Genomic DNA, 72,089 nt, shown 5'->3' with positions numbered 1-72,089 from the left:
TACTTCTACGAACTTTGGGTGTATTTTATGCTTTGATTTGGGTGTATTTTGTGCTTTGATTTGGGTGTATGTTGTGTATTTTCGGTTTTTCATTTCTTGTATCGCAATTCTTGCAGAGCATGGCACTTTCGGATCACCCAAGGGGGGAATTCATATCCCCGAAAACGAACAAAGAATTCAGAGTGGAAGCCTACCCGAGTTTCATTGAATTCATAGATAGAAAAAAATTAAGTTCGCATCCATATGTAAGTTTTCGTTTCCTAAATTTGTTAGTACGCTTATTTACTTATATGCCAAATAAAATAACAGACTGTTGAAATGTGGAAATCCTTCAGATTTTTGCTCCTGTTTGCCACTCGAGACATTGGTGGTTATGGCTGATAAATACAAGAACGCGGAAATGTCAAATACTTGACCCGCTACACAAAAAAGCTCCAAGCGATGAGAGAAAGGACATTAATAAATTCACTGTAAGTTGCCTCTGTCTTCTTTACTTTAATAGATAGGTCTATTTTGAAAGTTGAGTTGGGTGTATATTCCATATTCAATTGGGTGTATATTCCATATTCAGTTGGGTGTATCTTGTCCATTCATTCGGGTGAATTACTGACTTCTTTTGGTATTTAAGGGATATGTATTTTCAAGATTGATAACATATGCCGGCGGGAAACCTCTCGAGAAAGGCGAGAAGGAGAAGGAAATTAAAGCACCATATGTTAAAATTTCAGGCCAAAAAACAAGGTATAAATTTGTGACTCTGAACATTAAACTTTCCTAAATGAGATTTGTAATTTATTTTCTTCGTTTTCAGCTATGACTGCACTATCTACGTAATGAAGTGGCTTGAGTTAATAGAGCCGGAAAACATTAAAAAGGGAAAGTATGAATGGGATAATTGGACACAGGTAACTGTCTTTAGAACTATATAACTCTGTATTACTTTACTGAATTAATATTTCTGTTTAAACATAACATACTTTTTAATTGTAGGAGGAGGTGGACCACTATAGAGTGGAGTATGCTTCCCGGATACTATTCAGTGAGATGAATACACAGAGAGATCGGGCAATTAGAGAGAGTAGTGCTATAAGGCAGTCGAAGCCATCCTCTGTATTATTGAGTCCGTTTTGTCAGATTAATTCTGCTGATATAGAAACTGGGTAGTTTGTAAATTGAACAAATGATGTAAATATTTGCCATTTATCAACAACTTCTATTCCATGTATATTTTTTCCCATAGTTAAACTATCTGTGCTGGTAAACTGTCTGTGATGTATTCAAAAACTGTATTACAGGTGGTAAAACATAAAGCAAAAAATCAAGGCATACGCATATTATAAACTGTTACACCCAACGCAAGTCTAATAATACACCCGAGGTTGAATAAAATTTACACCCAATTGTCTGTGCTGTATTCAAAATGAATGAATTACATGTACTAAAATATGAAAAAAAAAATATCAACTGAAATATACGCCCATAACCTGTGAATTTTTACAGCTTTTGTTCTATATGTATCTACATATGTGTCTATATGTAAATTGTCAATTAACAAAAATACACCCAAAAGTAACAGTGCTTTTACACCCATACTCTTAATAACTATACACCCAAAGAGTTATCCCCTGCTGCTGGTACCCTGAACTGATAATTTATAACTTGTCCCTGATATTGGCTGCAACTTGAATGCGCCACTGATGCAGCATCAAACAGGTTTATCTGAATATAACACTCACGCATTAGCTAAACTATTAACTAGAAAAATAAACTCAATCGCCACAAATTTAAAGAACATTACATTTACCTCGCTTAAAACTTTCGTCTTCTTCTTCTTTGTGGCATTTGCAATCTGTTTCTCCAGCTTTGAACCTAGCCTGTTTTTTGGACGTCCTCTTGTTCGAATCCTTGGCGGGCTTTGAAGCTCGTTAACGGATTCCAAGTTGGCGTCTTCGTGGGATAAAGAAGATGTCCCCTTCCTTTTGGCTTTTAATGCTTCCATCTCGGCCATGACGTTATCGTACGCACGGTGCAGAATTGCAGTCAGCTCCTCCGATTCGGAGGCAAATTCGCAAATATTTTGCGAACGAAAAACCAATTGGTCGAACCTCTTGCTTCTTGGCTCCATTAGTGGCTCGTCGTGGCTGCTCTTGATGTGTGTGTGTCGCCTCTTTACCTTCTTGCTCCATCGTTCCAGTATGTATCTAGGGGACACTTGGCTTACTTGTTCGAAGCTTAACACGCTTAGTGCGTGACGGCACAGTATCCCTCTCGACTCGAATAATAAGCATTGGCATTTTACCTCGGCTGCAACTGAGTCGTAGGTAACCGCGAACTTGTCGAATATTGAGCTGGAAACTTGTTCTCCGACTTCGTATACTGAATAGCCTAGAGCGGAATTCTTTAATCTGGTGATGCAATTCGCCTTTCCTCTGAATTGGGCTTGGACTTCCCTAAACTTTGCGTGGGTGTACGCATCTTGAAACTGAGCTTCGATGGAGGATTTGGTTGCACACGGTATGACCGTATGAAAATCTGCAGCATCTGACTCTCTCTCTGCTTGCTCCCTGCTTCCGAGGCAATTATCGTACTGTTTGACGAACTGAATGAGCGAGCTGTTCCGGGTGATGTACTTGTTAAAAAATGAATGCATGCTCTCGCTCCTTTGTGTGCTTCTCATCCCTGCCCAGAAGTGGTGGTCCAGATAGATAGGAACCCATATGTGACGGTCTTCGTACAGATCTGCATAATACACCCAAACACACACAGTAAAATACACCCGAGTGATCATACAATTTACACCTTTGCTGCAGATTTTAAAAACACATTACCTGAAAGCCACTTGTTGTCCGCAAGACCAAAATTCACCAGAAAATCGTTCCAATTCCTATCGAATGAGTCTTTGCTGTGAGAGTTCCAAACAACATGGCTCATTTCTTGTTCGATATCGGCATGTCCCTTGTACCCGTTTAATTTGCTTGGAATCTTCTTCATGATGTGCCAAATACACCAGCGGTGAACTGTTGTTGGCATACAGGCCTCTAAAACCCTTTTCATTGATGCGCACTGATCGGTGAGAAACCCTTTCGGAGCGTTTCCTCCCATGCAACGAAGCCAGCATTAAAATAACCATTTGAATGATTCAATTTCTTCGTTCTTCATCAAAGAGCATCCGAGAAGTGTTGACTGGCCGTGGTGATTCACCCCGACAAAAGAACCACAAACCAAATTATACCTGAAACAAATTACCATAGTGCAGAATGCAAAATCATTAAGTACACCCCAACAAATGCTTCGAATACACCCAATGAAACGGCCAATATACACCTCTGCTGCGGATTCGTAAAAATAAATTAATTTAGCATCATAAACAGGGACATTTTGTTACCTGTTTGTATTGTAGGTGGTATCGAATGAAATGACGTCTCCGAAATACTCAAAGGCGGCTCTGCTTCTTGCGTCGGCCCAAAAAGCCAGCTTAATCGATTGATCCTCCTCGAGTTCGAGCTCAAAAAAGAAATTCGGATTCTTCTCTTTCATTCTTAAGAAATATTTCCCGAATTCCTTTGCATCTTCTTGTTCGGAAACATTCCGCACTTCCCTGGTAATGTAATTCCTCACGTCCTTTTCGATAAAATTTAACTCGCGGTGACCCCCGGCAGCCGCAACAAATGATTGGTAGGTTTTGCTTGGTCTGATACCGGCCTCGTCGTTATTCTCTATCGTACGACGAATGGACATGCTTAGTTCCATGTGCTGTTTGAGCATCTCTGCTTTGCTTGGACAGCAGGGGTGTGAATGATCCAGCACAACCTTTGAAATGATCCAAGCACCGACATCCTTCAATGTGTGTATATAAATTCTTGCAGGACAGTTTAAACCGGCTGTCGGATTGGTCTTCTCGGTTGGACATATTTTAGATTTCCATTTTCCCTCTCTGCTACATGTAATCAGTTGATTCTTAATCTCGTTTCCCTTCCTATTTGTGCACCGAACTCTTGTAGAGAAACCTGCAGCCTTCGCGTAGTTCCTGTAAAATTTTCCGGCATCTTCAAGGGTCGTAAAGGTCATTCCGACCTTCGGAACAAGCTCGTCATCAACAACAGAGAGAGGCTGCAGAATACACCTGGTCAGAACTGTGAATACACCCATAGATATGATACAAATACACCCAATCATGTCTAATATGATACACCCAAACCGAAACAATTCAACTACAGAATGACCTTTAAAGCCATAAACTGTCAATACACAGGCTGCAGAATACACCATGTCAAAAACTAAAAACACACCCAATCATGTCTGATATAATACACCTGAACAACAACAACTCAATTAAAAATAACAAAAAACCAGTAAAGTGTATATACACCCACACTTATAGCTAAAATACACCCAAAGAAGAATTGATCTACACCCGAGCGTCTGCTATAAATTCCAGGTAATTAAACAATATTCAGCAATTTTTAAACTACACAATACTATACAAATTACTGTAAATCAAACCTCAGGAACTTCGTTAGATTCAAATTCATAATCCACATCGCCTGGATTCAGCACAGAATCTGAGCTTGAAGGATCCATCATCTTCAAAACGAGTTCGAACTTTGATTTCAGAAAACAACAAATCAAAAGAGAAAACGAAGCTCGAGTTGCAGAGAGAGAAAAAGAGAACGTAAACGAAGAACATACCAGTGAGAAAAGAAGATGAAAAGATCGATGGAGAAGAATGAGGGAAGACGCGCGAGAAGAAGAACAACCAAATCTCAAAATAACGAAAACGAAGAAGGAAACAAATATTTTAAATTTGGAAGTTAGATATACGCGGCATATTATATAGCGCGTGTAATCAACCTAGGTGGAGGAGCGCGTATTTTAAGTTTATTGTTTAATAAACTTGTAAAGCATACAAGCCCTAATGGCTTGTATGCAGAGCTTTTCCGTAAAAAAAATTGGTCTGGTTTAAGCTAAGAAAATCAATCTTGGAAATACAGATGTCGCAAATTCCTCCATTTATAGCCATTATACTATTTTCAGAAAAAAAAAAGACTATAAAAAAAATATTACTTGATTACATTTATTAGCTCTTTTTTTTATGGAAAAAATATGTTTATTTTTGTTGAAAATAAAATTTTTTTAGTGTATATATAAGTAGGTGAACATTATAGATATTATAGGTCCAATACGCAACAATAATCGTGCTGAGTCAGCACGCATGTAACATGATGGACGCTTGGCAGCATCAGAGTGTTGGCCATGTGACATGTGGCAAACATTCACGAACACGCATGGTACATGTTGTACACGTATTAATTATCGATTTGTTGCGATTTCAACATGTAACTTATGAGGTGGTTGTATGTCTATAAAAAGCAAAAATCATTACCATTTTACTTCATTGTGAGATTTATGTTTTAGTGCATTATTGTTGGTGTGATGGAGGGCACTATAAATATAGTGGTTTACCACAACGATGAAATTATACAAAATACATACTAGGATAAGCTTCGCGTATGATAATCCGTTTTCATTTGTGGTTCCATACACCATGATATTCACGGAACTATAATACAGTCTCTGTCAAAGAATAGAGAATAATATTTTCGAGAGAGTGGACAATATTCTCTACAGGAGTCTGATTATCGTATTCGACGGCTTAATACAATTTGAAATTATACCGATGGTGAAACAAGTATTCAACGTATGTTTTATATTCACAAGCAAACTCAGGTGCAACATCCAAATATCTGCCACGTCTTCACTGTAACCTCACCGACCGACAATGCGAATGTGTAAATCTCCAGCCTCTACCTTTCCACAAGAGCAGCTAGCAACGTGCCATTCTCTCTAATCTCCCAAATTCTTAGATGTGGTAAAATCTTGTTATTCGTAAGGCCTGATCAACCGTCAGATGCCACATCTCTGGTGGATCAAATTTACGGGACAAAAAATTTCTGTTAGCCTAGTACAAGTAAAATACAGAAAATTAGTATTTTATATTATTTATTAATTTTAATAATACAAAATAAAATAAATTAATAATATTAAAACAAAAAATTAAAAATAATTAAATAAAATTCGAAAAAAAATAATTTTTTTGTATTTATATTATTCATTAATTTAAAACATACTATAAAATAAAAGTGTAAGAGAAAATCAAATAAAAATCATTATAAAAAATTTGAATTTTTAATTATTATTTATACAAGTATTAATTTTAATAAATACAAAATAAATTAAATTAATAATATTAAAAAAATAATTATATATAATTATAAAAAAATTAATTTTTTATAGAGTAAAGTATCGTTTTGTCCCCAATGTTTGGGATAAGTCTCAAAGTTGTCCCTAACGTTTCAATCGTCCTATTTAAGTCCCTAACGATTCAAAACTGACTCAATGTTGTCCTGCCGTTAGGAATCCGTTAACAGAATTGACAGCGGGACAAAATTGAGACAATTTTGAAACGTTAGGGACTTAAATAAAACGAAAACGTTGGGGACAAAAATGATACATATAAATAAATTTTAATTTTATCCTTCAATAATATTGATTTTTTACTATATATAGTATTCAATTATTTTTTAATCACATCTAATTAAATTACACTTAATCATATTATTTTCATTTTAAATAAATTATTTTTTTTAATAATTTTACTCTTAAAAATTTTTAGTTATCATGAAATGTTTGTAGAATGACTAGTATATAAAATTGCAAAAAAGAAAAAAAATAATATATATACAATAAAATATAAATTATACTTTTTGTCTCTAATGTATCAAAATTCTTTAAAATTATAAAAAAATAAATTTATTTAAAATAAAAATAATGTGATTAAGTGTAATTTATTTAAATCTAATTAAAAAATAATTGAATACTATGTACAGTAAAAAATTAATATTATTGAAAGATAAAATTAAATTAAAATTTATGTTTATCTATCGTTTTTGTCCCTAACATTTTCGTCCTATTTAAGTCCCTGACGTTTCAGAATCGTCTCAATTTTGTCTCGTCGTTAACTCTGTTAACGGATCCCTAACGGCAGGACAACATTGAGTCAATTTGAAACGTTAGGGACTTAAATAGGACGATTGAAAGGTTAGGGACAACTTTGAGACTTACCCCAAACGTTGGGGACAAAAACGATACTTTACTCTTTTTTATATTTATATAATTTATTAATTTTAAAAATACTAATTACAATAAAATAATAATATTGTAAGAGAAAATCAAATAAAAATAATTACAGAAAATTCAATTTTTTTATTAATATTTATAAAAGTATTAGTTTTAATAATTTCAAATTAAAATAAAATAAAAATAATATTAAAATAGAAAATAAAATATAATTATAATAAATTCAAAAAACATATGTTTTATATTTATATTATTTATTACTTTTAGTAAATACAAATGCATATTCGAATAAAATAATAATGTTGTAACAGAAAATAAAATAAAAAATTAAACATAACGTAACAATATTATAATAGAAAATAAAAAAATTACTATACAGAATTTCAAAAATTTTCTTTTTGTATTTTTATATTATTTATTAATTTTGATAATTAAAATAAATATAAAATATTATTTTATAACAGAAAATAAAAATGAATTACAACATATCCAAAATATATATTCACGAATAAATAATTAAATAATAACAGAAAATAAAAAATAACAACAATATTATCATCACAGAAAATCTAAAAAAAATAATCAAATAATTACTATACTAATATTATTAATAATAATATTAACTAAAATAATTACATTTAAGATATTAATCAAATAATAAGCTCTAAATTAGCGAAAATAATAAATTTATATAATCATGTTGAGCTAAATAATTGATAATATGTTCTATTGCTAACATATAATTATGTACTATTTTTACTAAACACGTGTTTATAATTTTTTATATGTAAATTTCACACTAATAATAAATACAATAAATGATCTTAAAAAAATACTGAACACTTTTTCTCTCTAAATGCTCTATACTTTCCAAGAAGTCGAGTTAATATTCAAAATGGTCCCTAAAATTTGTCCTACGACTCGATTTAGCCCTTAAATTTTTAATTGACTCAAATTATACCCTAAAATTTTGACCCGTACCTCAATTTGGCCCTTCCGACATTTTTTGTCACCGGAAAGTTGACTTGGCACAATTTTAAATGACACGTGGCTCTGTAACGATTAGATGATATGGCCAAAATTTTCAAAGCATCAATTTAGTCCCTAACAATTTGAACATAAAACCTAGCGAAGCCCCAATTCTCCAAATTGTAAGTAGTTAATGTGTGTACTAAGTACACATGTTAAGTTTATTATTATTAAAATTTTTTAAATATTTTCATTTAATAAATATAAAATAAATACATAAAAATTTAAAATTTTTTATATTTTTAATAAAAAATTTATTAATTTATAAACTTAACATGTCTCCGTAAGACACAAAATAGATAAACTTTTATTTTTATTAGTGACGAATAATTTTTGTATTTAACATACTAGGAGTTTTCTTAAATGGGTAAAGTATATTTTGATTTTTGGTGGTCCAAAATTCTTTTTGAATCATAACCATTGAAAATTTGAAATAATGGTTAAGATTCAACCATTTTATTAATTATATAATAATTATATTTATATTTAAATATTTTAAATAATAATTTTATTTTAAAATTTCAATTTTTTTCTTCTTTTTCTCTCTCTCACTCCCATTTCTGTACATCATTATGCCTGATTCAATTTCGTTTGTTCCTTCCCTAGCTCCTATTACAAATAACATAATCTCACAAAATGCACAATAAAAGCTTAAGAATGTTAGTTCTTATATTTTATTTTTTCTATTACAACTGCTATTTTTCTATTTTCTTTCTTTCATTTGACTCATTTTTTTCCTCATATATTTAACTTTTTAATCTCAAACCACCAAGTCTCTATTAACACCTATTAACACCTAGGATAATAAATCTTAGGAGTCCTAATAAATATGGATGTAAAATTTTTGGTCGATACCTATTTGACAAATTTAAAAATTGAAATCTCAGAAAAAAAAAGACCCAAAATTTGCAATCTCAAATTACAATGCTTAGTTATATATATAGGTGATAAGTGCCATGAAAAAAGGGTCATATGGAGAACAATTCCCTGTCGAAAAGATTCATAGCGCCTCAACCTTCATGAATGTCAATGGCCACACTTGAAAAGGTTGGTGGAAGAACTCGAGGTTCTATTTTTAAAAAAGATGATAAAGAAAAAGGATATTAATGACATTTTGTAAAATTATTTCATATTTTTTTTATAAAGACCATTAAGATCTAATAATCGGTTATAATATATTTTGGTGGTGCAGTGATTAGTGTGATGATAACAATGGTGATTGTTGGATTGTGAATGTTGGAAGAAGATGTAAGAAGAGGAAGAAGATGGAGATATTTATGTAATTTATTATTTTATTTTATAATTTTTTTATAAAACCGTTAGATTTATGTTCAAATTGTGAGGGGTTAAATTGATGCTTTGAAAATTTTGGCCATATCATCTAAATATTACAGTGCCACGTGTCATTTAAAATTGCCAAGTCAGCTTTCCGGTGATGAAAAACGTCGGAAGGGCCAAATTGAGGCACGGGTTAAAATTTTAGAGTACAATTTGAGTCAATTGAAAATTTAAGGGCTAAATTGCATCGGAGGTCAAATTTCAGGAATCATTTTGAGTATTAACTCCCAAGAAGTCATGTTCCTTGTATGTCAATACTGTTAATCTGTTTTTTTTTTTTGTCAGTAGATTGAACAACCTCTAATTTTAGATATCCCAATGAATTAGATAACTCTCAATCTTAAGTACACGATATATTCACATACTCTTTACATATTTTACTAATTTTTTTTTTAATTACATTTTCTAAGGTTTGAACCGTATGCTAACACATAACAACTGTAGTGGTAAAAAAGCAATAAAAATCTCTAAAAAATTGTACAAATTTTCTCGAAAAGCAAAAGAATTTCTACTCCTGTTGCTGCAACACGCTGCATCCGTGTTGAGGGTGGCCCAACACATGTCACATTTCTCCAAAAAATTGCTGCCACCGATTGGAACACGCTACATGCGTGTTAACTCGGATATATTTTGCAGCTCTACACTGTAACATAATACACCATGATAAAATATAACTGCACAACACACAATGATTATTCATACTAAAAATAATTTTGAACATTTATTTGTTGTATTTATCTATTCATATCAATACTACTAATTAATTCTTTAATTATTTGACTAGAAGTGTTAGTTTCTAATTTTATCTCTTCCAAATTAACACTTGCTTAATTACCCTGATTTAATTAATTATTAATTAATTAATTAATAATATTTAAAAAAATTAAAATAGTTTAAATTATTTTATTTAATATTTATTAATTATTATTACAATTAATAAATATTAAATTAAGTAAGTTTAGGCTTTTTTTTTAATATTATCGATTATCTGTTTGAATTGAACAATATTACACATCGAAATCTTTTTGTTAATTAAGTCTAATCAAATTAGTCTAATATTAAAAAATTAATTATAATTAATATTATTCTAAATTTTATTATTTAATTTAATTAAATTTGATTTATGACTTAAATGTATAACATTATTTTATTTGTTTGTGTTCCTAATTAATTTTTTTAACTAATTCTATACAACGGTATGTGATTGTAAGTATCTCTGATCTTGTTGCCTTGTTAAGTTGGACGTGTTATTTACCTCATTCAGGGCCTTTTATGCTTGTTTGTATGCTTCTAAAATTGTATTTCCCCACATGTTAGTACGTCACTGCTCATTGGCACATGGGGTGGTACTACAACTCCATTGTACCTTACTCCAAAAAGTGACTATTGATATTTGAAACATTAAATCACATTAAATCACATTTGTCGAATCTTTTCTTAGGTCATCTCTTAGCATCTAATAATGCGTATTGGTCTCTTTTTCATTTTCTATAAATGTAGTTACCACAATATCTTCTCTTTTTTCTTCGTTTATCTATAAGTTTTATTTACTCATCAGACTTTGTCCTAGGAACATAATTGTTTATATGCTTTTAATTATTTGTATATAAAACTTGACAGATATTAGTTGGTTTCGAAAAGTATCACGTTCATCTTCTTTTAAAAAATACTTGCTATTACCAATAATAAATAAATTAGTAACATTTTTGCCTACATAATAACCAAATAGTAATAACGGCAATATTATTCATCAATCTTATTTCTATAAAAAATATTTTTTTATATTTCAATAAAAAAGATACATAATAAGTTTTATGATTTTTATATCTTAACAATTATTTTTTGATATTTTATATTTATAAAATTCTTATATCTTGTCCACTATTTAACTTAAATGTTAAAATATCTTTTGTAAATATATTTTATCTATGTTCGGTCATCACAATATTAAAAAGACTATTAAAAAATTATTTCATCCATATTATAGCTCGAAGTCACTATTTTACTTGGGCTATGTACTCTACAAAAAATATTTTAGACAACAAATGATATCCTTGATGAATTATATTTCAGAAAAATGTTATCAATAGTAGAATAATTATAAAAAAATGTTAACAAATTAGCATATTATTCTTCTAAATCTGAACAATTAATATAAAATAAAACAATAAAAAGTTAAAATTTGTTTAATTAACAAAAAATACAACGCTCATATAAAATTTAATAAAAAAAGTTTAAGAATGTACAATAATATTTGCAATTCCCCCTTTTATTGTAAAAGATGAAATTCGTTGAATTTGAGGTTATTTCTTTTTGGTTCAATTTATTTTTCTTTTAAAAAAGAGTAAAATATTATTTTAATTTTATTCTTAACGTTTAAAACGGCATATTTTTACCTGAAATATATTATATTTTCATAAGTGTTCTAAACAAAATCCTTTAAATAAAGCATGTAAGCTAACTCAATTTAAATTTTATTCTGCTTTTCGAATGTTATTTTTTATTTTCAATTTCATTTTTTAAAATTTCTTTGAATAATATTTTTAGTGTATTTGTTAGTGAGATTTTTCCTTAAAAAAATTAAATAGTATAGAATATACTTGAGATTTACAAAATTATATTCCCCTTATTTTTAAATCAGAATTGCACTCAACTCAATTTATGGTTTAATTTTAATTGAACAGTCTAATGAAATATTCTCACATTAACTAAAATTAACCCAAAATATTATGAAATAAAACGATTAAAAAATTGGTAAGTGATACTTTAATTCACATTCTCATTTTCCATGGTCATTTACTATTATTTATTAAAATATGTCAATCATTATTAGAGTTATTTAATCTTTTTTTTTATACAACAATGATTTGTGGTTGTGATATATTTTCAAGTGAAAATAATTTGTTGAATTTTAAATGAACTCTTTTTAATTATATATTAATACTTATGGATGAAAATTTTCATCCCAGTTGTTTATAATTTTATAATTAGGTATATCACCATAAAATGTATTTGAATTATTTTATTGTTAACAAAAATATTTTTAAATTTTTATTATCGACAAAAATACCTTCAAATTATTTAAAAATTAACAAAAATGTAACATTTTATGCGAAAGAGAATGATGTAAAAAATGGAGTGTTTTATATGACAAACGAGACTCTGACGTTGGCAAGGGAGCTACGGTACAATTTTTTGTTACTGGAGCAAGTCTCTTATCACAGCTAGATAATTTTGACATATTTTAAAATTATTTAAAAATATTTTTGTTGATATGATTTTTTATTTATTTTATTGTATTTCTTTTATTCATATGACAAATGTTGTTGACTTTTTTTATTTTTTATAGGGCTCTAATTTTTCAAGTATTTTATTAATTTTTATGATTTTATTATTTTTTGTAAATAAATTCTTTTTTTATCCTTTATTATATTGTATATATGTTGTGTATGAAATTTTTTTATTTTTTTATTTGATTTTATTCATATGAATTTTATTTACTGTTTTTTTTTTTTTTTGAGAGAAGGAGGGGTTAAAGCCCCAAACAAGAATTAAAAACCTCTAACTCTAAAGCTGCCATTTATATCAGTAGCTAAGGCCTGAAGCGTGTCGGGAAGAGGCCTGTCAAAGAGATGAATACCCAGATGGAGATTCTGTCCTTTCTTAGCAAAAGAGTCTGCCACAGCATTGGCCTCTCTCAATGTATGATTCCAAACAACATGTTGTAATCTGCTTGACAAGATATTAATGTCTTCCAACAAAGGTTTCACCGGGTCTGAAGTTGAACAGCCTTCCTTGATGAAATTGATCGCTGACCAGGAGTCGGACTCTATAATGATATGTTGAAAATTTTGAGCAATAGCAATCTGAAGACCTTTGACAATGTCCCACAATTCTGCATGTGTAATAGAACAGCTACCCAAATTGCAGGAGAACCCCAACATGTACCTACCCAAATGGTTTCTGAAAATACCTCCACAAGCTGCATTATTATTCTCACGAAAAAAAGATCCATCTACATTTAGCTTGGTACAATGTTCCGGCGGGAGTATCCAACGAATCAATTGATTATTGTCCTTCCTAGTCCTTTGCATAGAGGACCGAAACTTCATGGTGCCCAAGATTTCCTCACTTCGCGCTCTAATTGCTCTAGCCACGACCGTTGGCCTCACTCGATTCCCTTCAAAAATAAGGGAGTTACGATAGAACCAAAGGGATGAAACGGTAACTCCAAATTTACAAGCCCAGTCACTTCTCGCTGATAGGTTCTGAGCCAACCAATCCTTAATACTCAGGTTGAAAAAGTCGGCCACAATCTCATGTGGATTCAAGAGGCTCCACACGCACTTGGCATAGGAGCAATCTCTGAGGACGTGTAAGGTGCTTTCTTCCTGATGATTACACCTGGGGCAGTTAGCTTCTGTTGCTAGATGCCTTCTCCTTCTTTCCACATTTGTTAGAATTGTGTTATTAGCAACCAGCCACATGAAGGAACGAATTCTCTCCGGGCCGCCCCACTTCCAGATTAATTTGAAGATTTTGTCCGGGTCATTGTGCTCATCATGGAGAGAGTTACAAGCCGATTTAAGGCTAAAAGTTCCATCTGAAGTTGGGACCCAAGCAACAGAATCATGACCTTTCCAAGGGGAAGGAGGAGACAAAGCTCGAATTTTTCCCACGATAGGGTCAGGGAGCCATTCCTTTAGTTTATCCTCGTCCCAATCACCTGAAACTGAAAGAAAATCAGTTAGAAACACACTTAAATTAGTTTTTGTTAATACCTTATCAGAATATTGGGTTAATATTCCAAGGTTTGGCACCCAATTATGCTTCCAGAACTTTATGCTAGAGCCATCTCCAATACACCAAATATGGTTCTTTTCAACCCCTTTTCAAGCCAAGCATATCCCTTTCTAAAGATTCGAGGACTTGTTCTTCCTTTCGACCCTTGGGAGTAAGTCACTACCACAATTGTATTTGGCCCTGATCACCCTTGCGCAAAGTGCGTCCTTCTTTTCCACAAGACCCCAGCCATTCTTCATCATAAAAGCTTGATTCACATCACATGTATGACGAATATCCAGCCCTCCCGAGGCTTTTGGTTTGCTAAGATCCTTCCAATTGATGAGATAGATTTTTCTAGAGTGCTCTGTCTCTCCCCAAAGAAAATTCCTGCATTTACGATCAACCAGGTTACTAGTAGAAATTGGTATAAGAGTAGTTTGTATAGTATAACTAGGAAGGGAAGATAGAACAGATCTCACCAGGGTCGCTCTTCCTGCTAGAGACAAGGATGAGGCTTTCCAACTATTTAATCTCAAGTTCATCTTGTTAATAATGTCACTATATATAATTTTTGAAACTTTAGAGTGTATGAGAGGAACACCAAAATACTTTCCCAAATCACCGGTTCTGGAAAACTGAAGGGTGCTGCTTATCTGACTCCTAACATGATTGCCCACATTCCTAGAGAAGAACACGCGCGTCTTATCATTGCTGACCCTTTGACCGGAGCTATTGCAAAAAGCTTTAAGAACTCTCTTAATATCATTTGCTTGATCCATAGTTGCTTCCGCAAAGAGAATTAAATCATCAGCGAAGCAGAGATGAGAGAGATCGGGACTTTCTCTGTTCAGCTTGATGGGCTTCCAAAAGCCGTGTTCTACTGCAGCACTAATGAGTTGCGAGAGCCTTTCCATGCAAAGGACAAAGATGTACGGCGAGATGGGATCACCCTGCTGAATACTTCTTGAAGGAGAGAACTCGTCCAAGGCTTCCCCATTCCAGAGGACCCTCATCCTGGCAGAAGAAATACAACTGTAAATCGTAGAAATGAACTGAGAAGGCAACCCAATATCACTAAGAGTATCTTCAATGAAATTCCATTTAAGTATGTCATAAGCCTTCTCCAAATCAATTTTAATCGCCATCCAACCTTTCCGACCTTTTTTATTCCTCATAGAATGGATAACTTCTTGGGTGATGATAATATTGTCAGAACTCTGCCTTCCCAGGACGAAACTGCATTGGGTAGGTCTCACTAATTTTTCCATAACACTTCGAAGCCTTCGGGCCAGAATCTTGATAATCACCTTGTACGAGACATTACCTAAACTGATGGGTCGCATTTGCTTAAGATTGGTGCAGGCTCCACCTTAGGAATGAGAGTAATAAGGGTTTCATTCAGCTCCCCAATGTCCTGGGGGTGAGCAAAAACATTCTCAATCATCCTGCATAAATCTAGTCCTACCAGGTCCCATTTATTCTGATAAAAGCCTGCCTGAATACCATCTCTCCCATGTGCTTTGAAACTACCCATGCTAAAAAGGGATTCCTTAATCTTCTTATGGAAAACATTGCAGCCAATCATCATCCTATCGTCATTGCTAAATACCGGAAAAGCACCATTTAGAACAAAGGGAATATTAGGGAGGTCATCACAATAAAGCTTGTTGTAGAAATCGGTAGCCATTGCTTCAAGATTAGGATTATCATGTATCCAACTACCCGCTTCATCTTGCAAGGCAACAATCTTGTTTCTTCTCCTTCTAGCCATAGTAGTCACATGAAAGTATTTTGTGTTTCTGTCGCCAAACTCAATCCATTTACATCTAGATTTTTGAAATCATAACATCTCTTCTTGAGAAAGGAGCTCTTCATACTCTTTCCAAAGAATACGCTGAAGATTTTTCAAATGAGAATTATGGCTCACACTCATAGTATTCATGATACCTTATAATCTCCTTAGGATTCTATTTTTCCTTCTAAAAATGTTCCCAAAAACGGTAGAATTCCAAATTCGAAGGGAATAAAGTTACCAATTCCTTGGGACCAGTTGCTATCTATTCTCCAATTATTTGTGACCATATTATTAAAATCAGGATGAGATATCCATGAGGCTAAGAATCTGAATGGTCTTCGTCCTCTGTTGGGAGCAGGTTCAGTAGAGAGTTGCAGGTATAGCGGAGCATGATCCAATTTTAACATTGGCAAGTGCTTCATCCTTGCATCAGGAAATCAAATTTGCCAATCCATGTTGCTTAGACCACGATCAAGTCTTTCAACCAAGTTTCCTCTCTTCCAGGTAAAGGGGTATCCTGAATAACCCAAGTCCAGGAGTCCACAATCAGACACACATTCCTGAAAATTCACACACGCACCATTATAGTGAGTAGCTGATCCCCCTTGTCTTTCAAAATCATGCAGCAAAGCATTAAAATCTCCAGCTAGACACCAAGAGAGTTTGTTATGGTAGTTCAACTCCCTAAGGATCCTCCAAAGTTCTCTTCTATGAGCTCTTTGGGGACTCCCATAAATCGCAGTAAAAACCCACGGCTGTAGGTCTTTCCCTAGCAGTCTCATATGCAATAACTGCTGATGATTGCGTAAAACATCCACTTTCCATTCATCAGAATTCCATAGGCACCAGATTCCTCCAGAGTGCCCTCGGGCTTCCTCAATAAAACAGCTGTCAAAAGGCAACTTATTTCTAATTTTAACTCCTCTATCCCCACTCACATGGGTTTCAAGAAGAACCAAAAAATTAACATGATACTGGTGTTTAATATCTCTAATTAAAGCAACAAAGGAACTACTACCAACACCACGACAATTCCAAATTAAAAAATTCATAATAACAAAAAGAAGGGAAAGATGTCACCAGAGACAGATGCGGGTCAAACAGAAAGGTTTTCCCCTTTGTTTAGGCTCAATAGAAGCTCTTCCGAAATATCTTCACTGTTGCTTCCTGACAAACCTGGATCTTTAATTATTGGGTCCGGTGGTTTGTCCTGTAGGTTCTTCTCCTGTCTATGTGATATCCTCGTTGCTATATTAATGTCCATGCTCGGTTGATTCTGGACCGTAATGATAGAAGAGGGTGATGCCAAGTTTTTTATCATGCCACCTCTCATTCTCTTTTCCACTTCGAAAGTTTTCCATTGTTCTTTTTGCATGATGCGTATTTTATCAAGGATCTCACGCTCCATGGCTTCTTTCTCTAATTTCTTCGAGTTATCTTTCTCAATCATAGCTGGATCAAGTGTCGGATCAGAGGGCATAAGGATATGGCTCTCAACAAGCTTGGCTTTAGCTTTGTCCTTGTTCATTCTTCCTGGCCCAATTAGCACACTTTTATTATTATTGGCCTTTTTATTTGATTGGAAATTTTTACCAGCCCCTGGTTTAAGCACTCTATGAAGGGATTAGGTTGGCCTTCCATATTCCTTATGGGCTTTTGGTGTTATTAACTTGCTAGGCCTATCTTGCTCCATCACAACGGGCCCACTTTGCATAGATTCCTCCCCACAATACTCTTCATGAACATTCTCCTCATGACTAGGTTCCGTAGTACCCTCATCCAAGATATTAAATCTTGATCTATTGGAGGTTTTAGCTTCCAAATTAGAAAGAGAATCTTTCTTATAATTAGCACCCCTTGATCGTGTTGATTTTTTCCTCACTTGCCTTTTTACTAGCATCCATGGTCCAAATTCTGGGGAATCCTGATTCACTTATCTTTTTTGAATTGATTCTTGGCCCCTTGCCCGGTAATGTTGGCGTGATTAACGCCTTCCTCTCCAGCAAACCCTGGGCTACCCTCTTCGCCGTCTATGGTTGTGTTCTTCGGTGCCACCTTGCCGTCATGCATTTCACTACACTGATCTGGTTGATGACCATACTTCCCACAAGTGAAACAAATAAGATGCAGGTCCTCGTATTCAACATTCAAAATTTGCCCAAGAACCAAAATTCTTGGAACAAGTTTTTTAGATAGGCCTAATTCAACACAAATTCTGGCAAAGCGTCCCCGGGAATGAACTGAAGTTGCACGATCAATCTTAAGCATGGTGCCGAGGGTCGATCCTACTCTTGAGAGAAATCGGTGATTGTATAGTTCAATCGGAAGGTTTGGAATGCGGATCCAAGTTGCAATCTTCTTTGCTATATTTTCCGATGCGAGAAAGAACGGTCTCCATCTCTGAACAATTAGGTAGTGACTCGTAATCATCCAAGGTCCTTCCACGAGAGCATGGTTATAGTCTTCTTCATCTGTAAAATGAACCAAAAAATAGTCACGATCCATATCAATAACGTTAATTTGACCTTTTTTTGCCCAATCTCTGTTCAGTCTCTGTTTCATGAATCCCAAATGCACTCTTTTGCCGAGAACTTTCACAATGAGAGCTGCATGCCATGGCTTGCACCATTCTTCAAATTCATCTTTACTAATTGGAATGGTTGGGCAAGCATCAAAGGGTTTGTCCTCCTTGCATTCCACTTCTTTATACCAACGATCCTCCGGGTCTGACGCATCTTCGTCTATGGGCTCAAGCACCTCTTCATTAGGATCTACTGACGAGCCGGGGATCGAGAGAAGAGATTCTTTATACGAGACTTTTGAATTGTTTGCCGGAGCCTTAAAATTCTCAGTAGCCTCTTCCATAGAGTCGCCAGGCTGATTGAGATCCACTCTTTCACGATCTTTCACCTTTTTTTTGCTTCGTTGAATCAAGTCAAATTCTTGCGTGGAAACGCTAGCAGAGCGTTCTTTTGCCATTAAAGAAATGAGCGTTCTTTCAAGCTAAGAGAGAACATGTAAATGAGCGTTCTTTTGCCATTATTTACTGGTTATTGTATTTTTTTATATGATATATGTTGTTGATTTTATGAAATTTTTATTATTTCTTATTTGTATGATTTTTTTTATTTCTTTGATGTACTCTATAAAAAAAGACAAAATAAATAAAATATTAATTATAGGTAACAATATAGCCATAAATAATGAAAATTTATAATTTAAAATAATATTAAATTAAAGAGTACTGACAGTACTAGAAAAATTATAGAACATTTTCTTTTCATTTGAAATTATAAAATTTATAGTATTCTCTTTCGTATTTTTATTTTTTATTGTATTTATTTTATTTATGTGATAAATATTTTTTATATTATTTTTGTTAGTGTTCTAATTTTGCATGCATACAAAAAATTATTTAAATCGATGTCTCCAACAGTTTATGCACGCCATCAACATAAAACCACTAAAAAATAGTACTTGCATCTTCGTATTTCAAAAGTTGTATTTACGTAAAATTAGAATTCAAACATTTTATTTACATAAATTATCCTAAAAATTAAATAATACTATTTATTTAATAATTTTTGTTAATTAAATTCAATTAAGTTAGTCTAATATCAACAAAAATTAATTATAAATAATATTATTCTAAATCTTATTATTTTTAGTTGAATTTAGTTTAAAAAAATATAAATATACAACTTTACTTATAAAAATTTAAGGAGTGAAAAAATTAGTGCATAAACCCAATATGAGATCTTTTTAGAATTTAGTCCTTGCTACAAGTTTAGGACCATTTTAATCGTTCAAATTTCAAGGTAACTTGGTGGTGTTCAACTTTTGGACTCCCCTTTACAGAGAGTGAGTGAGAGAGAAATTCCAAGTAAAGCGCGCGATTACTTTGAACTTTGAAGTAGCTGCTCCTTTCGGAAACCATGATGGAGTCAGGGAAAGACAACGGCACCAAACTCACCGGTCAACGGCGCGTGGGTCTTCTCTACGACGAGAGGATGTGCAAGCACGAGAACCTTCACGACGGTTACCATCCCGAAACCCCCAACCGTATTAGATCCATTTGGAACAAGCTTCAATCCACGGGCATTACCCAACGGTACTAACTACTTTACTCCCCTTTAGGGTTTTAAATTTCACCATTTTTTTTCTTATTATTATTGTTGTGGGTTACGTGAGCTAGAGATGTTGTTATTTTGATTGCTCTAGTGTTCGCTGAGCTGTGGTTCCTTCTGTAACACTTTCAGACTCATTTTATTGATGAAATTTAGGTTGCCTTTGTTTCTGACAATATAACAAGACAAAATACTCACAACAAGATATAGAAAACAGATATACAAAATTTTGTGTTCTTGAATAAAATTCAATTTATTCTATTTTTTTATTTAAAAAATTTAAAATGAAAAATATAAAAATAATAAAAGAAAAAATAAAAAATAAGTTGCGTCTTTGTTAATGTTTTTAGTCAAACACGATCTTGTGTCTCTGTGTTCTGTAAACAAACTCAACCTTAACTAGGTTTTGTGATGAGTAAATGGACTAAAGTACACGTGAAAGGGTTTTGGGTAGATAAAAGTACACCAAAGATTAGTAAATATCAAAATACACATCAAGATTGTTTATGATGGACAATAGTGTCGTGCTGTTAGTAAGGGTTTGATATTTATAAATCTTGTGAGTATTTTTGTCCATCGAAAATAATCTCTAGGGTGTACTTTGTTATTTACGAATATTTGGTGTACATTTTTGTCTCTGCCAAACTCTTGCACGTGTACTTTTCTTCATTTACTCGTTTTGTGACTGATATTTAAATTTGTCTTGAAATCTACATTTTGTTTTTTGAATTTTGTTGATGAAATTAACTGTGTGACATGAAATGTAATATAGGCAGTGGTGTTAAGGATGATTGATTACCACAAGTAACAGAAAAATGGAGTTTTTAATAATTGTTTCTACATATTAATGCTACTACAAAACTATAATTATGGTTTGGAGAAGCTTTAGGTGGTATATTTAGTATTTACACTGCAGATGTTCTGGAGCTTGGGAAAATAATGCGAGATATGTTTTAATTTCTTTTGACATCTATTCAATGGTTCATTAAATTGTGGTAAGGTTAAAAAGATATGAATGTTTAAAGAATGGTGAAGGCCTAATACGAGTAAGAAACTTTCCAATGCTGAGATGGGGGCATGTGTCCCTGTAGTCTTTGAAGTAGCATAATAATAGAAAAAAGGTGCTTACATTGAGAGACTGATGTTGACATTTGGAGAACAACATCAGCAGACTGAGCTTGCAGCCTTACAACGGAGCCATGTTGAAATTGCTAGTCAAGTTTCAACCACCAACGAGCAAATAGATGATTGGAGAGCTATCAGTCTCTTTATGTTTACTTGAGGTTTTTGCTATAATTAAGACTCCATTGTGATGGTTTAGAGTAAATCGTTCTCTCTTCTGTCAAAGTTGTGCTGTTCAACTTTTAGTTCTGAATTTCTAATACTAGGATGACTTTGCATAAAGTGACAAAATCTTACTTCTCTGTTTTGTGTTTTTAATAAATGTGGTGTAACATCATTCCAGCTGTGTGATTTTGGATGCTAAAGAAGCTGAAGACAAAAATATACTGTCAGTACATTCCAAAAAACATGTGAATTTTATCAAGAAAATAAGCTCAGAATCAGATTCACGGAGGCTTAAGACTGCGTCAAAATTTGATTCGATATACTTCAATGAAGGTTCATCAGAAGCTGCTTATCTTGCTGCTGGCTCTGCTATAGAGGTGATATTTACATGGATTATTCACATAGTATAAATATCTGTGATTTTTTATGTGTATTGATGAGATAACTGTGGATCTATTATTACAGCCTTTTTGAAGTCTAGATTTGTTCTGTGCCTGCCACTAAAGTAGAGTTCGCCTTCTGATCTTAAAAAATATGCTTTCCTGTTTTAGTATTCCACTTAATTTTAAGTTACTAACTTTGCTCATATTGGTAGTATTGATTGCATTCAATATCTTAGACAACTTTTTTTTCCTACTAAAAGAAACTGGTACAAAATTTGGGCCATCATGAAGTTTTCCTCTGGAAATTCTTCAACTTCATGCATTGGATCCTTGAAGTTGTTTGGGAGCAGCAATGTTTTACAAACATTTTAGCTTTTCAATTTGTATTTCAATTTGGAGGTTCTTTCCATATAATATTTCTCATTTTAATTATCAATTTTTGTAAATATCAAAAAAAAAAAATCATTTTTTGTACTTACAAATAATAAAAAAAAGGGGAAGTTAAGGCTTAAATGTAAGGTTGTTGACTTGTAACTTGGAGGTCATATGTTTCTGCACATTGCCACAAATGTTTGGCCACTATTCTCAAAAAATGAGCAAACCTAGTCAAGAGAAACTGATGAGGTTGCAGGGCACACCCAACAGTCACCAAAGATACAAAAAGGTATTCCATGAAAAAACAGCAAGACAACAATGTAAAAATAGGTGCGACAGTAAGTTTGAATCTGTGCCACCCCACACTCACCTGACACACATTGTGAGAAATATCCATATGTGGCCTTCAAATAAGTATATCAAGGTAGAAAGAGATTGTATTTGAGGAAGGAGTTAAGAAATAAGAACTAGAAATAAGATTTACATCTAAACATACCAAATGAATCAAGAGACTGTAATCGTTATCTGGGTTAAAAGACAATGGAGCAATATCAAGGACTGTTTATAAAATCAAACATAAAAATAATTAAAACTTTCGTTTTGTATCATGTACTTTTATCATAATGCTATAGGTTTGGTTGGCTATATTGATACATCATTTTATCATCAAAAGAATTATCATTTAAATTAAAGAACTTTATCAGGTATCCATCTGAATTTTTCCAATCTATCAGTGAACACATACATTTACTTTGATTGAAGTAAGGTTTTATGTTAATACTATTCTTTTTAACATAACTGAAGATCCTATGATTAATAGGTTGTTGAAAGAGTGGCAAGCAGGGAATTCAATTCTGCTTTTGCAATTGTTAGGCCTCCAGGTCATCATGCAGAGCGTGAAGAACCCATGGGATTTTGTCTATTCAACAATGTGGCAATTGCGGCAACATATCTCTTAGAGGAACGTGTGGGTAACATGATTTCTACTTCAATTCTGTATTTAACAAGAGTTTTTGGCAGTTAATCTGTCAGTTGCTTTATATCCACAGGCCACCTCACTGTTGTGTTGCCCTGTTTGACAGCCAGAATTAGGTATTAAAAAGATTTTAATTGTTGATTGGGACATCCATCATGGAAATGGTACACAAAAAATGTTCTGGAATGACTCCCGAGTTTTATTCTTCTCTGTTCACAGGTATTATTATTATTTTCATGTATTTTCTGTCCACTTGAACTGATTTGTCCCCTTGTAATTGTTTCTCTTTACTTCAAAATATGTAAAATTTTGTTTCTATTGGTTTTGAGGCCCTAGACCTGACTGCTAGATTGTTTCCCTTTATACACTGGTGATTTAGGAAAATACATGTTGGTATATATGGGATAGGACATTGCATGAATTTGCGAAGCATGCTAAATTTTAAAACTGTAGAACATGGCTTATATATAATTGTACATATATATTTTAAAGGAAAAAAATTCATTTTAATTTTAATGATTTAATTTATTTTTATTTAATAATATATATAAGCTTCATCATTTGCCTTTTTTATTGTTATAAATTGATTACAGATTTGAAAAGAATTCACACCATGTGTCTTGTCTTGTTAGAGTAAAAGTGGGGAGGGGAAAAAAAAAATCACATGCATACGTGTGTACTTTCTGCGTGGTGTAACATTTGACTTGAACATGTGGACATGACACCCAAATAGTGTGTCCATATTTAATAGTTTAGCATTGGGTCTTAGAGGTGGTTTTCAATTAAGGATTTAAAATGAATGTGAATCTCAATAGGTGGTTTTATCACTTTCATTGTTGATCTCAGATCATCTCATGCAGGCATGAAAATGGGGGCTTTTATCCTGCAAGTGATGATGGCTTTTATACGATGGTTGGAGAAGGAGCAGGTGCTGGATATAATATAAATGTACCATGGGAGAATGGAAGATGTGGTGATGCAGATTACTTTGCAGTGTGGGACCACATTTTGCTACCTGTTGCCAAAGAGTTTAATCCAGACATGATTATTGTTTCTGCTGGCTTTGATGCAGGTCTATTGTAGCATAATTTAAATTTGATGTTTTATAGGGGCGGGTTACTGGTTGTTTATACTCTTTCTCAGGATTTGTAGCCAGTGTTGTTGGTTTAATTATTATTTTACTTCTTTGTATCTGGAAGGAGTATCACCATTACTTCGGATTTTACTAAATTACTAATCAGTTGATCATTAATTATTATTACTGAAACGTAATAACTTTGATAATTTTTAATGTAACAGCCATTGGTGATCCTCTGGGGGGCTGTCGTGTTTCACCATTTGGTTATTCTGTCCTGTTGAAAAAGGTTAATTTTAAACATTACTTTTCATGATTGCATCTTGCATTTGTTTCTTGCAATGCTAATTTCCTGATAAAACTGCTCAATTAACTGTGAAATTTTACTGTGTCTGTTGCACTTTAGTATCTCTATTTTCATGTTGCTTAAAGATGGGCAGTTATCTTTCTTAAACATATAGTGCTACTGCTTGCTTGAGTATCAAGTTTATATGATCTAACTTTAGCATTATTTTCTAGAATAAAATCTGATATAAGTTTTATATGTGAAGATTTTAACTTGGGTGATCAATATATGAATGGCTGTTACATATTGTTTTCCCTTCTATACATTTCAGTTGATGAATTTCGCAGAAGGTAGGATTGCATTAATTTTAGAAGGAGGATATAACCTTGACTCCATTGCAAAGTCTGCGCATGCTTGCGTGGAGGTTTTGCTTGAAGACGAGCCTATTGTTGGTTCATCTGAGGCCTATCCATTTGAGTCTACCTGGCGTGTGATTCAAGCGGTAATAACTCATGACCCTAATATATGCTGTTTTGATCCTTCAAGGGGCAAAAGGGTTTTGTGATTTCATTTCTTACTATTTTTGGTTAGGGGTGAGCAGTGGGAAATGGAAAATGTCTTCTTTTCTTTCCTAAAAGCATCATATGGGCTTTTGTTACCCAAAGGTATTTGACATCTATTTAGTGCTAAATCTTTTGTGTTTGCCTTGCAGGTTCGCCAGGAATTAAGTTGCTTTTGGCCTACACTTGCTAATGAATTGCCACAAAAATTAATTTCTCAGATTGCTCCTCCCCCAGTAATTTTCTTTCGATTACTATTGTTCCTTTTTTACAGTTAATTTTGGTAATTCGCTATCATATAATTTCTTTTTCATTATTTGTTCTATGTCACTTGATAGTTGTGTGCAAGAATATATATTCTTGCATAATACAAATCAAAAAAATATTTTATCAAATAGTGGTATGGTCTCCCTTGTTTTTTTAATCTTTTTTAAATAATCTGTAATTTAACGAGACAATAACTATAACTTAAAATTCTGGTTGATTACCTTATATTCACAATGCAAAGGCGTAGATTCCATATTTTATTGGTAACTTAATGGATTAAGTTTATGTGCAAGAAGCAACTCGTGTTTTAAGGGACATTAATTTTTCATTAGATGATTTACTGCTCATATTTTATCCTATATGGATTCCAAATACATGCAATTTCGGTAATTTGGGCTATGAAAAGTTTCGAATAGATTATTTTACGATAATATTCTCATTGGAATTCTTTCTGCAACACTGTATTTGCAGCATACTCTTATCTCAAGCTCTGACTCCGAGACAGAGGATGACAAGGGTCGGCAAAATTCAGACCTTGCAGAGCTTCTACAGGATGTCATAAAACCACTTTCTGAGCTGAAGGTTGATGCAGGTAACTATCGCTTTTTTACACCAAAGACATATAAAATTTGAGAAACATCCTGAAGTTTTTATATCATTCATGGCAAAATTTAAACCAAATAAATATTTTACTTAGAAGAATTGATCATTGATGTGTGTAACTGTGTATACCTTTTGAGAATCACGTCAGTAATTAGAAAGTTCAGATGGCAACTTTTGAGCAGTATGCGGTTAAGAAAACCAGCTGCGTTTGTTTTTGGGAACAGGATAAGATAAGACACTAATAACAAAACATAAAAAACAAAGACATATAAATTTAGTGTTCTTGTATTCTGTTTGGTGATAAAGTATAACAAATATGAAAATTTAATTTATTCTCATTTTTTTCATTCAAAAATTGAGAAGAAAAATATAATAATAAAATGTATAATTATGAAAAATTAACAAGAATAATGAAAGAAAAAATAAAAATAAGTTGTGTCTTTTGTTAGTGTGTCTGTATCCTTCCTGTCAGGATGGACACAAAATACACTAATTCAGTGTCTTTGGACACAATGTCTCTATCTATGTCTCATTTGTCAAATAAGATTTTGTCACTGTGTCTCTGTCTTAGTGTCTCGTCCCTGTAAACAAACGCAACTTTAGTAATGATGTTTAGTGGGTTTGGTGAGACTAGCTGTTCGGTAGCTCGGGTGTTTGGTGGATCGGTAAGGAGGATGAGGGGATCTGGACCAGGGTGTGAGCTGTTGGAGCGGTGTGTTCGACCTATGCGTTGTCGTGTTGGCGGGTGGGGCCACCTGCATAGACACCCCGATGCTAAAGTCAGAGTCCGTACGAAGAGGCGGCTAATTAGGGTTAGAAAGGTGACGTATCTCTGGAGAAGGATAGGTCCCTCCTCATTTATACTCTGTACCTGGGTGGGCCCCTTGTGATCAAGCTCACCTTCCTGTAAGCTTTTACTAGCTGTCCAGGTTCTTTGTGGAAGGGGAGGTGATGCGCGGGTCACCTTCTGACTTGGATTGTTGAACTCGTCGGGTTGGTGATTTGTGACCAGACCCGAATTATTATTGGGATGGGCCGAAACAATGCCCCCAACGTGCAAACCGTGAGGATATGAGCTTGTGGTTGGCGCATTTGATTCACTCGCCTGGCTCGATCGAGTTCTCCTGGGGTCGGGAGTCTGTCGATGGACCCCGTGCCCCCAACGCGCAAGCATTTAATGCTCATTATGACTGATTTGAAAGCCAAAGGAAAAGTCCATTTTACTCTTGACTTTTCGCGCTTCCCTTCGACGATTACTATTTTGTATCCCTTTTCATCTTGCAAACCTTTCATTCCTTATTCTCTCACATCTTCTCCATTTTACTCTCTTCATTCCTGATTCCATCATTCATCCGCTGGGAATCCTACTGCGTTTGTTCGGGATCCATCCTTCTTCCTTCTTCAATTTACTGGTGAGTTTCAATTGCTTTCACCTCTTTATTTTAGATGGTTGTTGTTATGTCTATCTTTAATGCCATTACCACGTACGCCATCTGCTATTTTTGGCTGTTCTTGCTTGGGTTGGGCACGTCATTGTTATGTAGCTTATTGGGGATTACCATTAGGTGTTTGAATCTTGATTTTATGTCTCTAATTGATCCTGGATTAAAATAGAAAAAGGACATAGCAAAACGTATCCTTAGTTTTAGTTTCCTCCGATTTTTCGACCACTCAAGTTTAACTTAAGTGGTGCTCCCACTGTAGGTATGTGGCAACGTCTTGTTGCGAAGGATCCTGTAGACCGTTACATATGGGTTACATCCGACGTAAAGGACACGGCCTCCAAGATAACCCTGGAGGAGCTTCAAGAGTTTCGTAACTCCAAGTTACTGTGGGGAGGTGGCCCCGAGGAGGTCAATTATGACGTGTTTGTTCCCGGAGATAGGGAACGTATTTACCATGAAAACATATTTACTCCTTGAATTGCCGATTGGTTTTGGGTGTACAAGCACATGTTTACCAACTTGGGAGTTCGGATCCCTTTTGTTCCCTTCATCATCTCCTTTCTGAATTAGTGCGACGCAGCACCCTCACAATTACATCCGAATAGCTGGGCCTTTATCCGTTGCTTCAAGATGGTGTGCGACTATTTGGAGCTCACAACCTCCGTTGAAGTCTTTCTCTTCCTATTTTTTTTGACTAACCCTTCGAAAGAGGGGAAACATAAGAAAGGGTATCTCTCATTCCGAGCCGTCTAGGGTCGACGGATTTTCGGTTGTTCGAGGATTCGTTTCACAGCTTTAAAGAGAAGTTTTTCAAAGTGTGGCCCGTCGAAGGTCGACATCCCTTCTGGCTTACCTTAGAAGGGGAGCGTCGTATACCAACCTATTGGAGCTTCGGCGCTGGGACCAATTATTTAATAAAAAGCACTTACAAGGGTTTGAGCCAAAGAAATTGGCAAATTGCTGACATACTGATGGCCATTTTTGGTGCGAATAACCTCAATTCTCACCTCTTGATGGGTGATCGTGAGACCAGTAAGAGCCATGTGGATAAGTCTGATTGGGTTACTCTGTTTTTTGACATATGTACTTTGTGTAGTGCTTTTGCTTTTCTATTTCAGTGTCCATGGCAGTCGGGCAGACTGGCCTTCCCGATTATATGGCCCAATTCCTCCCTGGGAACAACAAGGACAGCTTGGAGACCTCTTCTGCAAACGCACCTTCTTCTCCAGCTATCGAGGTCCAGTCCCAACTCGCTGCCGATGTGAATCCCATGACTACTGCGGTTGGTGGGGGTGGACCAGTAGAGGAGGTATTTGTGGAAGACACTGGTCCTAAGGTGGCCATCGTCGAGAACCCCTTGAAGAGGAAAGCCACTTCCAGCCTTGAAGGGATGCTTACTGTTCCGTGGGTTATCTGAAACTGGAGGTCGATCTCGGGCGAGATCTTCTGTACTGGCCAGAGCTGCTGTATCCGAATTGTTGGATTGGGTGGTGGTGCTGATCCTTCATCACCGGAGGGTGGTGGTACTTGCAAGGGACTCCGATGCTTAACTTAGCAAGGGTATTAAGCAGGTTTTTAAGAGGTTTTTTGCTCTTTTGATGACTTTGTTTGAAGAGGGTTGCTTTCTTTGTTGAAAGATGATGTGAGACTTTACTCTATTACTGCCTCCAAAGGATACTTCTGGACCTTGGGTTGTGTCTTGGGGTTTTTCTTTTTACTGTTGAGTCTGCTATTTGCTGTTTATTTTGTTGTCCGAGTTGTTTGTCTAATTTTTCGAGTAGTTTTGGTAGTGATCCCATTTTCTCTTTTTCTTGCTGTAGGACTAGTTGACCTCATATCTTTTTGCAAAAATATTGTCGAGAGGTCCTCCCAGGTCCCTGATGGCATGACCGACTGGGTGGATTCTATGGTTCTCATGTGTGTCTCGCTGGCTGACTTTGAGTTTTGTGAACATCTTAGGAAGTTTCATAGGGTTTGTAGCAATGGTAGTGATGAAAAGAATTACAAGCTTGTGTCCCCTAATTCAGAAGAGAGAGTTTGTTTTTCAACTCGGATTGCTGGAGATCGTCATTTTTTCTATGCTTATGATTTCTTTTTTGACCAAATGAATATCACCCTTCCTTTCACTCCTTTTGAAACCAATTTGTTGTGGTTTTGTAATGTAACTCCGTCCCAATTTCACCCCAATTCCTGGGGCTTTATAAAGATATTCCAACTACTGTGTTGTGAACTTGGCGTCCCTGTCTCGCAATCCCTTTTCTTTTATTTGTTTGTCTTGACAAAGCCTGGGGTGGTTAAGAAAAAGGCTGCCTAGATTTCTTTTTGATCTTCGCAAGTGAAGAAAGATTTTTTTATGTATGACGAATCGTTCCGTGATTTTAAGAACTATTTCTTTAAGATCCGAGCTGTTGAAGGAGCTCGACCATTTTTTCTAGATGAGAATGATGAACCCACTTTTCTTCTAGAGTGACAAAAGAATGTTGTCGTGTCAAGGTATTCATGGGAAATATTGGACGAGGTTGAACGGGCTTTTGTGATTGTATTGGAGGAGAATTGGGTGAGCCTCCGTATCTTGACACCAAATTGGGAGAATTGGGGAATCCCTCCTCATTTCTTTTCCTTTCTAACTCATGACTTGGTTTATTCGTTGTGATGTTTGCTTGCAGAGATGATTAAAAATTCTGACTCTATAAAAGCTTTCAAAAAGGCGAAGAAGACTACGACGGCTCAAAACATCTCGGCTAAGGAAGCTAGGGAGGGGTCCTCTCAGATTCAGACGAAGCCATTCGTGCTAAGTTCACCTGGGCCGAGGAGGATGATCCCAACTCCCCCGGTTCGTTTGGCTAACCCTCCACAAACTTCGGTTGCTACTTCTGGCGCTCCTCCTCCGAAAAAACAAAAGACATCTGAGCCTTTTAACTTGGATGCTCTTGACTTTGATGCTGTCGAGTTTGTCGACCAGCAGATCGCCCCATATGGTGAACTTTCGATGAATGACGTGTTCATTCTTTACCACCTAGAATTCATCATTAGGAGTAGTGTGAAGATGGCACATATGGGTGCGGTTTTTTTTCGAACTGTTCAGGGTATCCGGTTCATGTTACAAAATCTTTTATGGAGGAGGCTAAGTCAGAGTTTGATCGGATTAAGGGTTTGAAGGAGGAGCTGGAGGTGAAGTTGGCAAAGGTAGAGAAGGAGTTGGAGGGTGAGAAGGCTAGTTCTGTTGCCTTGGCGGCTGGCTGATGATACCGCATTGAGGCATAAGGAGAGTTATGTTTCGGCCTACAGGGAAGTGATACGTCTCAGGGGTGATTTGGAACCTGTCCGAGCTGACTATATTGAGCTCCAAGGTCACCTTGTGGGCAGCGTGAATGCTGCTTATGAGAGCTTGAAGGAGCAGGTTCGTGTTCTTGCACCCGAGCTTGACCTTATTCTCTTTAGTCTCGACAATGTTGTGAAGGACGGCAAGATTGTCCCTGACGACCCTGATGACGATGATGTTGAACCTCCTCCTGCGCCTGCCATCAAAGCTTCTGTTGTGCTGACTTTTTCAGCTCCTTTGGCCGGAGTTGAGTCAGAACCTGACTATCAAATCTTGAACCGGGAGACTGGGACAGTGGATGCTGTGCCTCTTCATACTCGTCTTCCTTCACCCCGTGTTGATGCTATCGAGAAATCTTCGGATCCTCAATGACTGTTCTAGATATTTGTGTGGATAGCTCGATATGTGGGCTTTTGAACTTTTTATTTTGTAAATGGTGCTTTTGACTTTTGCTACTTCTTTAGTTGCTTGTTTAGCAACTTTATTTTTGAAAAACAAAGTAGTACTTGATTTTGGTAGCCTCTTGAGTTTGTTTATATATTGTGCTTTTTCATAATATGTTTGTTTGCACTTGCTTGGTACCTTTTTAGGTTTTGCTGGGGTGTTGGAGTCTTGTCGACCTCTTTGGATTGCCTTTGTATTTCATACTTGTGGCTTGATTCTTTGAGGTTGAGTATGTTTGGATCCAACTTGTGTGTTGGCTTCCTTACCTTGGCCCAAAGTTATCTCTAGTAATCCGTTTTGTTTGGACCTTCGTGAGGTCTCTGTTAGGATTTACCTTTTATAACGTTCAGGTTTTTGGGAGGCTGACTTCGTCGTGTTAGTCATTTCTAAGTTACTTTTGGTAATCCTCTTTTTGGACTTTTGGCAGGTCTCTTTTAGGGATTACTTTTGTAACTTGTTCGAGGAAGACTGACATCATCCCGTCGGTCTCTTCTAAGTTACTTTTAGTAATCTTCTTTCTTGGACCTCTATCAGGTCTCCTACAGGGATTACTTCTATAATTTGTTTGTGGGAGGTCGACTTCATCATGTCGGTCTCTTCTAAGTTATTTCTAGTAATCATCTTTCTTGGACCTTTGTCAAGTCTCTTTCAGGGATTATTTTTATAACTTGTTCGTGGGAGGCTGACTTCATCATGTCGATATCTTCCAAGTTATTTCTAGTAATCCTCTTTTTTAGGGATGGCCAGACCTCTTTCCAATGATTGTCTTTTTATAACTTTGGTTAGTGTGGTCGACTTGGTAGTGTCCTTTCCAGTTAGCTGCTAGCTTTCCCTCTCCCGGTTGACTTGTTCCAATATCATTTCGGATTAGGATAAGATCATTGTTGGCGAAGCTTATTTGCACTACCCTTCGATTGTACCTTAAGGCCATGCGACGTTTTAGCGCTTCTTCCTTGATCCGAGTTCTTTCTCGGATTTTTGGAAGTAAGTCGAGTTCTTCCCTTTGAAGCTGGGAGTTGACTTTGTCACTATAGAGAATTGCTCTGGGAGATCTTTCTTCGACCTCTGCTGGTATCATTGCCTCTATTCCATAAGCTAGTCGGAAGGGTGATTCCTTTGTGGTGGAATGTGGAGTTGCCCTATATGCCCATAGGACTTGTGGAAGCTCTTCAGCTCAGGCTCTTTTTGCGTCCTGTAGCCTTCGTTTTAACCCATCTAGTATGACTTTATTGGCAGCTTCTGCTTGTTCATTAGCCTACGGGTGTTCTACGGAGGTGAATTGATGTTTTATTCTTAAGTTGGCCACTAATTTCCTAAAGCTTGTGTCGGTGACTTGGGTGCCGTTGTCTGTGGTTATGGAGTGGGGGACTCCAAACCTTGTGACGATGTTCCTATATAGGAATTTTCGACTTCTTTGAGTTGTGGCATTGGCCAGAGGTTCTGCCTCGATTCACTTTGTGAAATAATTCACCCCTACAATGAGAAATTTTACCTGTCCCGATCCTTGGGGGAAAGGGCCGAGGAGGTCCAGTCCCCACTTTGCAAATGGCCAAGGTGAGGTTACGCTAATGAGTTCCTCTGGTGGGATTTTGTGAAAGTTAGCATGTTTTTAACACTGGGCATGTTTTCACAAATTCGGTCGCTTCTTTCTACAAGGTCGGCCAAAAGAATCCAACTCGGAGTACCTTTTTGAAGAGGGCTCGTGCTCCGAGATGATTACCGCACTCGTCGTTGTGTATTTCTTCTAAGACTTCTTTTTTGTTAGGGGTTGGTATGCATTTTAGCAGAGGTGTCGAGATTCCCCTTTTGTACAGGATGTCATTTATGATGGTGTAATACTGTGTCTCTCGCTTCAACCTTTTTGCTTCCTTTTCATCTGTAGGGAGTGTTTCTGATGTAAGGTAGCGGATTATGGGAGTCATCCATTCTTGGTCCTAATCTGTTATGGTTAATATTTTTTCTTCTTCCGTGATTGACGGGTTCTGGAGCGTTTCTTGGATGAGGCTTTTATTGTTACCCCCTGGTTTGGTGCTGGCTAGTTTTGAGAGTGCATCAGTTCGGGCGTTTTGTTCTCGAGGTATGTGGCGGGCCTCATATTCTCCGAGTTGTCCAAGCTGTTCCCTGGTTTTATCCATGTACTTTTTCATGGTGGATCTTTGGCTTGGTAGCTTTCTGCTATTTGTGAAGTAACTACCTGTGAGTCACTGAAGATGATGCGCTTTTGAGCTCCGACCTCCTTAGCTAGCTTCAAACCGGCTAGTAATGCCTTATATTCGGCTTGGTTGTTTGAGGTAGGGAACTCGAATTTGAGAGAAAATTCGATTTGAGTTTCCTGATCGCTTTCTATAATGATGCCTGCGCCGCTTCCAGTTTTGTTTGAGGAACCGTCCACACAAAGATTCCATTACGTAGGAATTTCCAGAGTATCTGTAAATTCTGTAATGAAGTCGGCTAGATATTGTGATTTGATGGCTATCCGAGCTTCATAATGAAGGTCGAATTCAGATAACTCGGCTGTCCATTGCAAAATTCTGCCTATTAGGTCCGTTTTCTGCAAAATCACTTTTATGGGTTGGTTGGTCCGAACCTTAATGATGTGAGCTTGGAAATATGGACAGAGCCGTCTAGAGGTTAGTATGAGAGCATAGGCGAATTTTTCTATTTTTTGGTAGTTCAGCTCGGATCCTTGCAACGCTTTGCTGATGAAGTATACATGTTTCTGCCCACTGTCGTCTTCTCGGACTAATGCTGAGGCTACTGCCCAACTTCCTACAGCGAGATATAATATAAGTGGTTCTCCTTTCGGAGGCTGAGTTAGGATAGGGGCTGTCCCAGGAATCTTTTGAAATCCTGGAAGACTTGCTCGCACTCCGTTGTCCATTCAAACGTCTTTCCCTTCCTTAGAGTGGCATAGAAGGGGAGAGATCTTATTGCTGATCCAGCCAGAAATTTGGACAAGGCTGCCAACCTTCCGTTGAGTTGTCGTACTTCCTTGACACAAGTCGGACTCTTCATGTCGAGTATGGCCTGGCATTTATCCGGATTTGCATCGATTCCTCTTTGTGTGAGCATGAAACCCAAGAACTTGTCAGCTTCTACTGCGAAGGTGCATTTTGCAGGATTAAGTCGCATGTCATGCCTTCTTATAGTGTTGAATACTTGGGTGAGGTCGGACAGCAGCGTCTTCTCGCTTTGTGTTTTTATTAACATGTCGTCCACATATGCTTCCATGATTTTTTCGATGTGATCTGTGAAGATCTTATTCATTAATCTCTGATAGGTAGCTCCTGCGTTTTTTAGCCCAAAAGGCATGGCAATGTAGCAGTAGTTTGTTTTTGGGGTTAAGAACGCTATTTTTCTTGGTAAGTTGATACATTGGGATTTGATTGTATCCCGGGTATGCATCCATAAACGAGAGGTATTTATACCCGTAGGAGGCATCTACCAGAGTGTCGATACTTGGGAGTGGATAAGGATCTTTTGGGCAGGCTTTGTTGAGATCAGTGTAGTCGGTGCACATCCGCCACTTTCCATTTGATTTTTTCACCAAGACAACGTTAGCTAGCCATAGTGGGTACGTGACTTCTCCTATGAATCCTGCCTCTAGTAGAGCTTGTACCTATTCTTCCACAACGTGGAATCGTTTTGGCCTGAGTTTTCTATGCCTCTGTTGTACTGGCCGAGATCCTGGGTAGACTGCTAGCTTGTGGTACATTAACTTGGGGTCTATGCCTGGCATGTCTGCGGCCTTCCATGCAAAGAGGTCGACGTTATCTCGCAAGAATTGTATGGGTGATTCTTTTATGTCTCCTTTTAGGATTGTACTGATATTGGTTGTTTGGTCCGGGATATCTTCGATCTGGACTTTCTCCACTTCACCTTCGGATTGTGGGAGGAGTTCTTCCCGCCTCTGAGCTCTGCCGAGTTCGATTGTGTGGAATTTGTCCCTTCTGCCTCTAAGGTTTAAGCTCTCATTGTAGCAGCGATGTGTTGTCTTCTAGTCTGCTTTTTTATTGTAGCTATTCTTTCTATAGTTGGGAACTTCATGCATAGATGTGGAGTCGAGACTACTGCGCCGAGCTGATTCAATGTTGTCCGAACTATTAAGGCATTGTAGGCTGAGCTTACGTTGACCACGATGTAGTCTATTTTGAGTGTTCTTGACTGGTTTCTTTTTCCAAAGGTAGTGTGTAGTGAGACGTATTCAAGTGGTTGAACTGGGGTGTCTCCCAGTCCGAATAGGCTGTTCGGATATGCTTTGAGTTCTTTTTCTTCTAGGTCGAATTTGTCAAAGGTGGTTTTGAATAATATGTTGGCGTGCTGCCTTGGTCTATCAGCGCGCGGTGGAGATTAGTGTTTGTCAGTACGATAGTGATGATCATAGGATCGTTGTGTCTTGGGATGATGCCAGATGTGTCCTCTTTGGTAAAGGTAATTGTGGGGATGTCGTGTGTTTCCTCTTATCTCTCAACATGATATACTTCTTTGAGATACCTCTTGCGAGATGATTTGGAGATTCCGCCTCCCGCAAATCCTCCGTGGATCATGTGGACGTGTCTCTCAGGGGTACGAGGTGGTTGTTCTGTCTGTCCGATATCTTTGTCCTTTCTTCTTTTTCTGGCATCGTCTGCTCGGTTCGCCAAATACCGATCTAATTTTTCTTCTCTTACTAGTTTTTCTATGATATTTTTTAAGTCGAAACATTCATTGGTGGAATGTCTATAGACTCGGTGATATTCACAATACTCTGTCTGGTTTTCTCCTTTTTTGCTTTTGAGTGGTCGAGTTGGGGGTATCTTTTCAGTATGACATACTTCTCTGTAGACATCCACAAGGATACCCGGAGAGGGTATAATTGTGGTATTTTTTATCTTTTTTCCCTGTCGATCTCTTTTTTTCTTGGATTCTTTGTCCTTATCTTGGGAGGAGTAGGAGAATCTGGATTTTGAGGTCTCTCCTAGTCGAGCGTTTTTCTCCATGTTGATATACTTCTCGGCTCGTTCTTGTATCTCATTTAGAGAGGTGGGATGCTTCTTTGATATGGATTGGCTAAAAGGCCCATCTCGTAGGCCATTGATGAGGCCCATGATGGCTGTTTCTGTGAGCAGACTTTGTATGTCTAGACATGCTTTGTTAAATCTTTCCATGTAGCTGTGGAGATTTTTCCAATCTCTTTGTTTGATTCTTAATAGACTTGGGACGTGCTTGGCTTTGTCTTTCTGGATGGAGAATCTGGCTAGAAAATTTTTGGCTAGGTCGTCGAAGCTTGAGATGGACTTGGGGGGTAGATTGTCGAATGACTTAATCATCGTTTTTGTTAAGGTATTCGGGAAGGCTTTGCAGTGGACTGCGTTTGAGGCGTCAGTGAGGTACATTCGACTCCTAAAATTACTGAGGTGATGGTTAGATCCGCCGTGCCATTGTATAAAGCCATATCCAGGAGCTTAAAGTCCTTTGGGATTTTGGTCTTCATGATCTCCTTGGTAAATGGATCTTGGTCCTTGCGGGAGCTGTCCTCGTGAGTGGATCGAGTCGCTTTGGGTTTGGGATCGGCTTCGAGTTTTAGGAGTTTGTCCTTTAATTCTCGGCGTCGCCTTATCTCCCTTTGTAGGTCCTTTCCAACTTTTCGCTGATGTTGGACTTCTTCCTCAAGTTGTTTTAAACGATCTTGAAGCGTCTCAAGGGCTCCCGAACTTGCTGAATTGTTGTCTCTGTTAGGTTGCGGGATATCTTTTGGTGTAGTGTCTACGTTTTTGTGTGGCGTTCTATCTTCTAGACCTGAATCATGGTCGTTGTCATGGTTGTCTGCCATGATGATGGGATGACTTCCAGGTTCCCTGGCAACGGCGCCAATGTTCCGTGGGTTACCTGAAATTGAAGGTCGATCTCAGATGAGATCTTCTGTACTGGCCGGAGCTGTTGTGTCCGAATTGTTGGACTGGGTGGTGGTGTTGAACCTTCGTCACTGGAGGGTGGTGGTACCTGCAAGGGACTCCGATGCTTAAATTAGCAAGGGTATTAAGCAGGTTTTTAGTAGAATCAGAGTATGAGTTATACTTGGGTGCTCCAGCGTATTTATAATGGTGTGGAGTGACCTTTTTAGATAAGATTATTTTATCTTATCTTATCTTATCTTTGACTGGGGTCCTCGTATCTTCAAGGGAACCGCCCTTATCTCTATAGGCTTGGGCTGCCTTTGGATTTGGGTCGTGTTCCTCTATTTGGGCCCTTTATTGGGCTTCCTTGGCAATTTCGACCGAGCTCTTTGAGAAGATGTCGGATAATCGGACCTGAAGAGGTCGGTTGCTTTGTCGCTAAACATCCCAGGTCGGGTGGCTCGATTTTGGATATGAACACTTACCTTTATGCAGAGGAACTTTGACGCCGGAAGCTTTATCGATTCTCATCTCGTCGGGCACGGAGAAGTTCTTCAAAGATGGGGACTTGGCTTCTCGGGCCAAGTGGACATATCACTCTATGCTTCGTGCTGCCACCATTGTGAGGAAGGTAGAATCCGTGCTGGCCCATTGTCATATTTTGGATGCCAAGTACCGGCGGCCTTGCAGGACATCGGTGGGCTAAAAGCTAAGGTGGAGGCCGCAAAGACTAGCCTGGTGGAGTCCGAGAAAAAATTGAAGGTTGCTGACGAAGCGGTTGCTCGCCTTTCCGACCGGGAGCTTGTCTTGGAGAGCCAGCATAGCGCTGCTCTAAGTCGGGCAAATGCGGCAAAGGCCAAGGTAGACGACCTGGAGAAGGAATTGGCTACTACCGTTACGTCGGCCGATGCTTCCAAGGTTGAGGTCACCAATCTTAAGAAGAAGAATAAAGAAATCATCAAGAATGTTCGCGAGGTCATTGGGGGTACCGAGGAGGTGATCAAGGCCCATATCAAATTGCTGTCCCTTGATTTCGGTACCTCGGCGATTGGAGCCTTCAAGACCATCAAAGATGGTAAGATAGTTGATATCCCAAGGAAATAACTTGTAATTTTGTTTGTTATTAATCTTGTATATTTGCTTTTTCTGGGCCGGTATGGCACCTTATTTTGTAAACATATTTTCCTTAATCGTTTGGTCGGTGTGATGCCTGTTGTATAAATGATTGTGCAGTGCCTTTTCTTTTTAAACCGTTCTCATTCATGGAATGTTTTGGTTATTTTATTTGTCGTTTTCTTGTTTGGCTATTAAATCATGAGTCGCTCTGCGTTGGATACTTGTCGGTTGCAATCGCTTTGGCTTTCGGGGTGATCAGTTTCGGGTTGCCGTTATAGCGGTGACAATTTCGAGCCAGCGATGGGTTAGCCCAGCTAGAACCCCTTACCGTAGCCTCGTGTAGAGGGTAGGGGGAACAACATTTTTTGCGTTGAAACTCGAAAGATTTTTAATGGATAAGCAAAAGTATACACATGTTTAAATCACGAGTGTATTTATCCACAGGAAAGGTAAATTGAAGAGAAAATGATAATTAAGCAAATGATAATTGAAATGAAAATGTAAAGGAAATAACGTATTTAGGATAGAAACTTATGAGATGAAGGACGACAAGGTATGGAAAGAGAAAACCGCTAAGTCGGAAAGTCGCCTCTCAAGAGTAGAACCTCTTCGGATTCGCTACGTTCCACGTCCTCGGGATATCGTTTCCATCCAACCGTTTTAACTTGTACGCGCTTTTTCCGAGAACTTATCTTATTCTGTACGGATCTTCCTAATTAGCTGCCAGCTTACCTTCTTCCGAGGTCGGTAGGCCAATGTTGTTGCGTCGCAACACCAGATTGCCTTCTTTGAAGTTTTTGCTTAGCACCTTTCCATTGTATCGCAAAGCTATCCTCTGTTTTAGTGCGGTTTTCGACAAGTAGGCTATCTCTCGCATCTCATTGATCAAGTCCTTGTCAACTGCTTTTGCACCACCGCCGAGAAGAAGCCTCGGGCTTGGTTCCTTGATTTCCACAGGAATGACTGCGTCTACTCCATAGATAAGCCGGAAAGGTGTTTTCCCGGTGGAGGACTGCAGTGTTGTCCTATAAGACCACAAGACTGACGCTAACTCGTATACCTAGGAGCCCTTTCTCTGGTCAAGCTGCGTTTTTAATCCTTTGAGGATGGCTTTGTTCACTGCTTCCACCTGACCGTTACTCTGTTGGTGCTCAACCGATGAGAACTTTTGCTTGATCCCTAGTTAGAAAGGGACAGGTGACGTACCTCTGGAGAGGAATAGGTCTTTTCTCATTTATACTCTGTACCCGGGTGGGCTCCTTGTGATCAGGCCCACCTTCCTGTAAGCTTCTGTTAGCTGTCCAGGTTCCTTGTGGAAGGGGAGGTGATTGGCAAGTCGCCTCCTGGCTCGGATCATCGGACCCGTTGGGTCAGAGACTTGTGACCGGAACCAGATTGTTAGTGGGCTGGGCCGGAACACTAGCTAATCCACATAATTTGCCATAGTCAAATTCACAAATGTGGGTGTGTTTTGGTTTGCATGTTGATTTGGATCCAAAATCACTCAAGTAGAATCTTTGGCACATGATTATAACTCTTAGGATGGCAGAACTTTTTTGGATCAAAACATGTCTTTTACCTTATGCGGGGCCCTTTAAGATGGCTGACCAACTTCCAATCCAACTGAATGTTGGAAGCATTTTTGGAGTATGTTTGATATGTCCACACATGAATAGCAAGATGCAAAATGTTAATGTTATCCACCATACAGTAAATCGATGTTCTCTCTGATAAAAAAAAAATGTTGCATCTTTGTCAACAAATGTTTTGCATTACTTTCAGTGACTAAGTCAACTATGCATGGTCCTCAATGGACCATTAAAAGAAAGACTTCTAAGGAAAATGGGCCAAATGTTGTTGAACCTTGTAAAATGAAAAGAAAAAACTACCACAACTCTTGGATGGAAAAAGGCATGTTATCATCAATGGTCAGAAAATTAATCATATATACTTTTTTCAGTTATTTATTCTTGATCATTTGACATCGTCTATAATTAATGCAGATCATAAGATTGGTGATATGAATTATTGGCGAACAGAATTATCAGATATTTACATATGGTATGCCTCATATGGATCAAATATGTGGAATTCAAGATTTTTGTGCTATATAGCAGGTGGACAGGTAATGCTATTGCAATGTCTCAGTAAGTTTATATATGTTAGCACTGCTATAAGCTGTCAAATTGCTGTTAAGTGAATGATATGCCAGACCTGAAATTTCTTGTTTCTTCAATTGTCATCCATGATTATTTGCTTGCTTAAACAAGACTTTGCAACCTCGGTTTCATTCATTGTTTATGGTGTGGATTTTGGTTGGGTGGGAGGAGGGGGGTTATTTTCTTTCCTTTTTATGTAGTTTTTGTGGGGTTTATGTTCAGGTGGAAGGCATGAAAATACCCTGTTCTGGTTCACTGGATAAAGCTTTGCCAAAGGCAATAGTATGGAAGACTTTTCCTTGCCATACATTTTTTGGCCGTGAAGCTTCACATACGTGGGGTCCTGGAGGGGTTGCATTTCTTAATCCAGTAGAAACATCTCAGTACAAGACACACATGTGTCTGTACAAAATTTCGTAAGCAAATCCTTGAATTTGTGAAATTATACTTCTGTTTACATAGGATCCTTTCTTCATTTCAGTGATATGCAGTTATAGCACAAGTGTGGAGTTGTCGTCTGTTTTATTTTTAAATTGCTTACATACTCTACGGAAGTTCTGTAGTTAACTTCTTGTCCCCGTTTGTTACAGGATGGAGCAATTCAATGATATTTTATTTCAGGAAAATGGATTAAGCATTGATACTGGCTCTCCTTTACTTGATATAGCAACCCTGAATGCTATCTCTGAGAAGGAATTCAATTCTCAGGAGGTTAAGGTATTACCCGATCCCCTCATTTTTCTGAATTTAGTTCGTTCTTTTTTTTTTTTCCTAACAATCTCCTCATTTAGTTTGTTCCCCTCTCTCTAATAATGTTGCAGGATGGTTGGTATGGTAATGTTGTTTACTTGGGGAAGGAGCAAGACATCCCCATAGTTACCATAACGTGAGTGACATATTGCCCTTTCTATGAGGAACATGTTCTTAGAGCACATTTAGTGCGTGCTTTAGAAACATGTACAACCATTAACATGTTCGAATGTTACGTGTCCGAGGACACAAGTATTTCTCCTCTTTAGTTGGCATGTCAATTTATTTCCTAGTTATAATATAATCATGTTGTGTTACCTTGATCAAACCAGGTGTTCGCTTGCTGATATTGAAGGCTTCAAATCTGGGAAGCTACCATTACGAGCCCCTAATGAGGCATATACCAAAACCTTAATTAAAGGATTGGTAGAGGGCAAACAACTTTCTGAGGGGGAAGCCATTGCTTACATTGAAGCTGCTTCTAAATCCTTAATTTGCAGATAGACATGTGCCTTTTGAATTGGGGTGTAAATCTTATTTAACAGTTTACATATATTTCTATCCCCAGCTTCGCATACACCTCGCTTGTGGGCTGACCATTTATTATTGCTAGGGCATTCGTCATGTGATTGCATGCATATATATATATATATATATATATATATATATATATATATATATATATATATATATATATATATATATATATATATATATATTTCGTGTATAGTATTTGAAGTTCCTTGAATGTTGTTGACAGGAACTTACTCCAGATTGAATTGCTAATATATAGTTGGACAGAACCTTCTTTCTCCCTTTTACAGCTGAATACGTAGTAGTTATCCCGTTCTCAATCATTTGCTTTTTTTATACAATGTTATTAGAACCAAATAACTATATAATTAGAATTAGACTAAACTACCAAAAGTACCTATGAAAGATGATGTCGTTGACAAGAGTACTCATGAATTTAGAAAACAACCCAAATATCCACAATTATATAGTTCAGTTTGTCAAATGTGACCAAAAACGTTAGAAGGCTTTGTTTACATGTCCTACTTGTCTATTTCCTATCTAACGAGGCGAGAGTTGTTTTAGGTGAATCATGTTTTTTTTTTTATGTGTATTGTATTTACTTAAATAATAAAAAATTAGTAACTCCTTCAAATTCCATTTAAACACAGAATAGAGTATAAAACTCAACTATGCCTTAATAGAGCAGTTTTTGATCTTTTTCTTTAGCCAAATACAATCTTCTTTGAACCCATTCCTGTGAATCCATTCCCGTGATGCCATTCATCTCCAAGTTCGCCTTCAAAGTTTAGGAGGGGGAGGTTGTAGTTGCTTCAAGGAACTTTGTACAGGAGTGGTCTCATAGTCGAAGTCATTGAAGAGGTAATCCTTTCACAACCAAAATTGGTGGAGTTCTTCGTCGCATGTCAAAGATTGAATCATTACTGTTAATGAATTTTTGGTAGGTTAGTTTTTTAGTAACTGAATCTTATTTTGGTCCTTTTATTTAAGCTGAATATTGTTGTGGTTGGAATACTGTTGTGTTTATTGTGTCTGAAACCATAAACATGGTGAATTTAGAGAGATAGTGAGTTAGGGTTTCACTAGTTCGTAGTTTGTGAGATGGCCATAATGCATATTACTTTAATGCATATAATGCATATTACTTTAGACATATATCATGGAGGAAAATTTGAGAGAACAAAGGATGGAAAAATCGTGTATGAAGGTGGGGAAAAATCTGAAATTCCAAAGGTTAACACTTTGAATGGATTTTTTATTAATGGTCTCCTTAGAGATATTGGATACACTTTGGTCGGTAAACGCTACTGGTTAGTGTCTGGGATGGAGGTTGATGGTGGTCTCAAGCTATTGAAAACTGATAAGGACATAATAGAGTTGTATGAAGTTGCATTGAGCAATGGAAATAGGGTATGTGTCTACACTGAGCACCCAATCAACTTACCAGAAGTTGTTGAAGAGGATGATCAAGCTTCAAAAGAGGCACCTATAAGTAAAGAAGGTGGTGATATTGTGATTCCCTCAAAGGTGAGGCTAAAGAGCTATGCAAGGAGGACTCCAACTCCTAAAAATAAAGAAGGTTATGAAACAAGCCAGCACATCTGATCAGCCCAATATCCAACCCATTATACACCTTAGTAGCAGGTCCAATAAGCAGTCCATGAACTAGTCCAATACACAACCAAAAAGATCATTACCACAGTACACAAATTTTCTTAGCCAACCCCATCATGAGCCCAAGAATCCTAAAAGCAATATACCCAGAAGAAGCAACATTCACAGCCGAATACAACCAAAAAAGCAGCAAACTCCAATTATCCCTGTCCAAACTCAGCAGACACACTAAGCCACAAATAGTTCAAATTCAAAACACAATTCCAATTTTGAGCCTTTTCATGTTGTAACAGCCAATACACCAGAAATTTTAACACAATATATACCTCAGTCTTATAATGAATCCCAAAGTGATCCCAACCATGTAGAAGAGTTTGAGTCTCTCACTCAGCCCCAACCACCATCAGCAAGTCAAAATATAGAACAAGAGCAGGATCCATCCGAGTAGGGAATAAGACAAGTACCTAAAAAATAAAATAGGTAGAGCACAACCAGACCTGAACCTACTGGACAATCCTTCATTCAAAACTCAGATCCTAACAAGGCTTCAAGAATTTTTGTGCCAATAGATGATGTTGAAGACTATTCAGATGAGGATCCCGGGTTACATTGTCATGAGTTTGAGGAGCTTCACAACTGTGCAGATTCTGATGAAGAACAACCAGATGTATTCCCATAAGATAATGTTGATGCACCAGTTGCACAAGTTAGGCTTAAAGTGGGAATGGAGTTTGAAACTTTAGATCAATTTAAAAAGGCTGTGAGGAAGTTTAACATTAACTTAGGCAGGAGTATATTTTTTCCTAGAGTTGATAGTACAAGGATGAAGGTGCTGTGTTGGGATGAGAACTGTCCTTGGTAGATATACTGTGCTAAGAAGAGTTACCCCATGAACTATTAAGTGAAAACATTTGTGAATAAGCACACATGTTGTAGAATTGTGCTTAACAGGAGGTCTTCTGATGGTAAGAGAGTAGTTGATGAGTTGGAACAGCAAATTAGGATGCAGCCAGCAATGACTATAAAGGAAGCTGAAGATTATTTTAAGAGTGTGATGTACTGCTGAATATGGCATGAAAATCTTGAAAATCAATCCAGGATCTATAGTAGATAAATGCACTAGACAAATGCCAGACTCGACTTTGTTGTTCAGAAGAATTTATATTTTTCTGGATGTTTTTTAGAAGGGATTCTTAGCTGGATGCAGACCATTTATTAACTTGGATGAGACCTTTTTGAGAGACTATTATGGTGGACAACTCTTGACTGCTATAAGTCAAGACAGCTCTTGACATTCATGCTCATTGAGTCGTCTAATTAAAGCCCTTGCCAAACCTTGTCATCCACCCTCAATTTTATCAACCCATACAAAGTAATTACAGTCTTCATTCTATAGAAACAAAAAAAAAATTAGAGTTAGAGAAGAACCCTAAACCCTAACTATGAAACTCGTAACTCAAGGATCATACATTTTAAAACGAGTAACGAATGAACCATCTTCCTAAATTTGTAATCGTTGAAGACTCCAACAGCACAACATTCCCACCACAATAACATCTTCCATCCAAGATTTTTGCATTTTTCGTCTTGGAATTCGACGTTCCAAAAAAGTTGCAACTTTCGCTCCAAGTCATTTTTCTTCTTGACATAGCTAAAGTTGCTCTAGCTATCTTCTTATTTAGTGGGGGGTGAAGGGAATGATAGATGGAGTATTGGGGATGGATGGAGTATTTCGGAAGGATTTAAACCCTAAAATGGTCCTGAGATTGGCGTCGTGCACTAAAATCATCTCTCATATTCCAATTGCACTAATTACGTCTTTGAGATTGGCAAAAGTGCACCATATTAGTCCCTGACCCATTTTTCATTAACGACGTGATGACATGGCTTGATGATGTAGACTGTAAGTGACACGTGTCACTCCATGATTTGGTTACATGTAATGATATGATGATGTGGTGACAAGTGATACGTGGCATGCTTATGTGGACAGTTGTGCCACGTGTCACAATGTTATTTGGCCACGTGTTTGTTTGTGCCACATGTCGCAACAGTATTCGTCAACGTGTCGTCCATTATGTCATCATTGTAGATGCACCAAATTAGTCCCTCACTTTACATTAAGCGACTCATTTTAGTCCCTGCAATTGAATGTCGTGCACCAAACTAGTCCATTCACCAATTTTTCTCACTTTTTTTCTATAAATTCAAAATTCTCAATATTTTTTAATGCATTAATTTCAATTCTATTTTTTTACATGTTAATCAAATAAAAGTGTTTTTATAAAATATTTTTTCTCTTGTGAATACCCTAACCGCCGACTTGGAGTTGACGTGAAGTCGTGAAGGCATTTCAAGCACCTTCATTACTATCTCTGACCTCTTTCAGTGCTTTTAAAAAAAATTTTTCTCTTACGGATACCCCTAACTACCGTTTTGGAGTTGACGTGAAAGCATTTTAAGCTTTCCTCATTACCATCTTCGACCTCTTTTGTCTAGACTATAGTGGTCAGAGATGGTAGTGAAGGTGTTTGAAGTGCCTTCAATATAACTCATTTACACATAACGAAAACGTGTATTTCATAAGAACAAAAAAATGTTTATTTTAATTATTAATTTTTTTGTTAAAAAATACATTTTTTATGAAAAAATGTGTCTAATCAATCATATAATTATTTTTTTATAATAACATACTTATATATTACAAAATTTATTAATGTTAAATTATTAAAAATATATATATAATTAAAACTAAAATCTTAAAAATTTTTATGAAAGCACTTGTATTTAAAAGATATATGAAAAAATAGAAATGAAATTAGTGTATCCATGATAATGAAAATTTTAAATTAAAAAAATGAGAAAAAACTGGTGAACGGACTAGTTTGGTACACAACATTCAATTTCAGGGACTAAAATGAGTCACTTAATGTAAAGTGAGGGACTAATTTGGTGCATCTATAATGATGACTTAATGGATGACACATGGACGAATATTGTTGCGACACGTGGCACAAACGGATACGTGGCCAAATAACATTGTGACACGTGGCACAACCATCCACATCAGCATGCTACGTGTCACTGGTCACTACATCATCATATCATTATACGTGGCCAAATTATGGAGTGACACATGTCACTTATAGTCTACATCATCAAGTCATGTCATCACGTCGTTAATGAAAAATAGGTCAAGAACTAATATGGTGCACTTTTATTAATCTCAGGGACATAATTAATGCATTTGGAATCTAATGGACGATTTTAGTACACGACGCCAATCGTATGACCATTTTAGGGTTTAACTCATTTTACTTTTCTAACGTTGGGGTCCAACGAAGAATAAAGAACTAGGGTTCATAGTTTTGCCAATTCAAGCTCAATACACGTCAAATCGACAACATGATAATGTGAAAAAAAAATGCCCACATAGGACACTCGGTTAAAGTTGAATCACATTTGGTTAGTTTTGTATACGGGATTGATTTTCTGTGGGTATTTAGGTTGTTTTCTAAGTTCATGAGCATCTCTTGTCAACAAATACATCTTTCATAGGCACTTTTGGAGTTTTGGTAGTTTAGTCTTAGAATTTTTACTTGTGCCCAACAAATAAAGATGCATAATTAGTATTTATAAAAAAAATGATTATGTTAATGATAAAATAAAATTGATATTCTTTTTGTAACGACAGGTTTTAGTTACGATTATAAATTATAATGTGAAAAATAAATGTTCTAGTAACTGATTATTGAAAAAAATTTAAATTTACATACACACACAAATACCGAATACGTAACTTAATGTAATCATTAATTTTGCGGGAGATGATAACATTATTTATTTGCCGTAGAAAACTAAACAAATAATGGTACTCCTTCAAAAAAATATTTATTTGCGGTAGATGATAACATTATTAATATGTTGTAGACTCCCAATTTTCATTACTATAATCAGCCGATAATAACTCATCTATATTTTCTGTTAGATGATAATAAGTTTACAATGTAATCACTAGTTTTCCTTTTTAACAAGGATGGCAAAATGGTGAACTATGGCAAAATTACAGAATGCCTTCAGTTCTGCCGAAGGCTTAATTCAAGTTATCAGAAATATAAGAATTAAAGAATGGACCACCAATAACTGATGCTAAATAGCTGGAATCCTGGAGCCCTAACAACACTACTCGAGGGAAGGCTTGAATTCAATAATTTCCTACTCCCTATCTACCTTTTATTTTTGCATGCCCAGAATCGCCAAGATGTTTATGTAATTTATTCCTGAGAAAAAGAAAATACAGAAAGTTACATGGCTATCCCTCTTTTTGACAAGAAAATTTTCGCCTGATAATATATACAACGGTAATAACAGTAAAGCTTATCCAACTAGATAACAAATAAATGATAAATATGAGACATAAATTACCTTGACTCAAACTCCTCTCCACAGGTCTCGCAAGTATTGCCATGATTCTTTGACGCACCCTTACAGAAGAAACACAATAAGAAATCAGAACATGGACTCATGGAGTACAAAATAATCTAAATTGTAACTTGTATAGCTGTATAATATCATGGACTCAAATATGAAACTTTGACAGAACCACACAAATGGAAATCAAACAAGTTATGACTGCTACCCCTTTTCTTATATCATCCTAGCTACTACATTTAGGAAAAGCAAAAATTATCCAAGGCGAATTGCGGCTCTCAAGTTAGCAAGCTACTTAAGCAAAAGACAGCATATAAACATCTCGCTAGTCGCCACAAATGACCAGATAATGGAAACAAGCTTAGTCACAAGTTCTTACCTTGGCTTTTCTTCCTTTTGATGAAGTTTTAGCTTTGGATTTTGTGTCCTTTGCATCTCCTCTCTTATCAGCTGGTTTATTTGAAGTCTTATCTCTACCATCATGCTCGTCCTCTTTACCATTAATCACATTCTCCACGTTAAATTGAAAGGAAGACTCCTCTGCATGAGAATTGCCATTCCCATCATCGTTGTTGTTATTATGCTCTTCATCGCCATTGACGCCTGCTGTGCAGGATTCTTCTGGATTTTTCCTACCCTTTTCTTTCTTGGATCCGCGTTTCTTTCTTGCGCCCTTCCGGTTTTCGTATTCCATAGGGCCAACCCCATCATCCTCATTCTCAATTTGAGTTGGAGGCACTGGGGCATTGGGCTTGCGCGTTGAAGCATGTGGCTTTCTGCTCTTGTGACCTGCAATCATTGCTTCAAGAGCACCAATTTCATCATCATCATCACCACCATCTAAAGAGACACTAACCACATTGCCTTCCTTTTCATGTGAAGCATCATAAAATTCTTCCTCGTCATCATCATCAGGCTCGACTCCATTTCTAGTGCTCTCCTCTGCAACATTAAGACTATCTCTAATCCTCTCCTCCAAATCCTCAACCACGTGATCAGCATCCTCCTCACTCTCCAACCCTTCCTTCCCTTCTCTTCCTTCCACCTCAATCTCACTCTCCAAATCCTCCATAGCAACCTCCTCATCCTCATCCTCAATCGAATCCCTAAACTCAGCAACCTTCTCCTTATGCTTCTTGGACTGCTCATGGTTCTTCCACTGCTTCTCACTCTTGAACTTCTTCCCACACAACACACAATAAAATTCCTTCTCACCACCCTTCTTCCCCTCCTCCTCTGCCTCCTCAAACCACAAATCATCCTCCCCGTCCTCGCCCTCATCCACCTTCGCCCACTCCGGCTCCTCGTATGCCATTGCCCTCTCCCTCCTCTCCTTTTCCAACCTTTTCTTCTTCTCCTTCTGCTCCTCCTTCCTCTTCAACTCCTCCTTCTCCTTCTTCATCTTCATATCAATCACCCTCTTATCCCTCTTCTTCACAAACTCAGCCAATCTCCTCACAGTATCATTGTACTCCCTCCTCGCCTTCTTCCTTACCTTGTTATTTTCCTCCTCCATAAGCCGCCGCGACCGCCGGTTTGGACCGGCCGAAACATCATACTCATCAACCCAGCAAAAATCCATAACAGTCGAAAACCCTAACCAATAACCATAAAACGCAGTAACCTGCTCGTAAGGGCTATCTAAATTACCCATAACAGGAGCTTGCCTAATGGAATCAACACCTAACCCTAACTTCTTCACGAAATTGATCTCATTAGCGTGAATCTTATCGAAAACATCAGAATACACCTTGTAGAAGCCTCTACCGGAATCGGAGTAGCCGGAGAAGACGGTATTGGAGAAAAACGAGAAGAGGTCGGGGACAGAGGAGTTCCGGAGGGTGTCGGGATCGGAGAAGAGGATCTGAGAGCGATGAGAGTCGTACCAGGAGCGTTCTTTGGGATCAGAGAGTACCTCGTAGGCGTGCTGAAGCTCCTGAAACTGCGCAGTGGCTTCCGATTGGGAGATACCTGATTGGACCAGCTTGTCGGGGTGGCGCTGCAGGGCTAGGCGGCGGTAGGCGGAGCGGATCTCCTCCGGAGTGGAGTCACGGGGAAGGCCGAGAACCTCATAGTGGCACCGCTTCGCTGACGTCGATGACGACGCCATTGACGGTGGCGGCTATGGCTTCGAATTAGGGTTTTTTTTTTTTTTTTTTTTCAGTGTAGTTGTTAGTTGTTACCCTCTTAAAGTTATGAAACAGAGCAAGAAGAGGAAGGCAATTCAAACTTCACCTTTTTATATAAATAATTAAAAAAAAAGTAAAACACCCAATAGTCAATACTCAATACATACTAATTAAATTATTATTTTTTATTTTAAAAATATTATTTTTGTTATTTTTTAATATTTTTTAAAAGTAAATAATTTATTTAAATTTTCATTTATTATTCAACTTATTAACTTTTGTAGTTGTGCTTTATCCAAAATCTTAAGAATTTATTTGGTGAATTTCTGAAAAAATATTTTTTTTAAATTATCTTTTTTTAAAAAATTTTATAAAAAAATAAAAATAATTTTATATTTAGATATCTCATATAAAAAGGTATTTTTATTTATCAATTATGTTTGAATATAATAATATAAAAATATTTATTTATTTATTTATTAAATAAAAATAATTTTTATAAAAAATCTTTTAAAAAATATAAATTATAATTTTTTAAAAAAATATTTTTTTAAATATTTTTATTTTTATTATTAAAATTTTATCAAACATACTAAAAAATAAAAAGAGATTTTTTTTTGAAAAAATCTAAGCCTCTAAGGACAGCCAAATAAACACTTACACCTTTTTTATCCTTGCTAGATAAAAATCATTATTATATAAAGAAATAGTTATACGTTGATGTCTCAAGTAGTATACTTATAATGTTTATTATTTGGTAATTTAGTTATTTTAGTTACTTCTGAAATTTTCAATTAAAAGTATGATAACAGTTACAAAAACGATTTAAATTGGCCAAAAATGGTGTATGAATTATAATTGTCAGGTGACATAAAAAATTTGTAAAAAAATCTTAGATTAATATTATAAAAGAGTTCAATTCTTTTAAAAAATACTTAAAAAATCTAAAACGCTCTTAACTACTTAATATGATAGGGTAAAAATTAAAAATTTTAAATAATTCTTCTAAATTCAAACATTTATAATTTATTTTTTTAAATTTTTATTAATATAATTTCTCTATTTTTACGTGTTCTTTTTTTTACGTTTATTTTTTCTTCTTCATCTTTTTTAATTTATTATTTATTTTAATTTCTACAGTTTACTTTGTTTTCGATACCTCGTATTTTTTGTTTATTTGTTAATTTAATTCTTTTTAATTTCTATTAATGTTACAATTGCGACATTAAAATATCTATATTTTTCTTTAAATATATATACAAAATTTGAATAAAACAATCCTATTTTTTCCCTTAGCATATAGATGGTATTAAATTTAAAGTTTAGGCGTTTGCTATAATGTAGATTAATAAAAATATTTACACATATAAAAATGGATTAAATTTTTAAAGTGGTTCCTCAGATTGATATCGTGCACCAAAATTGTCTCTAAAATTTTAATTATGTTATTGAGATTGAAAAAATTGTACCATATTAATCTCTGATCCGTTTTCCGTTAACGACGTGCTGACGTGGCTAGATGACGTTGACATTTGGTGACACGTGTCACCTTATGGTTTGGCCACGTGTACCAGTATGATGATGTGTCGGTCAGTGAAACGTGACATGCTGACATGGATGGATATGTCACGTGTCACAATGCTATTTTGCCACGTGTCGGATTATGCCACGTGTCACAATTTTATGTCTATGTGTCATCTACTATGTAGATAACATAGTGAATGACACGTGGATAAATAACATTGTGACATATAGCATAATTTGACATGTGATAAAATAACAATGTAACACGTGACATAACTATCTACATCAGCATGCCACATGTTACTGACTGTCACGTTATCATGTGACCAACCATGAGGTGACACATATTACCAAAGACTTACGTCAGTACGTCATTAACGAAAAATAAGTCAAAAATTAATATGATGTAATTTTTCTAATTTTAAAAACATAATTAATACAATTAAAATCTTAGAGACGATTTTAATGTATAATGCCAATTCCAGAGGCTACTTTGAATAAATTCGTTAGTAAAGTGCAGAAAATAACAAGTGGTCACATAGAGGTGACAACTTCTACACAATTATAGAAAAATTTTGCTCTCTGAGAAAAAACTTCTACAAGTTCTCCAGATTTTTAATTATGATGAATTAATTTTGTTAATAAAATAGGTCTTTTTGTTTTCGACCTAGATTTGGTGGGTTTCTCTGTATTTTCACTATTTTGCGCTAAAAGCAATTATTTGTTTGAATATCCAATATTTACTATCTCAAACATTAGGTCCACTTGACCAAGAAAAAAACATTAGGTCCAAGAAAAATATTTTATTTTTAAACGATTCAATAGTATTATATTTTAAAAAAATTAAATAATTGGTTAAATGAGAAACAAGTTGAATTTGAAATTTTCTTTTTGAATTAGAGTGGTAAATTAAATCTTTATATGATTATATAAAAAAAGCTATGCCATATTAATCATTAATTTGAAGTATTTAATGTATAATTTTTTTAATTCTATTATATGTAATTATAAAAAATATTACCTGTAACATATGAATTTAAAACTTTAGTTTAATATAATATACTTATTATTTTGGTTGTAAATTTATTATTATTACATCTATTTAATTTATAAAATAATAGATAAATAAGAACAAAACTAATATTAATACTGGAGTAATCAAAGACATAAATATTCTAATAAGTATTTGAGATATTAGGTTTTGCTGTTTTAATTTTCCGAACCTGAAATCTAAATTCATTTAAATTGGCTCAAGAGGCGTAATTTTATTTAGTTCAATAAGCATGGTTGTTTTATATGATTATTAAAAAAAAACGATGCAACAAATACACGAAAAGATAAAACTAAAAAAATTCAGACTAAAACTAACAATAGCTATTTTGGTTGATAAAACTTAAAAAATAAAGCTACACCCAAATAAATAATACTTTTCGGTCCAAAATACAGAAAAATTCACAAAATGCAAGCTGAAAAACAAAAAGACTCACTTTACTAACAAATTTAATTATAATTAAGCAACCGAAGAACTTGTAAAAGTTGTCTCTCTCTTGAAACAAGTGTTTTTTATACTCGTGCAAAAGTCATAGAAGTTGTCACTTCTATGAGTTAAACTCCAAAATAATTTCGGAGATTTGTGTAGTGTACTAAAATTGTTTTTAAGATTTCAATTGTACTAATTATATCACTGAGATTGAAAAAGTATATCATATTAATTTTTTAATCCATTTTCTCTTAAAGATGTGATGACATGGTTGGATGACGTAGATGATAAGTGACACATGTCACTCTATGATTTGGCCACATCTAATGATATGATGATGTGGTCACCAGTAACACGTGGCATGCTGACGTAGATAGTTGTGCCATATGTCACAATGTTATTTGGTCACGTGTCTATTTGTGCCACGTGTCGCAATAGTATTTGTCTGCGTGTTATCTATTATGTCATCGTTGTAGATGCACCAAATTAGTCCCTCACTTTGCGTTAAGTGACTCATTTTAGTCCCTGAAATTGAATGTCGTGCACCAAACTAGTTCCTTCACCAATTTTTTCTCATTTTTTTAAATTTAAAATTTTCAATATCTTAGATGCACTAATTTTAATTCTATTTTTTTATATATCGTTTAAATACAAATGCTTTCATAAAAATTTTTAAGATTTTAGTTTTAATTATATAATTTTTTTTAATAATTTAACATTAGTAAATTTTGTAATATATAAGTATGTTATTATAAAAAAAAATTATATGATTGATTGGACACTTTTTATCATAAAAAAATATGTGCTTTTAACAAAAAATCAATAATTAAAATATATATATATATATTTTATTCTTATCAAATATACGTTTCATTATGTATAAATGAGTTAGATTGAAGGTACTTCAAGCATTCTCACTATCATCTCCGATCTCTGCAGTCTAAACGAAAGAGGTCGGAGATGGTAACGGGAAAAGCTTGAAATGCCTTCAATGTCAACTCCAAGACGTTAGTTAGGAGTATCCGCAGGTGAAAAAAATATTTTATAAAAGCACCGAAAGAAGTCGGAGATAGTAGTGAATGTGCTTGAAATGCCTTCACGTCAACTCCAAGTCGGCAATTAGGGTATTCGCAAGAGAAATTTTTTTTATAAAAGCACTTTTATTTGAATAACATGTGAAAAAAATAGAATTGAAATTAATGCATTAAAAAATATTGAGAATTTTGAATTTATAAAAAAGAAAAGAAAAAATTGGTGAAGGGACTAGTTTGGTGCACGACATTCAATTTCAGGGACTAAAATGAGTCACTTAATGCAAAGTGATGGACTAATTTGGTGCATCTACAACGATGACATAATGGATGATATGTGGACGAATATTGTTGTGACACGTGGTACAAACGGACACGTGGCAAAATAACATTGTGACACGTGGCACACCTATCCACGTCAGCATGCCACGTGTCACACTGGTCACCACATCATCATATCATTACACGTGGCCAAATCATGGAGTGACACGTGTCACTTACCGTCCATGTCATTCCAGCATGTCATCACGTCGTTAAGGAAAAATGGGTCATGGACTAATATGGTGCACTTTTCTCAATCTCAAGGACGTAATTGGTGCAATTGGGATCTCAGAGACGATTTTAGTGCACGACGTCCATCTTAAGGACCATTTTGGAATTTAACTCCACTTCTATCGACTATTTATCACCTTTACACTTTACCAATACATTTTTACATGTGCAAATATTTTTATATTTAATCTACACTATAGTCTACGAATAAAGTTTAAAGTAGGTTGCTTATATTTGTTTATTGTTATGGCTTGTGATATGGCCGTTATAACTCATCTTTAATACTATAATTCGGCAGTATACGTTATATGGCCTTTATAACTCGTCCTTAATGCTATAATTTGATAGATCGTTATAACTCGTCCTTAATACTATAACTCGGTTTATAGATCAATTATCAATAACGGATACAAAAAGAAATATTGTAACACCCTAATATGCTATTACTCTCAATAATTAATTGAGAGTATAACTGCCAATGCTTCATCCCAAAATATAAAAGGGAGGTAAAACATTTATTTGATTAATTGCATTTTCTACAAAACTTATTACTCACTTACTGACTTGAGCGTTGGAGTACCTTTTGCAAGTACCCACCCTTTGTTCCCTCTTTGCTGACTTATAACTCATCGCGACAGAAAGCTTGTAGATACTCATCGGCGGATGAGCTATACACTGACCAACCTCTACAAGAACAATTGATGCCCACTGTGGAACCTCGAAATAAAAACCCTTCTTTCTATAGGCCCCATTTCCAACCCTTCCAGTGGCTTCAAACTTAACTGCACCTTTGTAAAACAAAGGTCGTATAATAAATCATTATGGCCCGAAAAAAGTCGATCTATATCTATTATCTTTGTTTTTCGAACTATATCTATTATCTCTGTTTTCTTATCTATATTCGTTATCTCTGTTTTCTGATCTATATCCATTATCTCTATTTTTTTTATCTATATCTATTATTTCTGTTTTTCAATCTATATCTATTATCTCTTTTATCCGATCTATATCTATTATCTTTATTTTTTATCTATATCTATTGTCTCCGTTTTTCGATCTATACTTATTATCCCTATTTTTTATCTATATCTGTTATCTCTGTTTTCTTATCTATATCTGTTAATTCTGTTTTTCGATCTATATCTGTTATCTTTATTTTTCGATGTATAACTATTATCTTTGTTTTTCGATCCATACCTATTATCTCTATTTTTTTATCTATATCTATTATCTTTATTTTCTGATCTATATCTGTTATCACTGTTTTTTCGATCTATATCTATTATCTTTATTTTCTAATCTATATCTATTGTCTCTATTTTTCGATCTATATCTGTTATTTCTATTTTCTGATCTATATCTATTATCTCTATTTTTCGATCTATATTTGTTATCTCTATTTTCTGATCTATATGTGTTATCTCTATTTTTTATCTATATCTATTATCTCTCTTTTTTTATCTATATTTGTTATATCTATTTTCTGATCTATATCTGTTATCTCTATTTTCTGATCTATATCTATTATCTCTGTTTTTCGATCTATGTCTATTATTTCTGTTTTCTTATATATATCTGTTATCTCTATTTTTCGATATATATCTATTATCTCTATTTTTCAATCTATATCTATTATCTCTGTTTTTCGATCTATATCTATTATCTCTGTTTTTTATCTATATCTATTATCTCTATTTTTTTATCTATATCTGTTATCTCTATTTTCTGATCTATATCCGTTATCTCTATTTTCCAATCAATATCTATTATCTCTATTTTTCGATCTATATCTATTATCTCTGTTTTCTGATCTATATCTATTATCTTTATTTTTCAATCTTTATCTATTATCTCTATTTTTTATCTATATCTGTTATCTCTGTTTTTTTATCTATGTCTATTAACTCTATTTTGCATTCTATATCTATTATCTCTATTTTTCGATTTATATCTGTTATCTCTATTTTTCGATCTATATCTGTTATCTCTATTTTCCGATCTATATCTGTTATCTCTCTTTTTTATATATATCTGTTATCTCTATTTTCTGATCTATATCTGGTATCTTTGATTTTTGATCTATATCTATTATCTCTATTTTTCGATCTATATCTATTATCTTTGTTTCTGATCTATATCTATTATCTCTATTTTCTGATTTATATCTGTTATCTCTATTTTTCGATCTATATTTGTTATCTCTATTTTTCAATCTATATCTATTATCTCTGTTTTTCGATCTATATCTATTATCTCTGTTTTCTTATCTATATCTATTATCTCTATTTTCTGATCTATATCTATTATCTCTCTTTTTCGATTTATATGTATTATCTCTATTTTTTGATATATATCTATTATCTCTATTTTTCGATCTATATCTATCATCTCTATTCTTTTTTATCTATATCTATTTTCTCTATTTTTTTATCTATATCTATTATCTCTGTTTTCTTATCTATATCTATTATCTCTGTTTTCGATCTATATCTACTATCTCCATTTTTCAATTTATATCTATTATCTCTGTTTTTTTATCTATATTTATTATCTCTACTTTTAGATCTATATCTGTTATCTCTATTTTCTGATCTATATCTGTTATCTCTATTTTCTGATCTATATCGATTATCTATGTTTTCTGATCTATATCTGTTATCTCTATTTTCTGATCTATACTCGTTATCTTTATTTTCTGATCTATATCTGTTATATCTATTTTTCGATCTATATCTATTATCTCTTATTTTTTATCTATATCTATCATCTCTATTTTTTTTATTTATATCTATTATCTCTGTGTTTCTATCTATATCTATTATCTCTAGTTTCAGATATATATCAATCATTATTAGATCTATTCAGATCTATATCAGTCATTATCAGATTTATATCAATCATTGTCAAATATGTATTAACTATCATCATATCTATTTCAACTATCTTTCGACTATGACTATCAACAGTCAACAAATTCGATCAAATATCAAACAAGCACAAACACTTATCCATTCGCGATAACGGTTCAATTCAAAGTCGAATCGTTTACACATGCACAATCAAACTCAATCATCAATCAAATTATCAAATAAAGGTGAACTAATGCTATATTCTTGCCCAACCAATTCACTGCCATCAAACCCATCTCAGCAACGGGGACCCATACATCAATGGCAATCTAAAACAAGCCATTGTCTAACTCAGTTATCAAACAAAGATGAGATATTCTCACCCTACTATCACATCCCTAAGAAACATAAGGGACCAACATAGCAACGACAACTATTGCCTAAATCAAATATCAATCTATCAATTACTCAGATATTTATCAAGTCAAATTCTAATAGTCCAAACCAAATCAATCTCGCCAACACTACCCTCATCAACAAACAGTGAATTCTGAATCCTCACATCCTCACTTACCCAGTTATAAGAGCCGTGATCCTCAGCTTTATATTTTTTCTTACCTACAATTCTCAGAAAAGCGAAAAGAAGAAGAAACAGTGGCAGTAACAGAAACTAACCTCTTTTACTCATGCCTTTAAGACTCTAAAATGCTTCAATAGGAAAGCAATGCCACATTTAATAAAACTATTCAGTTCCATGAAAAACCCTAATCGTTGCATCTATTAAATCAATGGTTTAAAATTACATTGGAAAAATCAAAGGCTCAATCAATGACAAGCCTACTACACTTTCCAATACACGTTAACTTCAAATCACGTCTGAAATTCAAATTATTTTATTCCTTATTTTAATAAAGTAAGTTTATCTGGGGGCTCCTGATGAGTCCATATTTGACGATAAATTTTGACTTAAATTGGATGGATTTCATCATATAAACTCACACTTAATCACCAAAATAGCATACTTTTGTGTTTTATCCCTAAATTGAACCTAAATGTGAAAACATGTATTTTTGTGCTTAAATTGAGCAATTTAATCCCACTTTCATTCTATTCGATGCCGTGATATGTTTTGTGAGTGATTTCAGGTCAAAGAGGCATGAATGGCTTAGTAAAAGTAGAAAAAATCATGTACTAAGGAAAAACACATGAAGAAAACAAGGAGGAAGCACACACTGAAGTGTGCGTGCGCACAATCCTACATGTGTACGCACAAGAAGGAATTTAGCATGTGTGCGTACGCACAACCCTCTGTGCGTATGCACAAGTGAACATTTAGCGAAGTGTGCGTATACACACACTTGTGCGTACGCACAGGTCCCTGCACGTGGATTCATTAATGAAACATGTGATCTGCGATTTTGGGGGACTTTGGCCCGGTTTTGGAAGGCTTGATGCTAAATGGGAGCGCTATATCAAGGGGAATTGAAGCCATATGAAGGCATTAGGACTTAGAACATTAATTTTACAATTTTCCATAGTTTTAAGAGTAGGAGTAGTGTAGGGTAGTTTTCTTCATTTCTCCCCTAGGGTTTCATTTCCATTTCTATTGTAGCATTTTATAGTTTCAAGTTTTTATCTTGGGTTGATCAACTCTTTTGTAAGTACTCTTTAATGTCTCTTTAATTACATCATATTTACTCTCATTTTCCTTTGGTTCAAGTACTTTGTTAATATTTGCAATTTTAAGTTCTTGAATTTTTGATTGATGAATTTAGTGGTTTATATTTACTTGATTGCATGTTTATTGTTGGTATTGTGAATAGTTTGGTTATAGTTTTCCTTTTTCCTTTACAATTTTATATAGTTTGCTTTTATGTCCACAAGGTGTTTGTGAAAATCCCAATTATGAGTTTTGAGTAGATTTTCACACCTTGCCTTGGGAATTGAGTTCCTAGGATACTAGAGTCATAATTTCTGACGTTTAGTGGCAATTCTTGGGTAATTAGTTGACTCTTGTTTCTATTGACACTAGCTTTTTACCAATTAATTTGGTAAGTTAGTTAGGACTTATGGATTAAGGTCAATTATGCTTGTTCGACTTACTCCTCGATGTTAGGTGTAGACGAAGTGAGATTGACTCATCATAGTTACCATAGTTATGGTTATGACGATGATAGGATTCTTTGGATCCTCATCTCCAAGTCAAGGCTCTTTATGCATTTATAGCGTTTTCACTAGTTTTGACCGTGTTCCCTTTTTACTTGCACAAATTCCCTTTTTGATCATTTATTAGTTCTTTCATTTCTTAGTTCTTTTAATCTTCCGTTCTTTGATTTCAAAACCCCTTTTTCCCTACAACCGAAAGTGTGACACCCTCAATTGCATTCCTAGGAAGAACGACCCGAGGTTGAATTACTCTCGGTTATATTTGTATTTGAAAATCAAACTTTGATTTGAGAGGATAGATTGTCGGTTTGGACTATGCTACCGACGAAGTGATTCTTATTTTTGAGAAATTCTGAATCGACATAATCCTCTTTATCAGCTCCATACCTATAACTCAGACCGCCGAGTTATAACTAAAAAAATTCAACCTGCTTTATCAAAATATAGCCAGGCTAAGCTTGGGGACTGTAATATGGCCACTATAACCCGTCCTTAATACTATAACTCGGCAGTATACGTTATATAGCCATTATAACTCGTCCTTAATGCTATAAGTCGGCAGGCCGTTATAATTCGTCCTTAATACTATAACTCGGCAGCATACGTTATAGATCAGTTATCAATAACGGGAACCAAAAGAAATATTGTAATACCCTGATATGCTATTACTCTCCATTAATGCAAATGATTGAAAGTATAATTGTCGATGCTTCATCCCAAAATATAAAAGGGAGGTAAAACGTTTATTTGATTCATTACATTTTCTACAAAGCTTATTACTCACTTACTGACTTGAGCATCGGAGTGCCTTTTGCAGGTAACCACTCCCTTGTTCTCTCCTTATCGACGTATAACTCATCCCGACAAAAAGCTTACAGATACTCATCGGCGAACGAGTTATATACCGGCCAATCTCTACAAGAACAACTTGTTATATATTTGGGTGAATGTTCTCTACTTTTTGTAATATTATAATAACTTAATTATTTTGTTCTACTCTATTATTTTGTTAAAATTTTAATAGTTGTTATCTTTTAGAATAAATACAATAATTCTAAAATATTTGCTTCTAAAATATTTTATTATTTATTTTATATCAAATGCTAAAATAAATATTGTAAGAATAATTAATTTATTTTTATTTGTATCCCCAATTTGTCGCCGTTGTCAACAAGAAACAGAATCACTCAATCACTACTTATTCATGTGTGAAAAGGTTAAAGATGTATGGAATAAAAGTCTCATTTCAATGACTTTTAATGATAACAGCTCACCTTCCTTCTGGTCTTCCTGGTCAAAGAGAGAATGGAGTTCTTCAAGAATTGTTAGGATGGGTTGTTGCAGCTTGCGTTGGTAGTGACCCTGTGTTAGGGGATTTGGAGGGTAAGAAATAACTTCATCTTTGAACGAGAGTTGGTGACCACAGAATCGACGTTAGAGTTTTACCTCAAGCCTATGAATGAAATGAACCCATAACTATATGTCTAGATCTATACTTACTTTCCCTTCTTAGATTTATTCTCTCTTCTTCAAGTTTTATTCTCTTTCTTCATGTTTAGTGAACATTTGAAAAATTCTCTTGCTTTTGTCTATGTCCCAAAAATAGACCACATTGTATTTTTTTCATTCAATGAATAAATACCTTTATCTTTGGGGAAAAAAGTATTTTTGAACCAAATTTTTAACCAAATGTGCATGCTTCTTCTCTTTATACATGAGCACTTCTTTCTCTTCTTTCAACTCTTTCGTAATTATCATCGTCATCATATTCTTCTTCTTTTGTGCGCTTCTTTCTTCGACGTCGTTGTCGTCGTCGCCGCTGCCACCACTCTTCTTCTTCTTCTTTTTCTTCTTCTTCTTGATATTGTTGTTGATGTTGTTGTTGTTGTTATTGTTGTTTAATTTCTTCTTCTTTATTTTGCTTGTCATCCATTATCATCGTTCTTGTCGTTTTCATCTTCTTCTTCTCCTATAAATGTTAAGAAAATTATAGCACATAAATTTGATGCATAACACATAAGTTTTGGTGCATTGCACACAAATTGTAGTGTACAACACTAAAAGTTTTTAGGACTACATGTCTAAAATATTGATACCCAACCAATGAAATATGTACAACACATAAATTTTGGTGTACAATACAAAAATCTTGATACAAATTACATAAATTTTGATGTGCAGCATACAAATTTTTGGCAAACTATATATTCAAAATATTGACTCACCCAATAAACAAAATACATTTTCAGCAAATTGTGTGCTATGTGTAAAACTTTCTATATTATGTGCAAAAATTTGTGTGCTATATGCAAATATTTATATGTTATATGCAAAAATTCGTATACTATACCAATGAAATACGCACAACACATAAATTTTGGTATACAACACAATTCTTGGTGCGTAATACATAAATTTTGATGTACGACACATAAATTTTTGGAGGACTATATACCCAGAAGTGACTCACCGAACTAACAAAATATATTCGCAGCAAAACTTTGTGTGATATGTGCTATACTTCAAAATTTTGTATGCTATATCAATAAGTTTTCGTGCTGTCCAAAAATAATTTGTGTGCTGCAAAAGGAGCAAAAAAGAAGAAATGATACGTATGTCTGGCGCATTTTTTTCACCAGGTTTATACCAACTTAGTTGGACTTGGTTACAAAAAGACTTGTATATGTAGCATCACTCATATATGGTTAAAGAATGAATAATATGAACCAACTTAGGTTAGTCGAGTGGCCAGCTCACTCGTCCGCTTATGCAAGTGCCAAGGGTTCAAATGCAGCCTTTTGCATGCTCCAACCCATTGGTCAGCGACAGACCCTTAAATAGAGTTCACATTCACAACGAATTAATCTTTAACCTGTCGGATTGGGGGATACTATGGACAACAAAAAATAAATAATATGTATAACATATTTGTTTAAATTTTATTGTCATTAATGCACAAATAAATAAATAAATAAATAAATCTATTGATAATATAATACTTAGACTTATTTTTAGAAAAAAATATCTTACATTATATTGTAAATAAAATAGGCTCAATTATTTTATTAATCTTGATAATTTTACTTATACTTTGCTCATATCAAGCTTCAAAGCCATCTCATGTACCAAACCTGTCTTCTTTGTCTTCAAATAGTGCATGCATTCATAGGTTATAAGAATGTTGTCTGAAATTAGTCAGCCTTTTACAAAGGCACTCTAAGTTTGACTATTCAAAGAATTCATGATATTCTGGTGGAGCCGACCAACCAATACTTTAGAAATGAATTTATAGACTACAGAAGATAGGCTAATAGGTCTAACGTGAGATATAACTTTTGCATTCGGAATCTTTGGGATTAGGCAAATATGAGTATGATATAAACCTTTTAGCATTTTACCACTAACAAAGAAAACTCCAAATCATCTTAAAAACATCTATCACCATAATGTCCCAATAGAATTGAAAGAATTTAAAAGTGAAACCATCATCACCTAGGACATTCTAAGGGTGGACACTAAAAATCACCCATTTAATCTCCTCCATGGAAATAGGACGCAATAGTTTACAGTTCATGGCAGGAGTAACTTTAGCACCAAAATCAACGAATAAAAATGTTGGATCAGCATTATTACTTGAAGTCAATATCTCCTGAAAATATTCCTCAACAACCGTAACAATTTCTCTGTGAGTGGTGGCATATCCTCCATCATTCTTTTCCAATTTTCATGTTTTATTTTTGCGAATTCGGGATTGGTAAGATTGATGGAATAATTTTACGTTTTTGTCACTCTCTTTCATCCATTTGACCATTGATTTACCTTTGCAATAGCTTTCTTCCTTGGAGTAGGCTTCTTCAAGTTCCCTTTCCAAATTATTCAATTGTTTTCCGCCATTAACAGTTGCCTCTCTGATAGCCTCAATGCTGTTAAGAAGATCAACAATATCCTTTTTAGAGTTGAACTTGGATGATTGTTGCCATTGTACTAATTTATGTCGACACATTTTTATTTTCTGTACAAGAACAAACATCGCCCGAGCCTTCATATTTAGCTTCCCAAGCATCTATAATAATATTCCGAATTTTCTCCATTCCACACTAACGCTCTTGGAACTTAAATCTTCTCTTGGATTTCTCCAGATGCGGATTTGTATCCAAGAGGAGAGAGACACATGTTTAGATTCATTTTCTGACAATCTAATCATTGAAGCAGTAGGATAATTATTCAACCAGCCCTCTGATGCAAGCATTTTGTCTAGCCTCCTAGAAATATGATCCTAACCACTTCTTTTGTTCGACCATGTGAATGGTCTTCCCACTATGTCTAAATTCATCAAAGCATTTCCATATATGAAGTTGGTAAATTCAGAAATAACAGTCTAGGAAGCTCCCTTTCCATCTTCTCTTCTTGATTAAGAATGGCATTAAAATCAAAATTATTTTTTTTAGGTAGTTGTTGCATGATTACTATTAACTCTTTGAATTGATTACGCCTCTCGTTATTCGAGCAGCTTAAATGAACCCCCCACCAACCCCCAACTAGTATTAATAGAAGCATCAGTTATTTTCGCAGCCATAAACTAATTTCCAGTAGCAACTACTTCAACGCCTACATCTTTTCCAAGTGAGTGTCATTCCTCCCACCATTTTAATTAGATCAATGATCTTCTAATCCATAAATTTGCAACTTCTCAACTTCTTTTCCACTACATGAGATTGATTTTTAGTTTCACAAATAAACACAATCTCGGGAGAGTGGAATTGAAAATTTTTTTTAAGATTCTGGACTATCAAGGATCTCTCCAAACCCCGATAGTTCTAGCTCAGCAGTTTCATGGGGCTTTGGCTACCACTTGGCAGCTGACACGCTCCACCCTATTCTCGGTTGATAGCTCTTCATATAGACACACCTTCTTCAAGCTTTCCTCATTCTCCTTTCCACTATTGCTTCTTTTCGTACCAACTTAAGTCTTTTTATAATGGCCACTTTGTCTTGCTAGGTGCTTTAGTTTTACATTCTTTGTTTTGCTTGCTAATATGTTTTCTAATGTAGCCATAAATTCTTCAGTGTTCATTGGAATATGTATTTCTTGCAATATTTTTGACAATTCCTCTCCCAAATTATTATTATCAATCTCCACTAATCTGCCTTTATTGTTCTTAAAATTAGTGCTATTTTCCATTAATTATTTATGGACTAGTTGTTGGTTCTTATAATCAACACTCAAGCTCGAAAAACTCTCTAAAAGCTACATAAGCACTGGTTTTTTCCTTGGTTGGGCTGAGAAATAGCTACCAACTCTTGGTGTCTTTGAATTAGCGTCTTCGTACCTCACAACTCACTTTTCAACCTGATCTACCTTGACCCAATCCCTTGTGCTCTCCTGTTTGATTTGCTCTTTATATGCATCCTCTAAGAATAATTGACAATTTCTTGTCTCATGCCCAAGAAATGCATAATAATTGCACAAAATACCAATATGTTCATACTCAATCTTATCTCCAATGACTATTGACTCGGTCCTACCAATTTCATGTTATCTCTCACCTTTTTCTCTCCATCCAGATCCACTCTAACCTTGATAATCCAGATTCTTTACCTTTGACCACAAAAAAATCAATGTCACTTATGAATCCTAGTTTATTTCCTAATTTGTGACTAAATTCCAGTGTTTGAATTGTTCAGGTGAACCCAAAGAGTTTGATCCAAACATGAATTGTGGAGATCCTTCCCTCCCTTGAATTCTCAGCCTCCCCCATTGTTTAACATGTAGGATGTAATTCTTGAAGATTCAAGGGGAGCATCTTTCCAATTTTAGCATATCCATTTTTTCTCAAAGAAAAATTGAAATTGATTATTACCTTTATTCACTACTCTGAATCCTTCAAGTCTGCCTCAAATAGCATACATCGCTCCCTCTATGGTGCTAATTGAGAAGGACCTATCCACAAAAATTAACACTAATAAGCTCTTCGTACATGCTTAGACTCTTTCTGAGATGTCTTCTTTTGCAAGATAAATGATCTCTTCCTCCTCACTCTCCCGCTCATGATTAGAACGCTCATGATCAGATCTGACATCATCCATATTTGTATGTTGATATGAATTCTGAGTGTAGAAATTGTGTTTGATTTGTTTGTGTGGTGTGGGAATCCTAATGGACACTAAACCAAAATCCTAGCAGAACATTAGAAACCCTAATGGGTACTATGTATAGTGCTTAGTTATGGTTCAAAAAATACTTGGACATCTAGTATCTATATTTATTATATAAAAACTGATACCAATTTTTTTTACATTGAGTTTAAATTATGTTTATTTTCCTAGTGATGTCACGTCATTAATTTTGATTACTTGACAAAACTTAGACATTAACCACTTAACTTTTAGAAAAATATTTAAAAAAATAAAAACTAAAATAATAACTCCCATAATTAATTAAGTTATTACATATTATTTTTCAATAGAAATATAAAGCAATAATTAAATGTAATAAACATATACATTAAAAGTGTCATAATAATAATATCAATTAATCTTCACATACAAGCCTTTTCACTATACAAGTCTTACAACTCCTCAATATCCCTTACCCCTAAAATGCGCCTCTTATGATATGTATATTTCACGTGCCTCCTTAACAGATTTTTCAATCAATCAATGTGCGAATATATTACTTCCTTCTTCGAAAGGACTTCGTTTTCTTTTTCGAATTTCTTCTGCATTTTCTTGCCCTCTCTCTTCGATTTCTTTCGTGCATTTCTCTTTGCCTTCTCCTTCGCCGTTTACGTAAGTTTCTCTCTCTGTTCTCTTTCTCTATTTTTCTTGCTTTTCATTGTTTCTGAAATCAAGCTCTGAAATCATTTTGAAAACAATGGATGATTCAACTTCAGATTGTCAGTTAAACTAGAACGAAGTGGATTTTGAAATTGAATCCAATGAAGTTCTTGAGGTGTGGTTTAATTCCAGTTAATAATTGAATCTAAATTTGAATCCAATTAGTAGTTTATGATTGTGTAGCTAAATAATGCGTGAACCTTGCCTGTGAAATTTGTTGTTCATTGTTCCTTGATTGAATTGAATCTAATGTACTAGTTCTAATAAATTTTTTGCATTTTATATAAGATGTTTGGGTGTAAATCAGGAATATTTGGATGTATTTTAGGAAAGTTTGGGTGTATTTACAGTGTATGACTTTTCATCTCACTGAGGGTGAATTGTCTTATTCTTTTAGTTGAATTATTTTTGTTTTTGTTTAATGATAATTCATGTATCTGATTTTTGTTATTTTTTATGATGGTTTTATAGTTGTATTTGCATTCTATAGTTTATGCTTGTTTTAATATGGTGTATTTTTGGTGTATTTTGCAGCCCCTCTGTGGTGTTTTATGAGCATTTTGTTCTCCACATAGAAGCATTTTTCTCATACAAGTCTTTACAAGTCTTCTCCTTCTTTTATTATTTTGAATCCAATCAAGTGGATGAGGTGTGGTTCAATTTAGAAGAAAAAAATATAGCATTAGAAGAAATATTTTTCCTGTATTTGTAACAAATTTGGATGTAACACGAAGATATTTGGGTGTATTTTGAAGAATTTTGGATGTATTTTTATTTTGATAAGTTCTGCATAATTCAAAACTCTTCCTCTTCCTCCTCCTCATCTTCTGTTGCTTCTTTTTTTTCATCATCATCACCATCTTCTTCTTCTTTTTTCTTTTATTCATCTTTTCTTTTTTATTTTACCTTCTCAAATTTCTTCTTATTTTACTCTCTTAACAAGAATAAAAATAAAAAAAATTAAACAAAGAAAAAGAAGAAACACATAATGCTGCAAAATTACTTGAAAGATGATGAACTTACATTCATTTAACTAAAAGAAAGAAAGAAATAAGAAAAAAAGAAGAAGAAAAAATACAGTATTAGAGGAAATATTTTTCTATATTTGCATCAAATTCGGGTGTAACACGAAGATATTTGGGTGTATCACGAAGATATTTGGCTTATTTTTAAGAAATTTGGGTGTATTTTTATTCTAATAAGTTTTGCATAATTCAAAACTCTCATCTTCTTCCTCTTCATCTTCTGCTGCTTCTTCCTTTTTTTTCATCATCATCACCATCTTCTTTTTCTTTTTACTTTTATTCATCTTTTATTTTTTATTTTACCTTCTCAAATTTCTTCTTGTTTTACTCTCTTAACAAGAATAAAAATAAAAAAATCAAACAAAGAAAAAGAAAAAATACATAATGCTGTAAAATTACTTGGAAGATGATGAACTTACATTCATTTAACTAAAAGATTTTTCTTTTATTCATCTTTTTCTTTTTGTTTTACCTTCTCAAGTTTCTTCTTGTTTTACTCTCTTAACAAGAATAAAATTAAAAAAATCAAACAAAGAAGAAGAAGAAATACATGATACTGTAAAATTACTTAGAAGATGATGAATTTACATTCATTTAACTAAAATAAAGAAAGAAATAAGAAAAAAAAGAAAAAAATGCAGCATTAGAGGAAATATTTTTCTGTATTTGTAGCAAATTTGGGTGTAACACGAAGATATTTGGGTGAAACACAAAGATATTTGGGTGTATTTTTAAGAATTTTTGGTGTATTTTTATTCTAATAAGTTCTGCATAATTCAAAACTCTTCCTCTTCCTCCTCCTCATCTTTTACTGCTTCTTCTTCTTCATCTTCTTATTTCGTTTTCTTATAATTCTTCTTGGGAGAAAAAATTAAATAAAGAAGAATAAAAATACATAATGTTGCAAAATCAATAAAAAGAGGAGGAGAGAAATAAAAGGCAGCAACAACAATAGTAAAAGAAAAACAGCGATGAAGATGAAACACGTGAAGAAAAAGGTGGAGAAACGCAAAGAAGAAGGAGAAGAAGAAGAAAGAGGATGAGGAAGAAGAGAAACGCAAAACGCGCTATGAAAACTGTTGAGTAGCGCGTGTTAACACCCTCTTATAGATGAGCGTGCTTTTTGTTGGGCTTTACCCAACTTGTATCATTTGTAAGCCAAAAAGACTTGTATGTGTAGATCGTAACAAATTTTAAACTACAAAATATTCAAATTTCATAATATTTGACCTATTTATATATCATACATAAGACTCTTATTACTATTACTTCATTTCATTAATTCGCAGTTCGTCTATGAAAAATATTTACACTAATAAATGAAGAGGAGCCTATCTACTTAGAAATGATTATATTAGATGATTAGGTACAAAATAAAAATATTTATTACATTTTTAAAACAAATTTATGAAAAAACATATTTATTATTTTTAATATTTATACTTTTTAATTATTTTGTAATACTTTACATATAATTATATTTTAAGATCCTTATAATTATATTTATTTCAATATGCTATTGGTTATTGTTTTTGTAATAACTAAATAAATTATATAATAATTTTATTTATTAATTTTTAACTATACTTTACTAACACCACAAGAAATAGCTCTTTATATAATTGTAAGAAAAATATGATAAATTTTTTTAATAATTTTGTTTATTAATTTTTAACTATAATTTACTAATACTGTAAGAAACACTTTTTCATATCATTGTAAAAAAAGAATACGATGAACAAATTCAAACATTTGTTACAAAAAAAAAAGTCTATACTAAAATTTTAAAAATAGAAAATACAAATAATTTATATAGACCAATTTTTTTTGTTGTCTATGATATCTTCTAACCCGATAAGTTTCTGCATGCACAAAGTGGGATTCAAAGTCCTAACATTTGTTTAAGCGGATGAGAGAGTTGAACAATCGACTAACCCAAGTTAGTTTATGGTACAATAAAAATATATTTTTTACTCACAGTAGTTGGGAATAAAATCAAATAATCAATTTTGATCATTTTCCAATACTATTTTGAGTTTGTATCACTTGAGATATTGTCTGATATAGGTTAGAAAAATATTAATAGGTATTTTTATCCGTAATAACATTACGAGAATATACATTTTTTAAAATTATAGTCTACTTTGTTCTGACAGTATAGATTATGTATGGTACAAAAGATTTATAAAATCAAATTACTTTTACAAAGAAAAGTCATAGGTTGACAAAAGTCTCTGACTAAGAAGACCAAGGTATCTATAGATAAAAAATCAAATAATAAGATTTTTAGTTATTATTTTTATATGAAAATGTCTAATTTTTTATTAGTAATTAATTTTAATATTCGTTATCTAAAATTTGAAATAATTTAACTTGTATACTTTTATATTTAATTAGGTGTTAAGTCTATTGCACAAATAGAAATAATTAATTTTTATACCTGTTATTTAAAAATAATATTTTTCTCTCTTTGTATATAAAAATATAATTAGATATTAGCATAAAAAATTATATTGATAGTTATAAAATTAATTCAAAACTAATTTTTTTAAAATAATTGAATTTTGATTCTAACTTTTAATTATAACATTAGTATTCTCTCTAAATTATATGTAATAAATATTTGAAAAAAGAGAAATGAAAATATAGATTAGAAAGATAAGTGGCGAATATTTAAAACTAAAAAAATATGTATATAATAATAATAATAATAATAATAATAATAATAATAATAATAATAATAATAATTTTTATTTGAATTATATTATTTTGTTAATTTTGTTTTCTGTAGAACAGAAAGGTAGAAAAAATAGAGAATGAAAGAAAAGAGAGAGAAAGATAAAGATGAAGAATGAGAGTGAGAGTGAGAGTTTGTTAATTTTGGAAGAAATTTTTTTTTAATTGTAATAAAAAAAAATCGGATTGCATATTTTGATTTATCAAAATTACTAATATAAAATATAAATTATATATAGAATAAAAATGGTGGAGGGAAATAGAAAAATGGGGAGAGGTAGATGAGATAATTTAGGATGAGAGTTTATTGATTTTGGAAAAAATATTTTCGCTCAATTTTAATAAGAGAGTGTCGTGTGACACATTTGATTATTAAATTAGATAGTAATATATGATACATAGGTATATTTCAATTTCAATTTTAATATTTGAATTTTAATTTTAATGCAATTAAAGAATGTCATATTGCACATTTTGATTGTTAAATTAGTAATTAGTTATTGATATTAAATATTAATAATGATATATAAAATAGATAGAGTGGTTGAAGGAATAAGAGGGATAGAGAAAGAGAGAGGGAGAAGGGGAGAACTCTTTAATTTTGGAGGGAAATATTTAATTTTAATTGCAATGAGGGAGTGACATGTAGTACATTTTGGTTGTAAAATTAGTATGAAGGAAGAAAGAATTTCTTAATTTTGGAGGGAAGATTTAATTCCAATTACAATAAGTGTGTGGTATGTGACACATTTTTATTATAAAATTAGAAATAATATATATATATATATATAAAATATTCTAAAAATTTTTATTCTTACTATTATAGATGTTATTGAAAAACTGTATGTACTAGAAGAAGAATAAATAGATGTCAAAGAAAAACCTACAAAAAAATACTAAAAATAAAATTTTTGTACTACAACATAAAAAGTTATTACAGCTTCAAATTATAAAAAATTTTATCAAATTTTATCAAATTATACTTATCATACAAAATTTTACCAAATTATAAATTACTAACTCATGCTATTTTATAGAAAAGTAAGAAAATTGTTGAGCACAACTACCTTAAATATAATGACACTCCATGACAGCAATGACACTAAAGTATCATTTCAATTAAAAAATTTATACAAGTTCACACTTATATTTGAAGTCAAAATAAACGATTTTAACTTTAAAGAAAGCACTCAACAATACAATATTAATAAGACATTACCCATATTACAACAAATAAAACATGTAATACTACAAAAATTTTAATTATTTAAAATAGTATTTATATTGCTCATTTATATTTTTAATTGATTATAAGAACCAACTTCACTAACACTAATATAATCAAACCTAGATGATATGTAAAGATGAAAAAAATAATAAAAAATGCATATAAGTCATGAATTTAAAAAAAAATCACGTCTTCACAATGATTAAAAAAAAACAACTCTAACAATAGCCGAAAAAAAGGACAAACACCGTATAAAAAGACTAAATTTGTCAATTGAAATAAATGTGAAAATAAAAACAACAAATGAAGATGTAGTTTTATACAACTTCAATATAAAAAACTTTTATATTAAAAATATTTTAAATAAAAAACACATCAAATTTAATATTAGTTTGTATATATTTTAATTAATTTTTAAACAATATAATACTTATTAAAATATATTATATATTATCACTAATTTACCATTTCACGTATCGCACGGTCTCAGTCTAATTTCTCTTAAAATTTAGACCACTCTTAGTATTTTTCTTACTATTGTTTTAAATAATAAAAGTTATATATACATTATCATTTTTGAAGAAAAAAAAAGTTACATATACATTTAATTTATGGATATTAGTTAATATACAACATGTTTTATTGGAAGAGGACAATCTTCTATGACTCTCCTTGCTATGACTCTCCTTGCATTTCTGTGTTAAGCGTTGTGGAAGGCAAAAAATTTAAAAGTCTTCAAGGTTAGAAGCTGGCGGCAATAATAATTGTGGAAATAACAAAGAAACTCCAACAAAAAACATCATCTATTTATTCTTCTT

General features: G+C 34.3%; 4 protein-coding genes across 6 annotated transcripts in view; 1 reads left to right on the top strand and 3 right to left on the bottom strand.

The window, feature by feature from the left end:
* Positions 1–12,943: 12,943 nt before the first annotated feature.
* On the bottom strand, positions 12,944–17,609 carry LOC114924324 (putative ribonuclease H protein At1g65750). 3 transcript variants are annotated; one of them, XM_029288532.2, is made up of 2 exons: positions 14,769–17,609; positions 12,944–14,676 (listed from the first exon to the last, which is right to left on the bottom strand). In XM_029288532.2, exon 2 carries the CDS (start codon positions 13,989–13,991, stop codon positions 13,056–13,058), a length of 936 nt encoding a protein of 311 aa, XP_029144365.2. In that variant the 5' UTR covers positions 13,992–14,676; positions 14,769–17,609; the 3' UTR covers positions 12,944–13,055. The 3 variants fall into 2 exon arrangements, with proteins under 3 accessions (XP_029144365.2, XP_072059052.1, XP_072059045.1); XM_072202944.1 differs by having other exon boundaries at positions 12,944–16,644; positions 17,165–17,534.
* Positions 17,610–19,803: 2,194 nt separating this feature from the next.
* On the top strand, positions 19,804–41,949 carry LOC112709667 (histone deacetylase 5). The gene is made up of 14 exons (XM_025761556.3): positions 19,804–20,195; positions 21,677–21,875; positions 23,077–23,223; positions 23,339–23,451; positions 24,093–24,304; positions 24,532–24,596; positions 24,925–25,095; positions 25,306–25,389; positions 25,892–26,012; positions 40,230–40,351; positions 40,608–40,801; positions 40,976–41,102; positions 41,207–41,271; positions 41,468–41,949. The coding sequence occupies exons 1-14, from the start codon at positions 20,020–20,022 to the stop codon at positions 41,637–41,639; spliced, it is 1,968 nt and encodes a 655-aa protein (XP_025617341.1). The 5' UTR covers positions 19,804–20,019; the 3' UTR covers positions 41,640–41,949.
* Positions 41,950–47,205: 5,256 nt separating this feature from the next.
* Positions 47,206–49,935, bottom strand: LOC112709659 (DNAJ protein JJJ1 homolog). The gene is made up of 3 exons (XM_025761544.3): positions 48,094–49,935; positions 47,709–47,767; positions 47,206–47,563 (listed from the first exon to the last, which is right to left on the bottom strand). The coding sequence occupies exons 1-3, from the start codon at positions 49,822–49,824 to the stop codon at positions 47,506–47,508; spliced, it is 1,848 nt and encodes a 615-aa protein (XP_025617329.1). The 5' UTR covers positions 49,825–49,935; the 3' UTR covers positions 47,206–47,505.
* Positions 49,936–71,778: 21,843 nt separating this feature from the next.
* LOC112709630 (respiratory burst oxidase homolog protein F) overlaps positions 71,779–72,089 on the bottom strand; it is a 10,505-nt gene continuing 10,194 nt past the window's right edge. The window contains exon 15 of the transcript XR_003156514.3: positions 71,779–71,966. The gene's annotated coding sequence lies outside the window, so the exon portion shown is untranslated. The remainder of the gene's footprint in view (positions 71,967–72,089) is intronic.

The sequence above is a fragment of the Arachis hypogaea genome, chromosome 1 (assembly GCF_003086295.3).
Source record: "Arachis hypogaea cultivar Tifrunner chromosome 1, arahy.Tifrunner.gnm2.J5K5, whole genome shotgun sequence".
NCBI classification, from domain to species: Eukaryota; Viridiplantae; Streptophyta; class Magnoliopsida; order Fabales; family Fabaceae; genus Arachis; species Arachis hypogaea.
The sequence above is the reverse complement of the archived record's forward strand: the minus strand, read 5'-3'. Positions and strand labels throughout refer to the sequence as shown.

Excerpts from the sequence above, each read along its gene's own strand:
- LOC114924324 (XM_072202944.1), bottom strand. The coding sequence starts at position 15,632 with ATGCGACCCATCAGTTTAGGTAATGTCTCGTACAAGGTGATTATCAAG.
- LOC112709667 (XM_025761556.3), top strand. The coding sequence starts at position 20,020 with ATGATGGAGTCAGGGAAAGACAACGGCACCAAACTCACCGGTCAACGG. Across the intron at positions 21,876-23,076 it reads CTGCTGGCTCTGCTATAGAG|GTTGTTGAAAGAGTGGCAAG; the intron begins GTGATATTTACA and ends TATGATTAATAG. Across the intron at positions 23,224-23,338 it reads CATATCTCTTAGAGGAACGT|CCAGAATTAGGTATTAAAAA; the intron begins GTGGGTAACATG and ends CCTGTTTGACAG.
- LOC112709659 (XM_025761544.3), bottom strand. The coding sequence starts at position 49,824 with ATGGCGTCGTCATCGACGTCAGCGAAGCGGTGCCACTATGAGGTTCTC. Across the intron at positions 47,768-48,093 it reads CAAAAGGAAGAAAAGCCAAG|GGTGCGTCAAAGAATCATGG; the intron begins GTAAGAACTTGT and ends TTCTTCTGTAAG. Across the intron at positions 47,564-47,708 it reads GGAGAGGAGTTTGAGTCAAG|GAATAAATTACATAAACATC; the intron begins GTAATTTATGTC and ends TCTTTTTCTCAG.